Below are 72,089 nucleotides of genomic sequence, written 5' to 3' on the forward strand. Positions count from 1 at the left end.
AGCCCTAATATATGTCATAAACAGGATACAGGCTATAACTAACAATGCAGAAACACCAAAAGAGAAATGAGATAACAAGGAGCTCCTAAAAATCAAACATTTATCTAATCAAAAGACTTCACCAGAAGAGTAAAAAGACAATCTACAGACTGGGAAAAATTTTTTGGCTGTGACGTATCCAATAAAGATCTAATCTCTAAAATCTACAAGATACTACAACACCTTAACAACAAAAAGACAAATAACCCAATTGAAAAAATAGGCACAGGATTTGAACAGGCACTTCACCACAGAAGACATTCAGGTGGCTTACAGATACATAAGGAAATGCTCACAATCATTAGCCATTAGAAAATGAAATCTAAAACACAATGAGATTCCATCTCACCCCACCAAGGCTAACACTAATCCAAAAAACACAACATAATAAATGTTGGAGAAGTTGTGGAGACTGGGACACTTATGCACTGCTGATGGGAATGTAAAATGGTACAACCACTTTGGAAATCGATTTGGCGTTTCCTTAAAAAGCTAGAAATAGAAGTACCATACCATCTAGCAATCCCATCCCTTGGAATATATCCTAGAGAAATAAGGGCTATCGCATGAATAGATATACATACACCCAAGTTCATTGCAGCACTGTTCATAATAGCAAAAAGATGGAACCCACCTAGGCGTCCATCAACAAACAGATAAACAAATTATGATACATACACACAATGGAATACTATGCAATGATAAAGTACAATAATGAATCAGCAAAACATCTCACAACATGGATGGATCTGGAAGGCATTATGTTGAATGAAATTAGTCACAAAATGACAAATATTGTACAAGACTACTATTATAAGAACTCAAGAAAAGGTTTAAACACAGAAGAAAACATTCTTTGATGGTTACGAGGGCAGGGAGGGAGAGAGAGGGGAATTCACTAACTAGACAGTGGACAAGAATCATCTTATGGGACGGGAAGGACAACAGGGGAAGTCAGCACAACTGGATTAAACCAAACGCTAAGAAGTTTCCTGAACACAGCCAAATACTTCTAGGGACAGAGTTGCAGGGGCTGGGGTCTGGGGCCATGGTTTCAGGGAACATCTAGGTCACTTGGCATAACAAAGTTTTTTAAGAAAATGTTCTGCATCCCACTTTGGTGAGTGGCATCTGGGATCTTAAAAGCTTGTGAGCAGCCATCTAAGATGCATCATTTTGTCCCAACCCACTTGGAGCAAAGGAAAATGAAGAACACCAAAGACACAAGGAAAATATGAGCCCAAGAGACAAAAGGGCCACATAAACCAGAGACTCCATTAGCCTGAGACCAGAAGAACTAGATGGTGCCTGTCTACCACCAATGACTGCCCTGACAGGGAACACAACAGAGGGTCCCTGATGGAGCGGGAGAAAAGTGTGGAGCAGAATTCAAATTTCACTTTAAAAGACCAGACTTAGTGGTTCAACTGAGGCTGGATGAACCCTCAAAGCCATGGCCCCCAGATGCTCTGTTAACCCAGAACTAAAACCATTCCTGAAGCCTACTCTTCAGACAAAGATTAGATTGGGCTATAAAACATAAAATAATATTTGTGAAGAGTGTACTTCTTACTTAATTCAAGCAGATACACAAGACCAAATGGGTGACTCCTGTCCAGAGGCAAGAGAAGAAGGCAGGAAAGGACAGGAGCTGGTTGAATGGACACAGGTAACTTGGGGTGGAAAGAGGGAGTGTGCTGTCACATTATAGGGATTGCAACTAGTGTCACATAACAATATGTGTATAAATTTTTGTATGAGAAATTAACTTGAGCTGTAAACTTTCACCAAAACACAATAAAAAAATAAAAACATAAAATGCTTAAATGTCATCTGAAGAGGAGAAAGAGTATTCCTAGTTGGTTCCTGAATTTTCATCATTGGTTCAGACATATCTACTTTGATCTAGACTATGTGAGAAAAAAAACAGACATTCTTGGGCAAAATAAAAGACAGTTTTCAAGTTTTACCTAGTCGATCTTTAACTATATTACCCAAAATTTTCTAAAGTGTATCATTTATCCAAAATGTTGTCACCAGTAGATTGATATATTATGTATATATTATACTCAGAGAAACCACTAAAAAACTATACAAAGAGGTACATTCAAAAATACCATAGAAAAATAAAAATGGAATTCTAAAAAATGTTCTAGTAAACCAAATAAAATGGCAGACTTAAGGTGTAATATATCAATTACATTAATATAAATGGTCTAAATAACCAAGAGACAGGGATTGGCAGAGTGGGTTAAAAAAAACATGACCCACCTATATGCTGTCTACAAAAAATTCACTTCAAATATAACAATTTAGGCACATTGACAGTAAAAGGATGGAAAAAGCTATATCCTGCAAACATTAATCAAAAGAAAGCAGGTATGGCTATATTAATAACAGATGAAGTAAATTTCAGAACAAAGATAATTACCAGAGACAGAGAGGGACATTATATAATGATAAAAAAAGCCAATTTACCAAGGAGACATAGAAATCCTAAATGTTTATGCACCAAATAACATAACTGTAAAATATATGAAACAAAAACTAATGGAACTCAAGGGAGAAATGGAAAAATCCACAGTTATATCTGGAGACTTCAACACCTTCTCTCAACAAATGATAGAACAACTAGACAGAAAAATCAATCAGCAAGGATGTAGAAGAACATAACACTATCAACCAACAGGATCTAATTAATATTTATAGAATACTCCACCCAACGACAGGAGATGCACATTCTTTTCAAGTGCCCATGGAGTACACACTCTTTTCAGATTCCATGTTGATCATATCCTAGGCTAGAAAACAAATCTCAGCAAATTTACAGAGCTAAAATCATATATACTGTATTATTCAACTGCAATGGAATCAAAGTAGAAATCAATAACAGAAAACCCTCCTTCAAAACTAAAAAAAAAAAGAAGTCTCAAGGAAATTAAAAAGTACATTAAACTCAGTGAAAATGAAAATACTACCAAACACCTCAGAAGCCTCCCTTGAGCTCTTTTTCATGCACTGTAACTCAAAAGAAAAACTACTATACTGACTTTCTTTTGTCTGTTTTTAAATTTATCCATATGAAATCATTCAAGGTGAGTTTTATTTTGTCTTGCGTCCTTCATTCAACATTATGTTTATAGGATTTGTCCATATTTTATATGGATATATATATTTTTATATGTATAGATTAGTAAGTCTCATTGCTATATAGTACTCCACTATGTGAATATACCACAAAATCTTTGCCCATCATACTTTTTGTGGGCATTAGTTTTTTGGTTCAGGATTGGCACAAAGTGTGTGGCAGGGTTGTCAATGCTTTCATTCTGCTGGGATCAACATCATCATCTATGGAAGCAGCAGTTGAGAAATCAAATGACATGTTGCATTGACTAAATGTGCTGTAAAAGACCTCTTTAAAGTTTTAAAAAGAGAAGATGTCACTTTGGTGACTAAGGGTATCCTGAAGCAATCCATGATCTTTTTAATAGCCTCGTATGCATGTGAAAGCTGGACAATGAAAAACGAAGAGGGAAGAAGAATCAATACATTTGAAATGTGGTGTTGGCAAAGATATTGAATACACTGTGGTTGGCCAAAAGAATGAACAAATCAGTGTTAGAAGAAATACAATCAGAATGCTCCTTAGAAGCAAGGATGGAGAGACTTCAGTTTGCTTACTTTGGACACGTTATTAGGAAAGACTAATGGCTAGAAAAGGACATCATGGTTGGTAAATTAGAGAGTTAGCAAAAACAAGGGAAACTCTCAGTGAGATGGATTGACACAATTGCCAAAACAATTGACTCAAACATACCAAAAATCATGATGATTGTAGAGGACCGGAAAATATTTTGCTCTGTTATACCTAAGGTTGCTATGAATCAGCAGCGACTCAAGAGCACCTAACAACAACAACAGGGTAGTTTTTAGTTTTTGGCTATAACTAGTAGTGCTGCTATGAACATTCTAACTGAATTGCAACTCCCCCAAATAAATGTTGAAAGCCTGGATGTAATATAATGTAATTGCCTTCCATAATGCAATCCAATGTAATATAATCAATCAGTTGAGGCCACACCAGTGTAGGGTGGATCCAAAGCCTAATCACTTCTGTGTTCCATAAAGAGTAGCATAGATACAGAGACCTGCAGGCACATACTAGAGAATACAAATGCAATGTGAAGATTGTCTACAAGCCAAGGAAAAAAGGAACACGGAGGACTATCAAAAAGGAAGGATCTGACACAAGCAAGGCCCTGAATTTGAACTTCTAACCTCCTGATCTGTGAGAAAATAAATTTCTGTTCTTTAAAGCTACTCACTTGTGGTATTTCTGTTATGTCAGCACTAGGTAACCAAGACACAAGTCTTTTAATAAGTAAACATACACATTTCTATTGAGTATAAACCTGAAAGTAGAATTGCTAGGCTATATGTTCTGCTTTGTTAGAGACTACAAACCTTTTTCCAAAGGATTGTGCAAATTTACATTCCCATCTGCAGTATTGAGAGTTTTGTTGGTCTACATCCTGACCAATCTTGGTTTTTTCTAACTTTTTCATTTTAGCTTATTGGACTATAATGGTATTTTCTGTCTTTTATATTTTAGCCACTTTGGTAGGACTGTAATGGTATCTCATTACATTTACTTAATAATGAAAAAATAGTTCATTGGCCATTTGGATTCCTTCCTTTTGAAATGTCTGTAAAAGCACAAAGGGGAGTTAGCTGGATTAATTTATAAAAGAGGGGATGAAGAAGATAATAAAGGAAGTGGAGACAATGTGAGCAAAGGCACAGTGATGTAAAAAAGCAAGCTGTGTTCAGAGACTGTCAAATAGTTGAGTATGTTAGAATTTAGGGCTACAGTGTTGAAGGTACAATTTCAAAGAAAAAAACAATAGATGAGGAGGGTTGAGATTAATGGTGAAAGAATGATCAGAATGATAGAGCACAGAGTCTAGGCTGGGTGGAGAATCCAAAATTTGGCAATAAGAATGGATTCCTCAAGAATAATGTAGCTGAATATGATTGGATTTCTTGAAGTGATGGGCTAGATACCTAGGAGGTCATCCAAGAGGAGAGTAGGATCAGGAGGAAAGAAGAAATTCATGAGTCAGGATGGAGCATCTATAATGTGCAAAGATTTGTACTATATCCACTACAGGGGACACATACATGAATAAGACAGTGTTCCAGAATTAAACATTACACTGTTTAGAGATACACCACATATGTTATAAAACTATGTTTAAAAATCAAGAGGGAGATAATGATAATAATCAGTATAGTTTTAGCTCTTAGGGAGAAAGTTACAGTTTGTGCTGGAAAAAAATTACCACAAACATGGCATTTTGAAACAACAGAAATTTATTCTCTCACAGTTCTGGAAGCCAGAGTCTAAAGTAAATGGTCAGCAGGGCCCACACTGTCTCCTAAGGCCTATGGGAGAAACAATTCCTCGTCTCTTCCGTGTTTTTGCTAACATTCCTTGACTTGTAGTCACAACACTTTGATCTCTGCCTTCATATTCACATTGCCCTCTCCTCTGTCTGTCTCTCTGTGAAAACTCCTTCTCCCTCTCTCTTATACATGTGCTTGCATTTAGGGCCCATCCAGATAATCCAGGATTAACTCCTCTTAAGATCTTTAACTTAATCACATCTTTTGCCATGTTGTTGTTATTATTGGGTGCCGTTAAGTAGGCTCCAACTCACAGTGACCCTATCTACAACATAACGAAACACTGCCTGATACTGCACCATCCTCACAGTTGTTGCTATGTTTGAGTCCATCGTTGCAGCCCCTGTGTCAATCCATCTCCTTGTGGATCTTCCTCTCTTTTGCTCATCCTCTACTTTACCACGTATGATGTCCTTCTCCAGGGACTGGTTCTTCCTGATATCACGCCCAAAGATGAAATCTCACCACCCTTGCTTCTAAGGAACATTCTCATTGTACTTCTTCCAAGATGGATTTTGTCATTCTTCTGGCAGTCCATGGTATATTCAATGTTCTTTGCCAACACCATAATTCAAAGGCATAAATTATTTTTCGGCCTTTCTTATTCATTGTCCAGCTTTCACAGTCATATAGGGTGATTGAAAATATCATGGTTGGGTGAGGCGCACCTTAGTCCTCAAGGTAATATCTTTGCTTTTTTAACACCTTAAAGAGGTTTTTTGCAGCAGATTTCGTTTGATTTCTTGACTGCTGCTTCCAAGGGCATTGATTATGGATACGAGTAAAAGGAAATCCTTGATAACTTCAATATTTTCTCCATCATTTATCATGATGTTGTTTATTGGTCCAATTGTGAGGATTTTTGTTTTCTTTATGTTGAGGTATAATCTATACCGCCGCCTGTAGTCTTTGATCTTCATCAGTAAGTGCTCCAAGTCCTCTTCACTTTCAGCAAGCAAGGTTGTATCATATACATACCACAGGTTGTTAATAAGTCTTCCTCCAATCCTGATGCCACATTCTTCTTCTTATAGTCCAGCTTTTCAGATTATTTGTTCACCGTACAGATTGAATAAGTATGGTGAAAGGATACAACCCTGACACACATCCTTCCTGATTTTAAACCATGCAATATCCCCTTGTTCTGTTTGAACGGCTGACTCTTGATCCATGTACAGGCTCTACATGAGCACAATTAAGTGTTCTGACATTCCTATTCTTCGCAGTGTTATCCATAATTTCTTATGATTCACACAGTCAAATGCCTTTGCATAGTCAATAAAACACAGCTACACATCTGTCTGGTATTTCTGCTTTCAGCCAGGATCCATATGACATCAGCAATGATATCTATCCCTCCTTCCACATCCTCTTCTGAATCTGGCTTGAATTTCTGGCAGTTCCCTGTTGATGTACTGCTACAAACATTTTTAAATTATCTTCAGCAAAATTTTACTTGTATGTAATATTAATGATAAAATAATATTGTTCAATAATTTCCTCATTCTGCCAGATCAGCTTTCTTTGGAATGGGCACAAATATAGATCTCTTCCAGTCAGTTGGCCGGGTACTTGTCTTTCAAATTTCTTGGCATAGATGAGTGAGTGCTTCCAGTGTTGCATCCGTTTGCTGAAACATCTCATTTGGTATTCCATCAACTCCTGGAGGCTTGTTTTTCACCATAGCCTTCAGTGCAGCTTGGACTTCTTCCTTCAATACTGTTTTAGCAAAACCAGTGAAGATATATATATATATATATATATTTCAGCTTCAACCTGGACTTGCATATGAGCAATTGATGGTCTGTTCCTCAAATGGCCCCTGGCCTTGTTCTGACTGATGATATTGAGCATCTTCATCGTCTCTTTCCATAGATGTAGTCAATTTCATTTCTGTGTATTCCATCTGGCAAGGTCTATGTGTATAGTTACCATTTATGTTTTTCAAAAATGGTATTTCCAATGAATAAGTCATTGATCCTGGAAAATTCTATTATGTAATCTCCGGTGTCATTTCTGTCACCAAGGCCATATTTTCCAATTACTGATCCTTCTTTGTTTCCAACTTTCACATTCCAATTACCAGTAATTATCGATGCATCTTGATTGCATGTTTGATCAACTTCAGACTGCAGAAGTTGGTAAAAATCTTCAATTTCTTCATCTTTGGCATTAGTGGTTGGTGCATAAATTTAAATAATAGTTGTATTATATTCTTTTGCCAAACAAGATAATATTCATGAAAGCCACTCTGCCCCTTGGGCCATATTATCCGGCTGATCCAATGGTGTTTGAAGTGTCAGTGGCAGATAGAGATGCCATTTGGAAGCTTTGGCAGGCCTCTATTTGTGAATCACAGTGTAGACTCAGGATTTTGGAGCAAAGCCCTGCCATCCTCTGCAGATAACTACTCTCCTTTTGAGAAACAGATTTTGGCTTTTGGGGGGCCTCAGTAGAGACTGAATGCTAAACCTTGGGCCACCAAGTCACCATGCAGCCTTAGCTGCCCATCATGAACTAGGTGTTGTCTGACCCATAGAGTCATAAAGTTGGATGTGCACAGCAGGACTCCATCATTAATTGGAAGCGGTATATACAAGATTGGGACCAAGTAGGACCTGAAGGCATAAGTAAGTTGCATAAGGAAGGAGCCCAAATACCCATAATCTCCACTCAAGTCACATTGCCTTCCACCTCCCAGTCTGCACCTAAAACCTCATGGGGAGCTCCTTATGATCGGCCCATTGAAGAAGAGAAAACTCATGCCTGGTTTACAGATGGTTCTGTGCAATATGTAGGCACCACTCAAAAGTGGACAGCAGCAGCACTATTGCCCCTTTCTGGGACTTCCCTATAGGACAGTGGTGAAGAGAAATCCTTCCAATAGTAGAACTTCAAGCAGTGCACCTGGTTATTCACTTTGCTTGGAAGGAGAAATGGCCAGATGTGCAATTGTATACTGACTCGTGGGCTGTAGCCAATGGTTTGGCTGGATGGTTAGTGACTTAGAAGGAACATGATTGGAAGAGGTTTATGGCTAGAACTCTGAATGGGCCAAAGAAGTGAAGATATTTGTGTCTAATGTGAATGCTCACTAAAGCGTGACCACAGTAGAGCAGGATTTTAACAATCAAGTGGATAGGTTGATGCATTCTGTGGAAACCAGTCATCCTCTTTCCCCAGCTACTTCCAAATTGCTCAATGGGATCAAGAACAAAGTGGTCAAGGTGGCAGGGATGGAGGTTATACATGGGCTCAGCAACATGGACTTCCACTCAGTGAGGCTGACTTGGCTACAGCCACTGCTGAGTGCCCAATCTGCCAGCAGCAGAGACCAACACTGAGTCCTCGATATGACACCATTCCTCGAGGTGATCAGCCAGCAACCTGGTGGCAAGTTCATTACACTGAGCCACTTCCATCATGGAAAGGGAAGTGTTTTGTTCTTACTGGAATTGACACTTACTCTGGATATGGATTTGCCTTCTCTGCATGCAATGCTTCTGCCAAAACTCCCATCTGTGGTCTTAGAGAATGCCTTATCCACTATCATGGCATCCCACACAGTATCATCTTAGATCAAGTGACTCACTTCACAGCAAATGAAGTGCTACAATGGGCCCATGTTCATGGAATTCACTGGTCTTACCAAGTTCCTCATCATCCTGAAGCAGCTGGCTTGATAGAATGATGGACTGTACTTCTAAAGTCACAGTTATGGTGCCAGCTAGGTGGCAATACCTTGCAGTATTGGGGCTGTGTTGTCCAGGATGCTGCATATGCTCTAAACCAGTGTTCAATATTTGGTGCTGTTTCTCCCATAGCCAGGATCCGTGGGTCCAGAAATCAAGGGGTGGAAATGGAAGTGGTACCACTTCTATTAACCATAGTGACAGACTCCCAAGATTTTTGCTTCCTGTCCCTGCAACCTTATGCTCTGTGAGTCTAGAGGTCCTAGTTCCATAGGGAGGAATGCTCCCACCTGGAGACACATCACTGATTACATTGAACTAGAAGCTATGAATGACACCTAGCTACTTTGGGGTCCTTATGCCTCTGGATCAACAGGCAAAGAAGGGAGTTACAATACTGGCTTGGGTGATTGATCCTGATTACCAAGAAGACATCAGATTGATATTACATGATGAAGGTAAAGAAGAGTATGTCTGGAACGCAGGAGAACACTTAAGGCGTCTCTTAGTACTACTGGGCTCTGTGATTAAAGTCAGTGCAAAACTACAGCAACCCAATTCTGACATGACTACTAATGGCCCAGATCCTTCAGGAATGAAAGTTTGGGTCACCCCACCAGGCAAAGAACCATGACCAGCTGAGGTGCTTGCTGAAGGCAAAGGGAATACAGAATGAGTGGTGGAAGAAGGTAGTTCTAAATACCAGTTACAACCACATGAGCAGTTTCAGAAACAAGGGCTGTAATTGTTAAGAGTATTTCTGCTTTGTATGTGTGCATCAAATATTTTTGTTTTCTTCACTTCTAAAATGTAAGTTGTGCATATAGGGACTAGTGAATTTTTGGTTGTATGTGTGTTCATTGTGTTATGTTAGGTGCAAGTATGACTTTATAATTGTCTTTATTCAAAGATTATGTATGGTTTAAAGAGATGTGTACTGTTGCCAAACTGACAAGGAGTGGGCTGTGATGGTTAAGATTGTGTATCAACTTGGGTGGGTTGACACAGTGGTTTGGCAGTTGTATGACAACATAATCATCCCCATGATGGGATCTGCTGTGAGTAGCCAATCAGTTGAAAGGGAGTTTCCTTGGGTTTGTGTCTTGCATCGAATAGAAGTGGACATTCTGGCAAGGTTCATAGGCTTTTACTTGCTCTGGATCCTACAGTTGGCTCCTGTTCATCTGACCTACAGTTCTTGGGGCTTGAGCTAGCTGCTTACCTGCAGTCTTTCCTGCCGATCTTGGGATTCATTGATCTTTGAAGCCTGTGAGCAACAGCCCTGCTCTCTGACCTGCTGATCCTGGGTTCACCAGCCCCTACAGCTACGTGAATCAGGAGAAGCCTCTAGCCTGACTCCCAGACTTGGGAAGTTGCAGTCTCTACAACTGTGTGAGTCATTTCCTTGATATATATCTCTTTCTGAATATATTTATATGCTTTACTGGTTTTTACTTCTCTAGAGAACCCAGACTAAAATACCATCTAAGGGAATATTCAATAATTCTGGGGATTAGAAAGTAAATATATATATTTTGGGGGGGCTTTTTCTCTGTCAGAGCCCTAGTGGCACAGTGGTTAAGAGCTACAGCTGCTAACCAAAAGGTCGGCAGTTCAAATCTACCAGCTGCTTCTTGGAAATCCTATGGGGGCGTTTCTACTCTGTCCTATAGGGTTGCTATGAGCCAGAATTGAGTAGACAGCAACAGGTTTGGTTTTCTAAGTCTACCAAAAGTACACAGGGGATTGCAATAGAATTGGTCTCTTATTCTTATGTTGGATCTGGATTTAAATTATTCAATTACCATATTTTATCACTTACATACTTGAACATTTAAAATATTACAAGACGTTATTTTTTAAAGAAATTTACCCTTTTAGAGACTTCTAGTTTAGTGATGTATATTCAAAATGTATACAAGTAACAATAACCAACTGCAGAAAATTATTATTTTTTTGTTTTTAGATAGCTCCTATTATAGTTCAACAGAAAGGAAATCATTTTCTAAAATTGGGGCCATTTGATAATAATAAGCTACCCTTTGAGGCATAGATTCCTTTAGTGTATATTGTAGATATATTAATTGTATTATTTAACTTTAGTCATTTCCATGACTAAGGTTTTCTTTTGAAATGTGATAGCAGGGTCAAACCTGTAAAAACTTCTCACTCAATAGGCAAGCTGGATGTTGATAATGGAAATCAAGTGCTCTGCAGAGTGTCCTGAACACAGGGGGGTGCTGACAGCTCTGAGTTTCTGAGGTTACATACAGATTACTCCACTCAAAGATAACACATGAGGATAGCAAGAACAACAAGGTCTTTACTTCCCTCCTCCAGTATTTATGGGGGCTACCACTTCAACCTGACCATGACTGATGATAAATTAAAACTATGGGACAGTACCTCCTTTTGCTTCAGTATTAAAACATTTCTAAAAGACATGTCCAAATTTTTGCCATACATTTACATCAATAGATATTTACTGAGTATCTACTGTGCACCAAGCATTGTTCTAGGTAGTAGAGATATAGCTAGGAACAAACAGACAAAAATCCCTACCTTGATGAACTTACATTCTAGACATAGCCAGTGGGTACCTGGTTAACTTTCACCATCAGTTTAACCAAGCATAATGCTCTTCAAGACAAGTAAATAAAAACACTGTAGAGCTCTGCTTCTCAAACTTTAACATGCATACAAATCATTTGTGTATCTTTTTGAAATGTAGATTCTAACTCAGAATCAGAATTTAACAAGTTGATCTTGTTATAAGGAAGATTGTGATTCAGTTAGCCTGGATAGAGCCTGAGATTCTCTATTTCTAACAAGCTTGGTATCAAGTATTTGTGATACCAAAATACTGCTACAGCTTGGAACAGACTTTGAAAAGCAAGGCTAGTGTGGAGGTAATGTGGCTTCGAAAAAAGTGCCTAGATTTAAATTTTGGCTCTGTCACTTACAAACTGGTTGACCTGTAGAAAGCTCCTCTGGTATTTATTGATAGATAATGAGGATAATTATGATGATGTAGCTACCATTTACGGGGTGTCAAAAATAGGCCAGGTACTGAGCTAAGTGTGTGACCTATATATTTTAATCCTCACCACAATCCTATGAAATGTGCATGAAACTCTGCTTGAAGAGGTTAAGTAATTCATTTAAAGCCACTCAGCCAGCCAGGGGTGGGGGCCATGCTTGTGCTCTTTCCATAATAGACACTCATTTGTAAAATGAGGACAAAAAGTAAATATGATAACTCATGTGGTGTGCAAAGGACCTCTTTTAAGCGTTGAAGAGCAAAGATGTCACCCTGAAGACTAAGGTCCACCTGACCCAAGCCATGGTATTTTCAATCACATCATATGCATGTGAAAGCTGGACAATGAATAAGGGAGACCGAAGAAGAACTGACGCCTTTGAATTGTGGTGCTGGCGAAGAATATTGAATATACCATGGACTGCCAAAAGAATGAACAAATCTCTCTTAGAAGAAGTACAACCAGAATGCTCCTTAGAAGCAAGGATGGTGAGACTGCATCTTACATACTTTGGACATGTTGTCAGGAGGGATCAATCCTGGAGAAGGACATCATGCTTGGCAGAGTACAGGGTCAGTGGAAAAGAGGAAGACCCTCAACAAGGTGGATTGACACAGTGGCTGCGACAATGAGCTCAAGCATAACAGTGACCGTAAGGATGGTTCAGGACTGGGCAGTGCTTTGTTCTGTTGTGCATAGGGTTGCAATAAGTCGGAACCAACTCAACGGCACCTAACGACAACAACAACAACATGCAATGTGCCTAGCACAGGGCTTGGTGTTTGGTGTTCAGTCAATATTAGTTCCCTTTCCTCTTTAGGGAGCCCTGGTAGCATAGTGATTAAATGCTATGGTTGCTAACCAAAAAGGTCGGCAATTCGAATTCACCAGCAGCTCCTGGGAAACTCTATGGGGCAGTTCTACTCTGTCCTAAAGAGTTGCTATGAGTCAGAATTGATTGCTATGAGTCACATTCCACTCAATGGCAACAGGTTTGGTTTTTGGTTTTCATCTTTAGGAAGGGCCTGGACTAAATATTTAACTTTTGTTGAAAAAGATGATACCATCATGAGGTGACAAAATTGGAGAAAAGGCACACTGGGAAGCCAATATCCTCAAATTCCATTATTTCTCCTCCTCAGTAGATCTGCTCCATTTGCCTAGAAGCCATTGCTATTGGTGGCGGCCCGCCCTCACTATCCGCAGAACCTGATGAGAGTAATCACTAAAAGAAGTCTGAGTGCCATACTAGCCTTCTCCCCTCATACCTAGGGCATCTGTAAGGCAACCATTGATAACTCCCTCACCAAATCTGCATTTCTTAACTCTCTCCTATAGCCCAAACCTTTTTTTAAATTTTATTTTAACCTCAATCCCAGCAGCCTACACTGTCAGGGTCTATTCTTCCCTTGACCTTTGCCTGAAGCAAGACAATGTCTGAGTGTGTGTGTTTGCATTTGCTGGAGACAACTATAACTAGTACTGCAGTTGAAAGGGATGTTTTCCTGGAATTTGCTGTTCGAGTTGAAGTACAGATTTAAGCTCTACAAATAAAGAAAACCAAAGAAGAATTGATGTCTTTGAATTATGGTGTTGATTAAGAATATTGAATATACCACGGACTGCCAGAAGAACGAACAAATCTGTGTTGGAGGAAGTACAGCCAGAATGCTCCTTAGAAGCAAAGATGGCAAGACCTCGTCTCCCACACTTTGGACGTGTTATCAGGAGGGACCAATCCCTGGAGAAGGACGTCACGCTTGGTAAAGTACAGGGTCAGCAAAAGAGAGGAAGACCTTCAATGAGTTGTATTGACACAGTGGCTGCAACAACGGGCTCAAGCATAACAAAAACTGTGAGGAGAGCACAGGACCCAGCAGTGTTTCTGTTGTACATAGGGTTGCTATAAGTCAAATTGGACTTGATGGCACCTAACAGCAACAACGTTATATGGAACCATATGGTCACTTAAATGAGCTGGCTCAGGAATTCAGTGATATTCAGAGCAGTGCTACTCAAATTTTGGTCTGTAGACTAAGTAGCATCAGCATCCCTCAAAACTTATTAAAAATACAATTTCCTTGGGACCCACTCTGTGCTTACTGAACCAGAACTTCTGGGCTTGGGTTTCTGTGTTTTAACAACCTCTCTAGAAGATTATCATGCATAGTAAATTTTGAGAAGTTCAGATCTAGAGCATCATTTTCATAATAACATGTATTGCAAGTTCCAAATAAACAATTTGGAAATTCACATTCGGAGACAACCCATCATTTAGCGCAGACACTACTGGCTTTATTAAAATGGGAAATAAGACAACCTCATTTATTTTTGATAGATGGCTATTGATACTGTCCTCAAGTAGCAGATCAGGTAATAACCCTCTGTTTCTACCTCTCACCTCAAGGTGATCTACTTGTCTGTACATCCTTGGCCAACACAAGAGTTTCACATACACCTGATATGTGAGGATAGAAAAAGCCTCAGATAAGCAGAAAAGATGAAGTTGGCTTATCTTTCTCAGATTTTAGGTTTGTTTGTTCTTGCCCTAATATTATTATACTATCTGTATCTTTATGATTCTGCCATGCTGTTTAATCATAGGATATAATCAAATTTCCAGAAAGAGGTTTTAATTGTTAATGAGTATTAGTTAACTCATTTGGTAAAAAAAAACATTTGGAGATGGTGTAAATGAGAATCAAATCCTGTTATGGACAAAAGAGTAACCAAACAAGTCCAGGAAGAAAAACCTCCCCGTCATACACTAATTATTCTTGAAGACATACCTTGATATTTTGATATATGGGTAGAAATTCAGGGAATAGTAACACCTTCTTAAAAATATAAGGCTATTAATAATATTAAAGATCTGTCATATTGTGATGGAAAAAGACTTTTTCAGGAGGCACCCAGAAATAAATTTGATTCCAATTTGGAAGTCAAGCCCTCTGTTGGCTAAATCAAAAGCTAGGGTTTGTGAGAGGTACCTCAAGTTGGATTTGACCAGGAAAGATGGAGTGACAAAACTAAAATTTAGAGATTTATGGATGGGGGGAATAGAATGTCATTGGAGATAACACTTGCCTAGATTGAGTTTAATGTGGCCTTTTGGGGAAGAGATAAATGTTACCAGCTGAAATGCAGAAACAAGGTCTTAGAGCAAAAGAATTACACTAGGCAAAAGAAAAATCAGTATAAAACCTTTTTAAGGCTGTACTTACATTATCAGGACTGGGAGACACTATCCTAAACATTCTAGAAGTGAAGTCTATACAAGGTCTCATAGATCACCTGGGATGAAAAGAACTGGTTCATAGAGTCCACCACAGGCTTCTCTTCTGCCAAGCTCCGAGCATTTAAGAAGAGCTGTCTCCTGCCTGGCATTCCAGTATGAGAGATTTGAAAGGTGGTCTTATAGTCAATTTGCCACAATGAGGTTGGGCTTCAATAGAGGACATAAGACTGAAAAGGTCAATCATTCTGGATTAGTCAAACTTGAAAATATAGTTTGAGAGTAAGATTGGAGGGTTGGAAATTCTAGAAACAGGGAGACAGATACGACAAATGTGCTAAACCTACGACCAGTAGAAAAAAGATGAAGATCTTTTCAGATGTTCACCACTTGGCATATACAATTGGGGTTTGAAGAAATCTATCTTTTCATAGTGAAGTTATGGAACAGTTATGAGAACTTAGAATGACCCTCATCTGTTGTTGGTGAGAATGTAAATTGTGCAGCTGCTGTGGGAAACAGTTTAATGGTTCCTCGAGAAGTTATACACAGACTTACCGTATGACCCAGAAATTCCCCTCCTAGGAATATACCCAAGAAAACTGAAAACATAAGGTCACCACATGAATGCTAATAGCTGCATTATTCATAATAACCAGAAAGTAGACATAACCCAAATGTTCATCAACTGAGGAATGGATAAGCAAAATGTGGCATATTTCTATAATGCAATATTATTCAAACATAAAAAGGCATGAAGTACTGATACACGTTACAATATGTATCAAGATGGATAAACCTCTATAACATGCTAAGTCAAAGAAGTCAGACACATAAGACCACATATTTTATCATTCCGTTTCTATATAAAATATGAAATATCCAGAAGGGGTGAATCCATAGAGACAGAAAGCAATTAGTGGTTTTCAGGGACTGGAGGAAGTTGGAAATGGGGAGTGATTGCTTAATGGGTATGGATTTTTTTTTTTTTTTTAAGCAGAAAGTGGTACAAATGTTTTAGAACTATATAGAGGTGATGGTTACACAACATTGTGAATACACAAAATGTCACCAAACTGTACACTTTAAAATGGTTAAATCTATGTTATATGAATTTTACCTCAATGATTAAAAAAAAAAAAATCTGTCTTAGTTATTTATCTAGTGCTGGTATAACAGAAATACCTCAAGTGGGTGGCGTTAAAAAAACAGAAAATTATTCTCTCACAGTTTAGGAGGCCGGAAGTCCAAATTCAGGGCACAGGCTGTAGGGGAAGACTTTCTCTCTCTGTCAGCTCTGGGGAAGGCCCTTGTCTCTTCAGCTTCTATTCCTTGGGTCCTTGGTGATCTTCACGTGGTGTAGCACCTATCTTCCCGGTCTCTTTTCCCTGCTTCCTTGCTTAATCTGCTTTTATATCTCAAAAAAGACTGACTAAAGACACACCCTACACTATTACTCTCTCGTTAACATAACTAAGAACGCCCATTCTCAAATGGGATCATAACCACAGGTATTAACATAAATAAATAAATAAAATAAACCTGTTGCCATCAAGTCAACCCCACAGGACCAAGTAAAGTGCTTGGAAGGGTGCTTGTTGTCCTTATCTTCTGTCTGTGAAATTCTCTAAGACATAATTCCTGTTTGTTTTTCGATAAATTTTATGACAATTTTTATTTTCACAGTTTTTAATGTAAACTGATTTAAGAGGCTTACATGCTGAGAAAAATGAGCACAAGTACCAAGCTTTTTTTTTTTTAACCAACTGTTGACACAAGAAAAAAATTAACAGCACTACCCAAATCTACCCTCTAGTGGCAAATCTAGTTCCCATAAAATAAAAATAATTAAAAAAAAAAAAAATACCTTGGTTAAAATAGTGTGAATGTAAAACTACTATTTTAAATACAGTAAGTATTTTTCTCATAAAGTTATTAGCTGCAAGTCCCTGACTGACACCTTACAGAATTAATTTTTATAAAATAGTGAAATTTTAGAGTGGGAAAAGCAACACCATTACTAGATTTGCAGCAGCTCCAAAGCATATTTCAGCATTAATGGCGTATGTCTAGACCTGGATGTTATCAGAAAGATCTAAATAATATTAGGTCATTTAAAACTCAATTTTGACTTCAAAACCGTTTTTACAACTGAAGAACCTGTGTATGCTTTAGTAAAAAAAGCAAATTATCAACGCCGTTTAAGCTATTCCTGAGACATGTGTGCTTTACTCAAAGCATCTTGTAGCTAAAGGCTGGGATGTCAATAACAGCATGAAGCATGAGGTTACTGGTATGATAACTAGGGTAATAGCACAAGTAGAAATTTCAACTGCTTTTTTGTTTCATATCTGAATAAACTGAAGTTGATAATAACTAAAAAAACCCCAACCAAACCCATTGCTGTCGAGTCAATTCCAACTCATAGCGACCCTATAGGACAGAGTAGAACTGCCCCACAGGGTTTCCCAGGAGCAGCTGGTGTTTTCGAAATGCCGACCTTTTGGTTAGCAACTGAGATCCTAACCACTGCGTCACCAGTGGAAGTATAAGGATCAGTAACCTCAAACACATTTTAAGATGTGAGAATTCTCTGAGATATGTTATTTACCATATTTAATGAAATAAAATATAAAAAGTAATTGAGAATTGCGAAGTACTGATTATAAAGCATAGCCAAATGAAAGCAAATCAACAACAGGCAAACAAAAAGTGGCCTATTAATACATTTAAAACAGTAATTCCGAGAATAGCGACTCCTGACCAGCAGCATCAGTAACACCTGGGAACTTGTTAGAAATGCAAATTCTTAGACTCAGCTTACCCACTGCTGTCGAGTCGATTCCGACTCATAGCGACCCTATAGGGCAGAGTAGAACTCCCCCATACGGCTTCCAAGGAGCACCTGGTAGATTCGAACTGCTGACCTTTTGGTTAGTAGCTGTAGCTCTTAACCATTACACACCACCAGGGTTTCCAGACTTAGCCCTATCGAATCAGGAACATGGGGGGTGGGGCCTAGCAATTTGTCTTTGAACAAGCTGTGCAGGTGATTCTGATACACTCCACAGGTTGATGTTTGTAGGCTGTTCTCCGTGGCATTTCTGCATTTCTGGGTCAGTTTTTGTTCCAGACTACCTTTTTTCAAGAATGTTTGAAGAGTGAACAGTCTTAGAAGACAAAGGTAGTATCTCTCTCCAAGACAGAGGGCAGATTTGCTCCTGACCAGTATAATAGAGATAATGCCTTCCTCTGCGGAAAAGATTGGGCAGGTTTGCTGGCAACCCTATTTATAACTTTTGTGAGCACTCACTATGTTCCTTATACTAATGGAGGGTACGAAATACTCTTGATCTTATTTATATTTTATACACTAAACTCTGCCATAGCATGATAAGCCAAATCTGTTGCCATCGAGTTGATTCCAATCCATAGGGACCCTAAAGGACAAAGTAGAACTGCCCCATAGGGTTTCCAAGGAGCACCTGGTGGACTCAAACTGCGGATCTTTTGGTTAGCAGCTGTAGCTCTTAACTACCATACCACCAGGATTTCCATAGCATGATAAGTGGGGTCCAAAAAGCTAAATTCCATAAAATATGAGGTTACAATATTGTGAGGGTTAATAAAATTTCCCAGGTGATCCTGCACTTTATAGAAATTATGTAAGTTTGGAGATGCCATATTTTGGCTGGTGTTGGTTGTACATTGTGACTTAAATATCAGCTGGAATGTTCCTGGGTCCTATGGTTGCCAGGATGATGGCAGTGATTTAAAAAACGTTTTAGTTAGTTGTTGCCTGTTTTGTGGGTCAAGATGAGGGCAGAGTGATACCAGGATGTAGGACATACCCTTCACCTCCCAACTTCCTGAACCGGGGTTACCTGTTGCTTCCCAGCGGAGCCTTGATTTTAAGTTTCAGGGGGGCTTGGCAGTAAAAGGGAGCTGATTCCAATTCAGTTTATATTCCAGTTTGTATTTCGTGGGTTTAACATGCAAAGCAGTGAGTAGTATCCACAGTGTACCAATAGAGAGGCTGAGCTTAAGTCATAATGAATGCTTTACTCGGATCAAGCTTATGTAAAAGGGGCCAGTCATTCAAACCTAAGTCTGTTTTTTGACAATATTCATGATTCATGGTTCAAAATCTAAGCTGACTTAAGAAAAGAAACAATGGGAAAGTAGCAAAAAAAAGTTTACCTGCCCTGGAATGTGTTATCTCAGGTGTTTCTAGATAAATTTCCAAAGGAAAAATCAAAATTTAAAAAAATGAAAATAGAAACCAGGAAGTTTATTGATGCCAGTTTATTTCTAAAGTCAAATTTTTCAGGAAGAAGCACTACATCTCAAATATGACAGAAAGCCTCGTGTGAAAAAAGAAAGGATTTTGAATAAAGAAATGGATAATTCTTTAAATCCAGAACTACTTAGTATTTTCTGCTATCATAGAAACAATTTCATTGTAAACTTCTTGAGGGGCATTCATTGCCCAGATAAAGTCTAAGTGGTTGTAAGGAGGAATCTCCTTGTGGTAAATGAGATTAGGGAGCTGTGGAAGCAACATGCCAACATCTCGAGGGTCTGCCAGCCAGTCGTTTCCACCGTTCCACACAGCAATTGGCACATGCATGTCTGACACTTCGTAGTAGGGAGGTGTGGGCTAAAATTGAGAGGAAGACAAGAGTTTTCTTAGGTAACCATGCTTTATGAACCAAAACCAAACCCGTTGTCATCGGGTCGATTCCAACCTATAGTAACCCTATGGAACCGAGTAGAACTGCCCCACGGGGCTTCCAAGGAGTGGCTGGTGGATTCGAACTGCTGACCTTTTGGTTAGCAGCTGTAGCTCTTAACCATTACACCACCAGTCAGTAAGTTAGAGAACTGTATTTTGTTGAAATTTTGGTTTTACTAAATATTAGTTCAAATTATCAGCCCCATTTCCTGTTTTCAGAAAATGATCATTCATGCATAGATTTTAAGGAGATTCATAAAGCAGGACAAGGAAACAAAGGAATCACTTCCAATTTTCTGACTGTACATGGAGAATTCGCTGGTTTTGTTAGAACATGCTCTCAACAATAGTAATCTAAGACAGTAAAAATTTTTCCATTCTGATCTACGTAATAGCCAACTTTCCACAACAAAACATTATGTGCAATTGTCCATAGTATTTTAGTACTCTCTTTTATATTCTCTTATGTATTCAAGAAAAGGGAAGAGTGTAGAAAATGTCCATAGTAATAAACTTACTTTCCTTTACTTGTATTGTTCAAAGAGTTTCCTAGATGCTAACTCCTGGCTCTTAAATTCGTGCCACTTCTTCAGTTAGTTGAAGACCAACTTGCCCTGTTACTAGATTGGTTAGAGACAGGACAGATGTAGGGATTGAGTATTCCAGATTCCACTTGGCCCTCCAAGATGGAGTCTTCTGATTACTGGTATTAGAGCCCAGTAGAAAGATGAATTCAAAGCAAGCCTGTGTTCTGGAGGCTTGAGGAAGCAGTGATTGGGAGAAAAATGTGTCTTCAATAAAAATTTGAAATCATGGTGTTCTGAACACCTCTTTATGTACATCAAAGATGTAAAGAAAAAGGTGGGTATCTTCTCCATATAAGATATTACTTTGAAAATACATAAATCCTTACCAAATGAGTCATGGAAACAAATGAAAATTAGTAAAGTTGTTTAGTTATTACCTAGATGGAAAAATTGGGGGTAGAGTGAGGAAGAAGAGAGTTGCCAAAAAATTCAGGGTACTTCCTTGTTTCAAATTAGCCAATGATAAGCTAAGAGTTTACCCTGAGTTAAGGGCTAATAGTATTCCATTAATTCCTGTCAATAACTCCCTGAGGCTGGGCGGAGAGGTGAAGAAATCATTGCATAAACTTCTATTGATCCCAGGTGGGATGAACTCCAAAGCCTGGGTTCTTTGTGCTACAAGTATGAGGACTGGGTTCACTGAGGCCCACACAACATGTCTGCCTATACTATGAGGCTCCTGTCTGCCAAAAGTGTTTCCAGCCTTGACCTGTAAGTATACCACCATTCTCTTCTATTTCTCTGGGAATGCATTTCATTGAAATCACTCATTCTGGTTAGAAGACAAAGGACAGGGCATTGTTTGAGAAGACAGGGATTCCATCTCTATCGCATGAAGAGTTAGAACAATTAGTTTATTATACCTGTTAATTGCACTTTAGGAAGGGGAGAACAGAACTATGGAGGTATGAGATACAGAGCTGTTCTGTTTACTGTGTGTATGGGGTGGGGGTGCGATAAGTTCAGGGAAGCATCTCACACATGGAGGTGTGGTTCTTTGAGGGAAGCTTAAATGAGCACAGCCAGTGAAGCATGAGCACAGTTACATGGGAGAATGAGAGAGTGGGATGAGGTTCAACGTGATAGAGTGATTCCAGGGAAATAATTGTCTACTTTTTTATAAGTCCCTTAAGGCTAGGTCTGGACCCCAACATTCCTTTGGAAAATATATTCATGATTATCATAATTTCTTCTTTAACATTTTACGTCTTTGTCTTTAACAAGTGAATAATTTCAACTTTAAGAAGCTTACCTGATTATAGTGTATTATGTTCTGAGTGGGGCTTCCCCAGTTAAAAGCTTGGAATTTCCCAGACTTAATAGCCTAAGGTAAGAAAAGAAAGAAAGGAAAAAAAAAAAGCCTGACTATTAACAAATTCATGGAAACACAAAGAAATAAAAACTCTTCTCACTATGTAAAAAATAAAATTCAACCATTTCCAAGTAGTTATGGCTTATATTTAAACAATTATTAGAAAACATTTTCATTTCAAAAATAAAGATTATTACTCATCCAAGGCAAGATATTTATGCAACTTTAACATGCAGCTATGCTTGAAATATTTTTTCCTGCATAAAACTAATTCATTTCTTTTTACCCAAGCATCTGTTTTCACAAGATTTTCATTGGCATGGATTAATAGTTATTTTCAGCTGGTATTCACATGCCAGAAAATGTCTCTACTTTTGAAAGAATCTGCTTTAGGTAAAGTGCTAGGTTTCAGGCCCATGAAAAAAAGTTTTAACAAACATTTGCAAACTGATACCTGGGTCCAGTGGAGCATGTTTTGAACAGAAGTTCCTGCTGGATTATGTGATAGATACACATCCAAGCGACTCTAGGAAGCAATAAACATGCACTTAGACACACATACTCAGTTTCTCTGGAGAAACTACTGAAGTTGTCAAGGATTTCATTTTACTTGGATCCACAATCAATGCCCATGGAAGCAGCAGTCAAGAAATCAAATGACATATTACATTGGGTGAATCTGCTGCAAAAGACCTCTTTAGATGTTGCTTTAAGGACTAAAGTGTGTCTGGCCCAAGTCATGGTATTTTCAATCACCTCATGTTTATGCAAAAGCGGGACAATGAATAAGGAAGACGAAAGAAGAATTGATACATTTGAGTTATGGTGTTGGCAAAGAACATTGAATATGCAGGTAGTCCCTGATTTACGTTGGGGTTCTGTTCTGATGACTGTGTGGTAAGTCAGTTCTGATGTTAACATCAGCCAATTATGAGCTGCAACATTGTATGTAGAGCATATTACTAATGATAAGATGTAAAACAAACAAACAAAAACAATACACAGTTGTAGGTGTGGTTTGTTGTAACTCAAGTACATTGCAAGTTTGGAATTATCTGTACCATGGACTGCCAGAAGAACGAACAAATCTGTTTTGGAAGAAAGATAGCCAGAATGTTCCTTAGAAGAGAGAATGGCGAGACTTTGTCTTACATACTTGGGACATGTGATCAGGAGGGACCAGCCAGGCCCTGGAGAAAGACATCGTGCTTGGTAAAGTCCAGGGTCAGCGAAAAAGGGGAGGACCCTCAACGAGATGGATTGACACAGTAGCTGCAACAATGGGCTCAACCATAGCAACAGTTGTAAGGATGGTGCAGAGCAGGGCAGGCTTTCGCCTGCTGTACAGAGGGTAGCTAAGGATAGCCCCTACTGAAGGATGTAAGCCACATAGTTGCACATCACTTTAGAGTTTGCAAATTGCAAATTGCATGTGTTAACTCGTTTAACTTGCAGGGACTCAATGAGAAGAGCTTATCATCTCCATCTTAGCAAAAGGAAAATCGAAGCTCAAAGAGTTTTAGAGAAATGCCCGTGGTCAGACAGCTAGTAACAGAGTCAAGCCAGAAACTTTAATCTAGGTCTCTGAATCTAAATTCTCAGCTTTTTCTTCTTCTCTACCTAGTTCCAGACGGCAATGATTTAAATGTCCACACACAGTCTTTTGTCTTAGCAGAACTATAAATATATATAGTATATTTACCAATTGTTGTGATACAGGGACCCTAATCTGCCTTGCTCCGGCCACAGACAATACTCTGGAGTCCCCTCTCAGGTTACATAACGGATCTTAATGTTACTACATAGAGGATCTTCTTAGGGGAGCAAAGCATCTCTTCTCCTATTTATCACACAGAAGATTAATTCTCTAATTTCTTTTGTTCTCTATGTCTCCATATAAAGATTATTTTCTTATGAGACACTTGTTAATGGAATGCAGTAATCTGTGCTGCCTTTTCTTAGAGTGATAAGGATATATTGCTCTGTGGTACTCCATATATGGAATGGCAAACATCCCCAGAACCATGAAGAGGGACTCCCTTCCAAGAGAGGAAGGGGAGGCACTTGTTTGCTATGCAGATGAGAAAAAAGGAAACTTTTATTTATATACAGTATTTTAAAATATCCAGAGACGATCATTAGCATTGAGAAAGATTTGAACTGAATCTCCTTGCTGTCCATGAGGCCAGAAGTCATATCTGTCTCCTAGTTGCTGTGTCCCGAGTAAGTGCAACATGACACTTAGCAGTGTCTCAATAAATACTGTTTAGTGAATTTAGGGAGCCCTGGTGGCTCAGTGGTTAGCACTCAGCTGCTAACCAAAAGGTTGGCAGTTTGAATCAACTAGCCACTTCATGGAAGAAAGATGTGGCAGTCTGCTTCCATAAAGTTTATAGCCTTGGAAACCCTATGGGGCAGTTCTCATCTGAGTCAGAATTGACTTGATGGCAACGGGTTTTTTGTTGTTTGTTTTGGCGTGAATATAGGGGATTTTACTATAAGTAGAATTATACTTTCTTATCAATAAACTTTTCTTAGGTGTTCAAGGTTATATAATTAAACTGACAAATTTGAGTGAGAATAGTTGGCTATGTATAATAGTAACAGTAGCAAAACATATGATATTTCATGTGCTGTACGCTGTTTTTGGAAACTCTGGTGGCATAGTGGTTAAGAAGTCGGCTGCTAACCAAAAGGTTGGCAGCTCACATCCACCAGGTGCTCCTTGGAAACCCTATGAGGCTGTTCCCCTCTGTCCTATACGGTCACTATAAGTCAGAATCTACTCCAGGGCAATGGGCTTTTTTTTTTTTTTTTAATTAAAAAAAAAAAAACAAAATAGGGTCAATATGAGTCAGAATCAACTCAATGGCAGTGGGTTTTGTTATGTTTTGTTCTGTAATATGCTTTGTATTATGTACTATGCTTTATATATTTATCACTAATCTTTACAGTAACCCGTTTTGTGGATGAAGAAACCAAAACAGAGACGTTTTAGACTGTTCTAAAGGTAGAATTTGAACTTAGGCTCTTAATTTGAGTTCACACTCTTTAATTACTTTAGGATACTGTGTTTTATGACGTAAGTTCCAAAACCCAAACGCAATGCAAGGCAAATAAAATAGCAGATAAAGAGTATGGGAAAGGCCTTACATAAATGGTTTCTGTGAAACAGGCTTTATGAAATTTATGGGAATGACTATCAGCATTAAAAATATTTATGAGAACATTTATTCAATGCCTAGACATTTTGCCCGCAGAGAACTTGTCAAAATATATGCGTAAGACTTTCTCTCACAGAATTCAAATGTCACACAAATTATTTAGGTGGTCATAAGTGACTAAAGAAACCTGGTAGCATAGTGGTTAAGAGCTACGGCTGCTAACCAACAGGTCAGCAGTTCGAATCCACCAGGCGCTCCTTGGAAACCCTATGGGGCAGTCCTACTCTGTCCTATAGGGTCGCTATGAGTCAAAATTGACTCGACAGCAACGGGTTTAAGTGACTAATGAGTTTTTTGTTTGTTTCTACATGTTATTTACTTAAGGGAGTAACTGAGGATAGTTGGGATGATGGAAGGGAACTGGAAGTGACAACATTGGGGGCAATGACTTGTGATTTCTCTTGGGTTTATCTGCCTATCATGGACATGTTTCTGAAGCTATTCCTAGTTCTTAGAAAATGCCATTTATAAGTGATAAAAAAAAGTACTCAAAGATATTGCTTAAAATATTCAGGATAGAAATTGTAAATGGATACAAACTGTGTTCAAGTTCTTAATGTCGAATCCGCAAATGAGAAATAAGGCATTGCTGCAGATGTCCTTGAATGTCTCACGGGTGCATACTTCAGTAGCAAGAAATTGATCAAAATAGTCGTGTGGGAAAAATACTTTGTCACCAAAAATAACCTGGAAAATAAAGGCATCATTAGAGGTTTGCTGGGTTCAAGCTGCAGAAAAGACTCAATTTAAGTAGTTTTTTTGTACGGGAGTGATTTTTTTTTTTTTTTGGAGTGATTAGGCTGATGATATTTTCCTATTTCTACGTGTTGTTTTAGGGTCGCTTTGAATCGGAATTGACTTGATGGCAGTGGGTTTGGTTTTGTTTCAGGAACTTCAAATACTTTAATTCTCACAGTAAAGTTGTGAACTAAAAATATTTATTATTTTATTTAGTACTGTACTGGCTGCTGAGAAGTAGGAAACACAAAGTGTTACAGTCTAGTTGGGGTGTTAAAAGTAATGGAACAAAACACTTTCTCCTCTTCCGTTCCCTTCCCTTTTCTTCTTATCCATTTTCTTCCCAGTTTCCATGGCTCAAGTGGCTTAGTTTTTTAAGTCGACCATTTTGGGGTTTTTGTTTTTATTTCCCTTTCTCCACTCCAGGAGTGGAATTGCAGCCTTGGTGTTGCCGAGTAGGGTGCTTGGTAACTGAAACATCTATGAAGGAGCAAAAATACTTCCAGGCCTTTGCACCCCATAAAAGCTAATCGAGAATAACTCCATACATAGAAATCTAATAGGCTGTAGCAGGGATTTAAACATGCTAAAAAACAAGATAAAGGTATGCATTTCTATTCTTGGATACAAAGAAATGATTGTCCATCAGGTTTTGTGTTTGTTTGTTTCATTTTCATTCTTACCACTTTGAAATCCAGAGCAATTTGTTATCTTAGATTTAAGTTAATTAAAAAGAATCACATACCTTGAAAAGAAATGTCGGAATAAGTGCCAGTTTGTTTAAAAGGCTTTTGGTATACTTCACAGTGGCAACTGGAGCTAAAGCATAAAAGGTTGTGATTCTTTCAGCCAACTCGGGATTGGTAGAAAAGGCAATAAAACCTGAAAGAGAACAAGGAACCAGTTTAGAAGATGTGTTTTCATTGTTGGTTTTTGTTGTTGTTGATGTTCTTCTTTATAAGTGTGATAACAAAACCAAAAACCATTGCCGTCGATTCCAACTCATAGCGACTCTATAGGACAGAGTAGAACTGCCCCATAGGGTTTCCAAGGAGTGGCTGGTGGATTCCAACTGCTAACCTTTTGGACAATCTGGAAATTAGCACCTCTGCTTGTGCAAAGTGATCATATTTTAGCATATTTATTTTATTCTCATAGAATTTCTATGGGAATAAGAAACTAGAACTTTAAAAATGTTATAATAAACTCTTTTATCTGGCATCAGGAAATAGGTCAGATTTAGGATAATCACATAATGACAAAAAAGAGTTATTATTTATACTACATACCGATTTTGATGAATTTAACATGAGTAGAGCATACAACTATAGGTATTAAAAGCACAAGTTTGAAATCTGATCAAACTGCTTTTGAATCTTGGCTCTGTCATCTGTCATCTTTGTGACCTTGGACAAGTTGCCTAAACTCTAAAATCCTCAGTTTCCTCTTCTGAAATATGGGGCTAATAATGAGTACTTCATTAGATTGTTTAGGAATTAACTACATGAGGAGAATCATATAATGCATTTGCCATGTACTTGGTGCATTGTAAATACTTGATAAATGGCTAGCCAACAGAATTCAAACATCTCCATATAATAAATATATTTAGCTTTGTCTGTAATTAGTTGGTTTTCCAAGCAGTAACATATTAGTACACTGGGATGTGATCAAACAGTTAAATTCTCTACAACTTAATTATATAGGATGATGCCACCCCATTGCTTATAATGACATATTGATTATCTGAGCTATCCTATTTACTCCCTGTATTACTTTGCACAAATTATTTACCACCCCCGGCCCCATTTTGTCTTTATATCACCGTGTTGTGTAGGGATTGAATTATATAATGAATGAAAAGCACTTAGTGTGGTACTCAGCATGCCTACCACAATGGACTAAACTTCCTGGCTTTGACTGCCTTTACATACCAATGGTGGTCCCCTGGGAATGGCCAACATAATGCAGCTTCTCCTGGCCAGTTTTCTTCACAATGAAGTCGATTGTGGCTGGAAGGTCATATTTAGCCATTTCATCAAAACTGCAATTAAAAAAAGATAAAATAAAACTGAATGCATGGCCTTGCTATAGTTTCTAAAATTCAAGCATATTTATAGCTCAATTTCCCTTTGAGAAATAGAAAGCTAGATTTCCTAAGCATTTCAGCTTGTAGAACATTAATGAGCATGACATTCCCTTTTGGGTGGCTTCTTATGCACAATGACATCATTTCCAAATAGTGACTATTTAATCCACATGAGATAGTATCTATACGTGGGGAATTATTTCTATCCCTGAAACTGCACATCAAACTTAATAATTATTTATAGGCTATGTTGCTGTGCCATTTAATATCAACCCTTTCCCTCTCTATTTCACAGATCAACCAGAATTATCTTTTGAAAGTGAAAATTGGATACGTCACTCCCCTGTTTAAAAACTTTTCAATAGCTTCTCCTGGCAGCTCCAATGAGTTTCAAGGTTCTCACGAGGCCTGCTCAGCCCTGCCTGATCTGGCTTTTCCCAGCATCTCCATTCTCAGGCCGCTCTCCCTCTTCCTTATAACACTCTGGACACACTGGCTTCCATTCGGTTCTTGGAAATCTGTGAGCACTCTTGTGCCTCAGCATCAACAGCCTAACTCTCCCCTGTCTTTTACTTCCATCAGAATTTCCAGTAGTAAGGAAGAGGGCCAGTGAAAGAAAACCTTTGATAATCTCATCAGTGTTCTTATTTCATCTTTCCCACTCCTATTGATGATGATTCAGTAAGCTGATCCTCTAACCCTCAACTTGCTTCAGCCATATTGTTCATTCCATTTGGAAATCCATATTCAGTGACCTCACTCATAGTGAGTACTGAGCAAGGAAGGTTTGAAGGAAAAAAGGCCCTTAGAATGAGGTATATGGAAGAAACTGAGAAGAGATTTTAAAAGAAAAATGACTTTTTCCTTCTGGTACTTGGAGTGTATTTGTCTGTGGGGGGCTAGATTGGAAGGGGAAAATACCCATGCATTTTTAAAGCCATATATATATATATGTATGTATGTATCTGTATGAGCAACTGACTTGAATTGTAATCTTTCACTTAAAGCACACATGAAAAAGTTAAATATATATTAAATATATTTAACTTTATATATAAAGTTAACTTTTTTGTGTGTGCTTTAAGTGAAAGTTTACAATTGAAGTCAGTTTCTCATACAAAATCTTACGTACACATTGTTATGTGACCCTAGTTGGTCTCCCTACAATGTGACAGCACACTCCTCCTCTCCACCCTGTATTTCCTGTGTCAATATACATTTTTAATTGCCCATTTTTAATTGTCTCTCTCCTTTACTGGGCCTTGGTGGTAGAGTGGTTAAGCTCTCGGCTGCTAACCAAAAGTTTGGCAGTTCAAATCCACCAGCTGCTCCTTGGAAAACCTATGGGGGCAGTTCTACTCTGTCCTACAGGGTCACTATGAGTCAGAATCAACTAGATGGCAAGGGGTTTGGTTTTGGTTTTCTTCTTTACCTGAAAGCCCAGAATTCAACTGAGTCTGGTGAATAGTATATATTTCTCCTGGCCCAGGTATTTCCTCTGCTGTTCCCCAGCCACACGTCATAACCAGCATCCGCCAGAATAAAGGCCAGGCTGTTGTTGGGCAGATTGGCAATCCAGTTCGTGGCCGATGCAAGCAAACCATGCTGCAAAAATACTACAGGCCTTTGGCCTAAAGAAAGAAAATTTAAAAATATTACAAACACACTCCTTAACATCTATATAGAAAAATACCTGTCTTGAAAGAATAGTAGCACCAAGGAGAATATCATATCTTCTTTTCTAAGAAAAACATGAAGATAAAACAACCTTTCATAGACTTTAAATAAGTTTATTTGATTAAGTTGAGTAATTTTGGATATCTTATTTGATTGTGGTGAGCTAACCTAAAGGTTGGCGGTTCGAATTTATCAGCTGCTCGAAAAGATGTGGCAGTCTGCTTCCATAAAGATGGATAACCTTGGAAACCCTATAGGGTGGTATTACTCTGTCCTATATTTTTTTTTATAGGGTCACTATGAGTCAGAATCAACTTGGCATACAACAACACCAAAAATTACCACATTTTACACTTCAAATATGTGAAGTATATCATGTGCAAATTATTCCTCAGGTGTTGTTGTTAGATGCCATTGATTCAACTTCAACTCACAGCGACCCCATGTGACAGAGCAGAACTTGCCCACAGAGTTTTCTAGGCTATAATCTTAAAAAAAAAAAAAAATTGAAAAAATTTTATTCTAAGGAAATACACCAATATGTTAAGTGTACTCTGGGCATTAAGTTATAGATGGATTTTCTTTTTCTTCTTCCTGTTTATTCTTTTAGTACTTTACAATTTTTCTACAATGAGAAAAAGATAAATTTTTATAGTATTATAAAAAAGAAACTTTTTTTTCTTATCAAAAATGACTTTCATCTATTTAGGAAATGAGACTCAAATTGCCTCTTTCCCCTCCCCTCTGCAACACAAACCCTGGGTAACTTTTCCTCATCCTCTAAGACTCAGCTCAGTTACTGCCTCTGAGAGAAAGCTTTCCTTGACTTCCCCAAGCTGGCTTAAGTCCCCTCATTAAGGCTCCCAGGTTAATATCCTGTGTATAATTCTAGCACAGAATGTATACATAGTATTATAATCACCTGTTTATCAGTCTTATTGATTACATGGTGAGCTTCTGGAGGTCTGGAAATATAGCTTAATCATTATTTTCTTTCCAGAATGAACAAGACTCATTAAATCCTTAGAAATAAAAGGAGAAAAGAAAGAAGAAAAAAAGGAAGAAAGTGAGGAGAGAAAAATGAGGACAGGAAAGAAGAGATGAAGAAAGAGGAAAGGGGAAGGAAAAAAACGGGAGGGAAGAAGTTTCTACCTCCATTCCCTGAATTTGTCTTTCCATGAGGAATTCTGTTGATCTCAAGGATATAACCATCTTCAGTCACAACATCATATTCTTCATTTGGGTATCCCCAGAAGGTAATCATCTGACTCTGATGAGAAAAAAGCAAAGCTTTAAGTTTTAGGTGATTTTTTAAAATGAATCTAACAGGTAGATATTATTCATTATTTTTTAGTTAGCTATGTTTAAGCCTAAACACACCACAGTTCTAAAGCATGGTAATATCTCTTTGTTTTGTAGCCCCCCTGCCATGACTTACAATATTCATAGTCACTTCAGGGCTTAGCGGTGTTGATTTTCCAAAGAGACCATGTGTAGTTCCAAATATGGATATCAAACTTGCCACTGTTAAAAGCAACCACATTTTGGATCTGCCTCCTCCTAAAAAAAAAAAAGTCATGGTTAATACATTTCGCTTTCATAATACTTGTATTTTGGGTCAATTTTACCTTTATGCAAAGTAGAGAAATGCTTGGGTTGAATTATATTTTATTGGACAATAAAGTGGGACATGTGGGTCTTAGTACAGTTATTTCAAATGCTTAACTTGTTTTCATTCTATTTCCTTTGTTTAAGAACATTGCACACTAGGTTTTCAGTCAAATTGAAGGAATCTTAACTGACAAAAATTCTTCTAATGGGCGGACATACATCACGTTTTTATTATGCCTCATGTTTGGAACTTTTGCCAACTAATTTTGAGGGCCCAAAGTAGGAAGGGGGTTTGGAGGTACTGGCATTTGAGTTCCCTAGATTCAGTCTCAAAATAATGTGCCCTAAACCCATTACAATGTATCGAATATTGTTTATAATGGCAACTCCATAAATATTTATTGCTTTGAGGTAATTATGTGAATTGAAAAGCCACCAGCACTTTCTCGAAATGTTACCGTATCGAATGTGTGAATATCACTTCAGGAAGATTATTGCTCTCCTGCTTTTTTGCTTAGATATTATCTAATTGTGGAACCCTGGTGGCACAGTGTTTAAGAGCTCAGCTGCTAACCAAAAGGTCTGCAGTTTGAATCTACCAGCCACTTCCTGGAAACTCTATGGGGCAGTTCTACTCTGTCCTATAGGGTCGCTCTGAGTCGGGATCGACTTGACCGTAACAGGTATCATCTAATTGAAATTTCTTAGGTAGACTTTGATAATTATAAGTATATAAATCCATGGATGGCACGACGTCTTTTCCCCAAGTGTTTAGCAAGAAAAAAGAAAAACCGTATCATTAATTGAAAAGGATGCTAGGGATTTTCTAGTTCAATCTATTAGTATTTTACAGGTAAGAAATAACAACCCACTTCTTAGAGAACTTAATGATAATTTCAAACAGGTTGAATCAGTTCTATTATCTCAATGATCAGTCTCTAACATAATTTCTCTGGCAAATTTTTGGGCCCTTTGTAGTTGTACAGTGATATATTGTCTCATAGGCCAAGTACTCAGTGACAAAATGTGCTTATTATAAAATGAATAAATTTTCTTTTAGATTAAAAGTAGCCTTTTTTTTTTTTTATACTGAAAGTAGAACAGAATTCAAATTTATGTAAAAAGACTGGACTTAATGGTCTGACAGAGACTAGAGGAACTCCGAAAACTATGGCCCCCCGAAAAAAGAAACCATTCCTGAAGCCCACTCTTCAGACAAATTTAGACAGGGCTACAAAACAAAAAATAATGCATGGGAGGAATGTGCTTCTTAGTTTCACCAGATATAAGACCAAATGGGCAGCTCCTGTCCAAAAGCAGGATGAGAAGGCAGGAAGGGACAGGAACTGGTCAAATGGACACAGGGAAGCCAGGGTGAAAAGGGGGAGTGTGCTGTCACATTGTGGGGATTGTAAACCGATGTCACAAAACAATATGAGTATAAATTTGTCGATGAGGAATTAACTTGAGTTTCAAGCTTTCACCTAAAGCAAAAGAAAAAATATTAAGAAAAAAAAAGTAGCCTAATTGATTAACCTACTGGATTCAATCCCTCATAAAAACTGAGTAGCTTAAAATGGGATTGCTCATCTTAAAATTTATCAGCCCTGCTTGTCAGTGTGTGGTCTTGGGGCAAACGGTCAGCATTTTCTCTTGGACAATAGCTAGTAATTCTATATACACTCAAGCTCATTAGCCTTGAACCAGTTCTGCTTTCAATTTTTACATTTTGATTGAAGTTTCAATTTATAAACTTTTTCTGAATGACAATTTTGATAGGACTGCAACTTTCTGATCCTCTGATGCTAGTTTTCACTTGTTTCTCAAGCCTCAAGAGACATTTGCCCTCAAATATTTGAAGGGATTCATGTGGAAGATGGTTTCAGATCAATTTATTCTTAGCGTGCCAGAAATAAATCATTCGATATTTATTGAGAATCTGTTATATACTAGGAGCAGTATTTAGGTTTCACATGTTGGAAGATTTCCATTACATATAGTGAAGAAGTAAATTTTGTATTGTAAATTCAAATGGAATTCTTTGAAAAGCAGTGACTACTGGTAATATTTTAACAAAGGCTGTATAACTGTTTGTCATAATTTGCATACAGCAGTTAGCATAGCTCCTGACTTACAGAAAGGCCAGGCTAAAACTGTCAAATGTGACCCTTGGTTTACCACTTTGACCACTTATTTAGGTAAGAATTAAATTTAATGGTGTTTCTTAATAATAGGTTTAAAATAAATCATATCCTTACAATGATACATATTTTAGGAAGGGCCACAATAGTACTTAAAGATCAACAAATCGTGTCTTACCATTCAAACCAGAAGGCTTGATAAGACATTTTGCAAACCCACATTTTTGTACCTTCTGTCGTCACCATGAGCCCTGGTGGTGCAGTGGGTTAAGAGCTTTGCTGCTAACCAAAACATCGGTAGTTCGAATCCACCAGCTGCTCTTGGAAACTCTATAGGGCAGTTCTACTCTGTCCTATAAGGTCGCTAAGATTTGGAATTAACTCGACAGCAATGGGTATTATAACCATTATAAGCAATTTGCCACTGTAAAGTGAGGACATTTAACCTGTGACTTGAGTTACAGGACACCCCAATCACCCAGTATATACATGGGCTCAAAGATGTTCAGGAGAAGAACAATAGTTCTCAAGATGTCTAATGCCAAGTTCTAGCATAATAGCAGTAACTAACATTTACAGGCTCACTATGTGCTGGGAACAGTGATCATGTGCAGGAGAGTTACCTTCACTAAGATGGTTTCCTCATCAATAAAATAGGGTCAGTGATAGTGCATGCCCCGGAGTTGTTATGAGAATTCATTAAGATGGTGAAAGTGAAGCTCTTAATAACATGTCAGGCATGTGGCAAACAGTAAATACAGGTATTATCACTATTATTTCATTCTCATGACAACTCTATGAAGTAGGTGGTATTATAGTCCTCATCTTACAGACGAGCAAGTCAAGGCTTAAGGAGGCCAAGAACTTGCCTAACTGTGCGTGCAGAAAGCAGCAGAGCCCATATTTGAAACCAGACGTTTTGATTCAAAAGCCCATGTTATTCTCCACTGTAACGCTTCTTTAGGATGACCGTAGGCCAGCTTCTGTAAGTAACTACTTAGGACGTCACCAGACAAATTTATATAATTTGGTCCAGACTCCTGTTTTGAAGGGTTATAATTTGAAGAAGCATATTAGTAGTGTATGAAGCTTCACAGTGGTATATACTGAACTTAATTCAACTACAGTTGATTTGAATGAGACAAAATTATCCAACTTAGCCTATTAACACAACCAATTCATAGGATACTACAGGCCTGGTCTTTTGCGTCTCAAAAGGGAGAATAAGAGCAACTATAACATCAGCTTTCACACTAGTCATGACAAAATGTTTAAATAATAAACACATTATCAATTACAATTATAGCAAGAACAATTATCTAGTAATTAAGAATTTTCTGTTTACATAAAAAAGAAAGGCAAAAAGCAAAAGAAATCCTAGAGGAATAAACCCTAATTCAAATAGACACATTTATAAAGATGAATGTGCAACAAATATCTTAGCCTTTAAAAAAAATGCAAAAATGTTGGGTTAAAGAAAAAAAAGGAATCTAATAATTCCAATATTAATTTTATTCAGCAAAAGTTGTACTTACAGTCTCCTCAGAAGAGTTTGGACTAGGTATCTCTGGATATTTAGTGGTTTGGTTAATGCTACATTTTCTTCTTATATACAAAATGCTCACAATGGCCAGAATTACCCCCTGATTAAACTACAGTAAAGTCTTAATATCTGGGCATTATCTAATCTTAAGAGGACAAACCTAAAAATCAAATACTGTATTTGCTTTTACATAGTATTGTGTTCTTACTCACCTCTTAACTTTTAGCAATCACAAATATTAGCCAAAGGAGTTATGCTGACTAAAAATGATTAAAGAAACAGTAAAAATGACTCCTGATAGCTTGAATGTATAAAACTGTTGAGCCAAAGATACAGTGCAAATAATTATGTAGAGCGGCTGTGCGGCTCAGATAAAGAGGCCTAATCATTATTTGTTTATTGATATTTAAATCTCTAGTAGAAATAGTAAAGATTTAATTATTGTTGTCAAGAACAAAATGGCAAGTTATAAAATGATACCTTTTCATGAAGCCGCGCAATGCAACTGTCTGGAGTTCTATTATTGGAATAAAGTAGATAAAAGTCAGGATATTTCAAGTACCATGTTTATCTGCATATTTTTATATACTCACGCTTTACATTTGCTCAACTCTGGTTGATTGTCATTGTCAATAGCAAATTCTGAGAGAATATAATGGTAATGCATTCTCATAAGGATTGACATGGACGGGAAGGGTTTTGCTAACCATCCTAAAAAATTTGAACTCACTTCACTAACAGGTGCAGAGTAGACTTAGCCTGTTTCTTCATGTTGTTGTTTGTGTATATTTAAGCAAGAGAATGCAGAATGTGCTCCTTTAGCCTTTAACTGTTGTACTTGAGAAGAATTTGGAGTCAGAATCTTTGGAAAAATAAAAATCCTAGAAGTCTTTGAATGAAATTTACAAACTTTACTAAGGAGTGATGCAGCCAGGCATACCCTTGCTTCTTTGTATTGTTGTGAGGTACCATCAAGTCAATCCCTGACTCATGGCGACCCCTTGGACAATGGAAGGACACACTGTCTAATTCTGTGCCATCCCTGTAATCAGTTGTGGATTGGATCTGCTTCTTTATAAGTACCTTAAGATCTGACTAACTAGGGGTAATTCTGGTGCTGGTAGTCTCATGAATTACTAGAGGGAATTTTGTTTCCAGTTTCAGAATATGTCATATATATATACCATGAGAAAACATGATGCTTTCTCTTTCCATAATGGTCCCCCAAACTTTCCAGCCCTGCTCCCAGTGTTCCTTTCCCCTTGCTAATTCTTCTTCGTTTTTAGGTCTCAGCCCTTACTCTCCTGAGGAAGACCACCCTGACTGTATTCATTATGCCTCAGTACTGGACTGGGAGCTTTTATAATGCATTCCAATGGAGCCCTATATTTAATCCTATTTTCAGACTTACTGCTTGATAGGCTGTTTGTTATGTTTCTTCACTTGAACAAAACACTTGCACAGACATACACTACGTCCTCAACGCCTAGAACTTGCTTGGAACAATGTACATGATCAAGAAATAAATATTTGCTGAAAATTGATTAAAGAAAGTAAAAAAATTTCAAAATTACTTATATAAAAATACATAGGTATATCAAATATGTTCTTTTCAACAGTAAACTACATGAAGATAAAATATATGATTAATTTAATGCAAGTATAACATAAAGGAGGATATTGATATATATGAGAAAAATATGTACTGAAATGTATATATGTATATATGTGTGTGTAGATACATGAGTGGAAACTCTGGTGACTTAGTGGTTAAGATCTACAGCTGTTAATCAAAAGGTTGGCAGTTCGAATCTACCAGGCGCTCTTTGGAAATCCTATGGAGGCAGTTCTACTCTGTCCTATAGTGTTGCTATGAGTTGGAACTGGCTTGATGGCAATGGGTTTGGTTTTTTTGGTTTAGATATATGAGTATTACTATCTCTTCATTCTTGATGCCAATTATAGGGAATTTTGGTATCCATGGTAGACAACTGGAAGAAAGATGTAATTTAAGAGTTGTACAAATTAATCCATGGAAGCCATCTTGAACCCAAGATATTTGGGACAGACATTAACAAACAGTGTTGATGGAATTAATGCTTAAGACTTTAATTAGAACAAATGGAAACACTAACCTTGTTTGGACACAGTCTTTGAATCAATCTGTAGCAATAAGAGAAGAGGCAAGGGCAAGACAGGAGGAATGGTACCTTTAGAGCCATATGTTTCGTGATTTGTAAGCAAATCACTTATTCGCTGGGCCTTAGTTTATACAATAAAAAAAAAGAAACCAAACCTGTTTCTGTCAAGTTGATTCCAACTCATAGCAACCCTAAAGGACAGAGTAAAACTGCCCCATAGGATTTCCAAGGAGTAGCTGATGGATTCAAACTGCCAACTTTTTGTTAGCAGCCATAGTACTTAACCACTATACCACGAGGGTTCCAGTCTATATAACACACTGTATAATAAGGGCAGTATCTGTCCAACTGCCTCATAATTTGTCACATAAATGTCCTTATTTCCTTTTGTCTGTTGACATCTTTTACTCAACCTTCAAGATTAACTTCAAATATTACCTCCAGAGTGAGGATTTTTTAAATCTCCTAGAAGAGTTAGTAGGTTCTTCCCCTGGGTTGTCTTAGCCTTAACCTGTACCTCTGTACTAGCACTTTCTGTGTTTTAAATATAAACCATCTTCTTTCCTTTCTAGATTTTGAGTTATTTCAGATTTGCCTATAGATCTTCAGTGCCCAGTGCCTACTTTGTTTGAAGAATGGAATAATGGGCAGATGAATGAATGAATACATGAATGGAGGTCAAAGGAAATTATGCCAGGGCAAAAATTTTAGAAAATTTAAGGAGCTATACAGGTAAATATAAAATAGTATTATCAATACTTTTTGTCTCGGTTTTACTGGAAAAGCATAATAAGATCCAGAAGGGTGCCACAACCTGTCCCATCTAGCTGTTGTTCTGTATATAATGTGAAGTTTTCTTCACCTTTTTTTCTGGACAAGATGTAGAATAGCATAGATCTAAAAGCATGGGCTTCGGGGGCCAAACTTAGTTCAAATTCTCACACTGCCACTTACTACCTGTATGAATTTATACAATTTCCTTCAGTAAAATCAAGATAACTGCACCTAGCTCTCAGATGGTTGTTATGAAAATTAAATAAGGTAACTTATATAGTGTATGCGTATAATGCAGCCTTGCACAGATATTCAACAAATGGTAATTGTTATTTTAATAATGAATAAATTGATTTCTTAAGACCTCACACATTCATGGATGAAATATTTATTGGGTACCTATTATGTGCTGGGCACTGTCTCCGGTGCCAGGAATAGTGTTAAAAAGACAAACCTTAGAAAAAGTCGTTCATAAATATGCAAAATTTTACATGGGTCCCCGCTTACAAACATCTGTCCTTTATTCTTAAAAATCCCAACCCAGATTGACCTCCCTTTCTTGGGACTTTCTCCTGTACTTTCATGATGTTAAAACTCATCTTGGCTCTTAAAGCTGTGCTGTTTTATATCATTTCTTAATGACTTCAGAGTATGTCCTGTTAACTCAAGAAGGCAAACTTCACACTCATATTTAGGTTTATCATCTGTCTCAATCTAGATAGAGGAAGGGTCAAGGTTAATTTTTTTCCATTCATATGTCCAATTGCTCCGTCAACTTTCCTTTCACGAGTTGCAGTATTGCCTTTATCATAAATCAAGTGTAGACCTGTTTCTGGACTCTCTATTCTAGCTCACTGATTAGCCATATTAAAAAAAAAAAAAAAAAAGGCACCTAGTCATTTTGAGTCTTCTTTGTTGTTGTTGTTACAAACTGGGAGAGGTGAGGGAAGTATGGGGTTCATGATTCCTTTACAATTGCAAGAATTTTATGTTGAAGCAAAAAGTCTAAGAACCACCACCCCACTTTGACTTTTAAATGGAATATAGTAGGATAAAAATAATTTGCTCCCCAAATGCTTGTCCTCTGACAGGACATGCCAAATTCTGTCACCCCATATAGTGTAATTCTAGACCTTCTCCCATATTCATTGCCAACTTTCATAATTCTTAACTCTGAATTTTGTAATTCTAAGGGGCTTTTGACTTAGTAACAACACTCAACATGGACAATGCAGCTCAGTTTTGAATGTGGCACTACTCTTGTTAACTTTAGCCTAAGGCCAACAAGTCTCTTTGAACGAGTAACAGTACATGAAAAGAGTTGAGTAAGGACCAATGGAAGGGAACACTTTCCTTCTAAGGCTTAGTGTAAGACTACAGCCCGGCAGTTGTACACTGCACAGGCATCTCCTGGTCATGCATATTTTAAAAATCTGACCAAACCTATATACTTTCTCCCCAGCAAGGCATGTACATGCATATAAGCACTAGATATCCTTTAATTTCTAAGAGTTATGCAGATGTCCTGAAATTCATCCTTGCTACAAACATATGTTCCAGTCGAACCACCATTTCTTAGGATTCAGCTTATTTATAATATGATTTGTTATGTTTTCTTTCCTATTTTTATCTAATTTAACAGTGAGCAGTTAAATTAGAGAAAACGGGAGGAAAACATGACAAATCATATTTATCCTAAAGTGCTAGTCCAGTTATATTTTGACCCCAAAACTTGCAATGGCTCCCACTGTTTCAAGAATAGAGTTCAAATAACAAAAAATGTATTTACTCAATAAATAAGCCATTTTAGAGAATCCATTCTGTTTCAGGAAACAGAGTGTTCTTAAAAACCCCAACCCAAATTGATCTTTCTTTTTCTTATTACTTCCTATTGTACTTTCATAACTACAGAACTCATTTTGGCCCCATAGCGCTGCTGTTTTATACTGCTTCTTAATGACTTCAGAGCAAGTCCTATTTACTCAAGAACACACACTTCATTAAAACACATATTTATATCACTATGGAAAATAGTGTAAGACTTTTCACTCAGCAGGTGCTTACTATTTCAGTTACTAAATGAACTAGCTTATTTTCAGCATCATTTCACAAATACATGAGATAATACTTGGTACTTGGCAAATGAGTTTGTTTGATTATCTTCATAAAATTATGAAGTGCCTTCATGGCTTGGGGATGATTACATTGTCATTATAACTTCTCTTGGGAACCCAGAACAGTTCTTATCACTCTGAATCATTGATACTGACATTATAAAGGGTCGATGTTTGTAACCAGAGACCTGTGTAAATTTGTGTATATTTATGACCGTGTATTTCTGAGTAAGTGGCTCCATGGCTTCCCCTAGATTCTCAGATTTATCTTTCACCCATAAAAAAGTTAAGCATCATTAAGACAGGGTCATGTCTAACAATCCCTTGTATAACAATAATTAGGAGGTGATCAATAAATGCACATTGAATGAGACCAAACGGCCATGAAAAGCAGAAGGAAGAATATTCACGATGATGGAAAGATCCCATATACATAAAAATTATGACCCAAAAGGCTATTTCATATGCATTATGAGTTCAATCTCAACACTGAAAAAAATCATATAGGTAAATATAGGATAATTGTTATTTCCATAGCATTTTTTTTTTTTTTACTTTATTTCAGCGAACTAAAATGTTACAGTGGAACTTAAAGAATAATGGGAAAGAATATGAAAGATGAGTAATAGCATTAAAGAAAAGAAGCCTCATTGTCAATAAAGCACAGAACTTCGCATCTAATAAAGTTTTCTTCATTGTATCAGTGATCTCATTGCAAATTTCCTTGGGTGTTCTATATCCCCAGATCAAATCTAATTGATTACAGGAAGACAGAAGGTAAAGGAAGTTAGGGGTATGACAGAGTAACTTTCTGTCATCCTTAGGACCGGGCAGTAAGCCCTTTCCCCATTCACAATACGGCTGGGATTTTCCTGTCAGTCACATGGGACTGTGGAGGAATATGCTCAACGAATGCAAAGAAAGAAAAAAGTTTCACAGATAAACACACTTAAAAGTAAGATGAGGTCTTTGTAAAACCAATGCTTTACTAGGAGAGTATGTATTTTATTTATGTTGTTATTACTATTAATGAAAGTGCTTTGACTTTATAATAGTTTCTAGAGGAAAGACCACTTACCAATTAGCAAACCCAAAATGTCAATACCAGAGGAGCCCAACTCTACCCAGCAAGCTGTTTAGTGCCCTTCTACCCAGAGACTGAGATTAGGGGAGAGACGATGTTTTTACTCCTAATCTTTAAGGCAACAGTAAAATATTGAAAATCAAACAGGATCTGATTTGTTGACACTTTTTTTTGAAGAGACAAAGACAGGTGTGTCTTAGAATTTCTAGACAAAGACCAGTCTGGGTTGCTGGCTATTCTCCTACTCTGGCCAACTTGTCCTGAATTGATCCCTTAGGTCTAGGGTTCTCTGGAGCACCCACGAAAGTTTATCAACCTCAAAACAGTGGTCCATTCATTTCTTTAATATTTATAGAGCATGGCTCTTAAAATAAAGAAGAAATTTACAGTGTAGTGGTTAAGAGCTATGACTGTTAACCAAAAGGTTAGCAGGTTTGAATCCACCAGGCACTCCTTGGAAACCTTTTGGGGCAGTTCTACTCTGTCTTATAGGGCCTGTATGGGCTTGATTGTTTTTTTTTGGGGGGGGGGTTAAAGCATTTTTTATATGAAGTTGAATCTTATAAAAAGCGAAAGTGAATATTCTGTAGCTTTACTCAATAACAATACTTAGTCATTGAAACTTCACACTTTCTTCTTTGATTTGTTTTCCTGGTTACGAGTGGAACTAAGTGATAGAAAGAGGCTCAGGACTTGTTTCAGTGTAGGCAGCTTTATTCCTCCACATGTCTGTCAGTTTGTTGTACTGTGGGGGCTTGTATGTTGCTGAAGCTCAGGTTTCAGCTGAGCTTCCAGACTAACACAGACTAGGAAGGACCTGGCAGTCTACTTCTGAAAAGAATTAGCCAGTGAAAACCTTATGAATAGCAGCGGAACACTGTCTGATATAGTGCTGGAAGATGGGCCCCACAGGTTGGAAGGCACTCAAAAGACGACTGGGGAAAAGCTGCCACCTCAAAGTAGAGTTGACGTTACTGACATGGATGGAGTAAAGCTTTTGGGACCTTCATTTGCTGATGTGGCATGACTCAAAACGAGAAGAAACAGCTGCAAACATGCATTAATAATCAGAACACGAAATGCATGAAGTATGCATCTAGGAAAATTGGAAATCATCAAAAATGAAATGGATCACATAAAGATCAATATCCTAGGCATTAGTAAGCTGAAATGGGCTGGTGTTGGCCATTTTGAATCAGACAATCATATGGCCTACTACGTCTGGAATGAGAACTTGACAGAGCGATGGCATTGTGTTCATAGTCAAAAAGAACATTTCAAGATTTATCCTGAAGTACAATGCTGTCAGTGATAGGATAATATCCACATGCCTACAAGGAAGTCCAGTTAATAGGACTATTATTTAAATTTACCCACCGACCACTAAGGCCAAAGATGAAGAAATGGAAGATTTTTACCAAATTCTGCAGTCTGAAATTGATCAAATATGCAATCAGGATGCATTGATAATTACTGGTGATTGGAATGCGAAAGTTGGAAACAAAGAAGAAGGACTGGTAGTTGGAAAATATGGCCTTGGTGATAGAAACAATGCCAGAGATCACATGATTGACTTTTGCAAGACCAATGACTTCTTCATTGCAAATACCTTTTTTCACCAACATAAATGGTGACTGTACACATGGACCTCACCATATGGAATACACAGGAATCAAATCGACTACATCTATGGAAAGAGACAATGGAAATCATCAATATCATCAGTCAGAACAAGGCCAGGGGCTGATCGCGAAACAGACCATCAATTGCTCACGTGCAAATTCAAGCTGAAACTGAAGAAAATCAGAGCAAGTCCACGAGAGCCAAAATATGACCTTGAGTATATCCCACCTGAATTTAGACACCATCTAAAGAATAGATTTGACGCCTTGAACACTAATGACCGAAGACCAGACGAGTTGTGGAATGACATCAAGGACGTCATACATGAAGAAAGCAGGAAGTCATTGAAAAGACAGAAAAGAAAGAAAAGACCAAAATGGATGTTGAGAAGACTCTGAAACTTCCTCTCAAAAGTCAAGCAGCTAAAGCAAAAGGAAGAAATGATGAAGTAAAATAACAGAACAGAAGATTTCAAAGTGCGGCTCGAGAAGACAAAGTAAAGTATTGTAATGACATGTGCAAAGAGCTGGAGATAGAAAACCAAAAGGGAAAAACATGCTTGGCATTTCTCAAGCTGAAAGAACTGAAGAAAAAATTCAAACCCCGTGTTGAAATAGTAAAGGATTCTATGGGGAAAATATTAAATGACACAGAAAGCATCAAATGAAGATGGAAAGAATACAGAGTCATTATACCAAAAAGAATTAGTTGACGTTCAACCATTTCAAGAGGTAGCATATGATCAGGAACCGATGGTACTGAAGGAAGAAGTCCAAGCTGCTCTGAAGGCATTGGTGAAAAACAAGGCTCTAGGAATTGATGGAATATTAAGAAACGGATGCAGAGTTGGAAGTGCTCCCTCGTCTATGCCAAGAAGATTGGAAGACAGCTGCCTGGCTAACCAACTGGAAGAGATCCATATTTATGCCTATTCCCAAGAAAGGTGATCCAAATGAATGTGGAAATTATTGAACAATATCATTAATATCACACGCAAGCAAAATTTTGCTGAAGATCATTCAAAAGTGGCTGCAGCAGTGTATTGACAGGTAACTGCCAGAAATTCAGGCTAGATTCAGAAGAGGATGCGGAACCAGGGATATCATTGCTGATGTCAGAAGAATCCTGTCTGAAAGCAGAGAATACCAGAAGGATGTTTACCTTTGTATTATTGACTATGCTAAGGCATTCGACTGTGTGGAACATAACAAATTATGGATAACATTGTGAAGAATGGGAATTCCAGAGTACTTTAATTGTGCTCAAGAGGAACTTTTCCATAGATAAAAGAGGCAGTTGTTCAGACAGAACAAGGAGATACTGAATGGTTTAAAGTCAGGAAACATGTGCATTAGGGTTGTATCCTTTCACCATACCTATTCAATCTGTACACTAGCAAATAATCTGAGAAGCTGGACTACATGAAGAAGAACGGGGCATCAGGATTGGAGGAAAACTCATTAACAACCTGCATTATGCAGACGACACAACTGTGCTTGCTGAAAGTGAAGAGGACTTGAAGCACTTGCTAATGAAGATCAAAGACCACAGCCTTCAGTATGGATTATACCTCAACATAAAGGAAACAAAAATCCTCACAAATGGACTAATAAGCAACATCATGATAAATGGAGAAAAGATTGAAGTTGTCAAGGATTTCATTTTACTTGGATCCACCATCAACACCAATAGAAGCAGGAGTCAAGAAATCAAAAGATGCATTGCATTGGGCAAATCTGCTGCAGAGGACCTCACTGAAGTGTTGAAAAGCAAAGATGTCACCTTGAAGACTAAGGTGCGCCTGACCCAATCCATGGTATTTTCAGTCGGATCATATTCATGTGAAAGCTGGACAATGAATAAGGAAGACCGAAGGAGAATTGACGCCTTTGAATTGTGGTGTTGGCGAACAATATTAAATATACCATGGACTCCCAAAAGAACAAACACATCCGTCTTGGAAGAACTACAGCTAGAATGCTCCTTAGAAGCAAGGATGGTGAGACTGTGTCTTAAGTACTTTGGACATGTCAGGAGGGATCAGTCCCTGGAGAAGGACATCATGCTTGGTAAAGTAGAGGGTCAGCGAAAAAGAGGAAGACCCTCATGGAGGTGGATTGACACAGTGGCTGCAACAATGGGCTCAAGCATAAAGCATAACAATGAATGGAAAGATGGTACAAGACCAGGCAGTGTTTCGTTCTGTTGTACATAGGGTCGCTATGAGTCGGAACTGACTCGATGGCACCTAACAACAACAACAACAGGCAGCTTTGTTAAGAAATATTTGATGACATTTGCTTAGGAAACTAGGCATCAGGGGCAAATCCATAATGATGTAAGCTTAGTAGATGGTCTATGATGATATGATGATATAAACGGTTCAGTTGCCAGCCCTTCACTTTCAACAAGTTTTCCAAGGCAAAGCAAATGAAAATCTACTCTCCAAACTCTATTTATAACTTGCTTCTTATTACCACCTAACATCCTATGAGACCTCCCATCCCATGAGACCTCCCTTATATCAGAAGTGCTGGCTCAGGTTTCCAAAACTATAGAAGCTAAGTGAAATGTTTGGCAGTCAGAGAGGTAGGGTTATAGAGTCTGTGGATCCTGAATTAATTAGTTAACAATTTGATTGTAAATTCTACGCTTTGGAGGAAATCACAAGTTTGGAATCTTCATATACTCAGAGAGACATTGAGGAAAACCCAGGGTTACCATGTGCACTGAGGCAATGGCTTGGTTATCTAGTGCTGCTATAACAGAAATACCACAAATAGATGGCTTTAACAAACACACGTTTATTCTCTCAGAGTCTAGTAGGCTAGATGTCTGAACTCAGGACGCCAGCTCCAGGGGAAGTCTTTCTCTCTCTGTTGGCTCTGGAGGAAGGTCCTTGTCATTAATCTTCCGGTGGCCTAGGAGTGTCTCTGCGCAGAAACCTCGAGTCCAAAGGATGTGCTCTGCTCCTGGCATTGCTTTCTTGGTAGTATGAGATCCCCATGTCTCTCTGCTCACTTTTCTTTTACATTTGAAAAGAGATTGGCTTAAACATTAGATTAAGCTTGTAGGTTGAGTTTACACAGCTGCCACTAATCTCATCTCATCACCATCACAGAAATAGGATTTACAACACATAGGGAAATCACATCAAATGACAAAATGGCAGACAATCACACAATACTGGGAATCATGACCTAGCCAAGTTGACAGATATTTTTGTGGGACACAATTCAATCCATGACAGGCAATTATAAAGCTGACTGGCAGAATTCTGAAGAGTTGGCAAATATTCTGTCTGAAATATTCGGCAGGAAATATGGAATGCTGAACTAACAACTGCACACATTTAGCCTAGGTTGGTCAGCCTCCTCAAACCTCATCACCTCCACTACTTCCCTTCCTATATCTTCCCTCCAGTTATTTCCTTCCTGTATTAATTACAGAGTAAACCATTTTCAGGGTGGCCACAATACTGGGATGGAAATAAATAAGCTGGTAAAAGCCTGATCTATAGTAACCAAGGAGAATGTTTGATGTTTTTTTCCTAGGATGTATAATAGGATGCATATTTCCACCAACTAAAACAAACAAAAAAAAGAAGCCCATTGCCGTTGAGTGGATTCCAACTCACAGTGACCTTATAGGACAGAGTACAACTGCCCCATAGGGTATCTAAGGAGTGGCTGGTGGATTCAAACTGCCAACCTTTTGGTTAGCAGCCAAGCTCTTAACCACTATACCGCCAGGGCCCCTTCCACCAATTAGGGAATCAATTTTAACTCTTATCCAAAATAGGATGTTACGGCCAAAGAGAGAGAAGTAGGACCTTTCCATTTTTAAAGAGAGAAACAACAGAGGGAAATAGGAAATTAAAGAAATATAGGAGGATAGACTCAGGACTAACAACCAAGAAGCAATACTTAGTATCAAAAGGAAATTTTGGTTAATCGTTAATTAGAGTTAACAGAACTTGTTGGGCGTAAAGCTGTCTGTGAACAGGGAGCATCCAAGAAGGCACTCACTTAAGCATTGCGACTACATGGTTTTTAAAGTCAGTCAGGGGATTTTCAATAAGGAAGTTATAATGATTGGGTCTTAAGTATATCCTCAATTAAAGGGAAGATTTTACAAAGTAGGGGTCTTTCTGTCATTGGTTCCATGCGTATACTTGCTTGATGGGAATTGCTTGTGTCTGGTATGGTCAGTCTGAAACAAGTTGTTCTTTTCAGAAAGTTTCTGCGGTTAGAACCCTTTGAAAAACTCCCTATTATTCTGTCAAGGTTTGTAGTTGGCACGAACAGCCATTTTGATTTATCTGTTCTTGGAAAGTTTTGCACCTGGCACAAGCAGCCATTAATTTTTATTTAATATTTAATACTAAGTTAATAAATTATAAGTGCCAAGTATTTTGCAAGGTTCATTGGAGGATACTTGAATAAATTTTGAGCATTACAGTAGCACAAACTGACAATATTCTTCCAAGAGCACTAAAGGCTACGTAACGTATCATATTATCATCCCAGCACAAAGTAGCAAGGGATAAGAATGGAATGACATCCAAAACAGCCTAGAAAGAGAGTAATTCTGATCAAACCCAGATACTCAGAAAATACTATTTTTGGTCATTGAGCTTAAGGATTCTCCAAGTCCTTAGACAGGCCTGAACATTTATATTAAACTCTAAAATATAGCATTCATAATTGTATATAAATGTTTAATATTAAATGTGATTTACATAATTCTTGTTCTATGGTTACAGTCGTTTAAGATAAATATCTTCTTGTAAAAAGTCCTGCCAGATATCTCTTATGTATGGATAATTTTGTCTGGACAAATTCATTTCTGGTGCTCAAACATTACCTTGCTTTTTTTGTGAATTCCTGGCCCCAAACCTCTCCTTCTAATTTTGCCTCCTGTTTTCTATCTTCATTTTATACTCTGGCTCAAGGAAACCAATCTGTTGCTGGTGTCAGAGATTACTTAATAAAAAGCAAAGGTATCTAACAAAGATTTTTGCTAAAAATCTGATATTTTAGATAAAGGGTAAAATGTGGAATTAGTTAAAGTGTCAGATTACATGTTGTTTTTCTTGAAAAACGGAATTAATCTCCTTTGGACTTTTTACCTGAATCACTTATTTTGGAAGTATTCTCTTACAGGGAAGCTCAAAGGTACCCGATCTTTCATTACCCCCTAGCTGATCTCTCTGCCTCCTGAGTCTCTCCTTAGGTTATTAACCATCTCGTGATTTATGGAGCTATTTGGCAAGTACTACAATCAATGTAAACTTTTCTTATCAAGTGAGAGAAAAAGTCTAGTGTAAGATAAAATGGAAGTTAACTTGAGGTTTGAAGATATACACCAGGAAAATGTGCCTATTGGCAGAAATTCAATTTTGAAATTGTTCGTCTAATTCAGCAGTTCTCACTCTTTTTGGTTTTAAGACCCTTTTTGTAATCTTAAAAATTATTGAGGACTCCAAAGAGTTTTTGTTTATGTTGGTTATATCCATGGATATATTAGAAAAAAAAAAAACACTAGCGAGATAAGTGGCAATGCTTTTCAGTTGGCAAATCCCTTTAATGTCTGGCTATTTAATAAGAAACAGCTGGGTTTTCATAGTTGTAGACCCAAATATGCATTCAAACTATTGTGATATCATGTCATGTTGCCTCTGGAAAACTCCACTGTACACTGATGAGAGAGTGGGAAGAGTAAAGACAATGTCTTTGAGTTATTATAAAACTACTTTTAGTTGCAGTTTATTATGAATTTCCATGATCAATTAAATAATTCAATATTTATATCACATAAGTAGTTCAAACTGGCCTTTTGTGTGTGCACATGACTGTGTCCATATATTAATGTTTATTTGGGATTCATAGAGTTTGTTTATATACAGCTACCCAGAAAATAACAGAAAAACTGATAATTCCTGGTGCTAGATTATCTGTAATCGGTTTGGTATTACCACTGATATAAAGTGTTTGAAAGTTTTTACATATGATTTTTCACATATAAGTCATCTTTTTATTTTATTAATGCTCAATTTGATTTCAGCTTGATTTAGTTTTACTTTGAAAGCAATAACTTTAGTCCTAAATTATCAGTCTAATCCTAGAGTATAATTTTTCAGTATTCGTATTTACATTTACTGTTTAAATGTTGGTGTTTACATTTTCTATGTTCTTTAAAATAATTTTTGTTTTTTTTTTGGGTGGTGGAGTGGTTAAGCACTTGGCTGCTAACCTAAAGGTTGAGAGTTCAGATCCATCAGCCACTCTGCTGGTGAAAGAGCTGGTAGTCTGCTTCCTTAAAGATCTACAGCCTTAGAAACCCTATGAGGCAATTCTACTCTGTCCTAGGGGGTCCCTAGGAGTCTGAATTAAATAAACTTGATGGCAACTGGTTTGGGTTTGGGTTTGTTTTTAAAAATAAATAGGCTTCTTTTACAAGCCCTGTCACTTACAATAACTGTGGTAAAAATTATCTGAGGATTGCATATAACTGGATAGACATTTCACTGCAGGTGAACAACAAATTTTCAATATGTAGAAAGGGATTTGAAGTGAAGACGGCATTGAGGGATGGACACTGGCAAGTAGGATGGTGGACCCTTTTATCTGAAACTACACTGGTGGCCCTCGAGGCCCTTCCAACTCATGAAGACCCCGTGTGTATCAGAGCAGAACTGTGTTCCATAGGGTTTTCAGTGGCAGATTTTTCAGAAGAAGGTCGCTAGGCCTTTCTACTGAGACACATTTGGGTGGACTTGAACCTCCAACCTTGCAGTTAGCAACCTCCCTAGCACATTAACCATTTGCACCACCCAGAAACTCCATCTGAAACTACTGGAGCCAATAAGTGATCTCAGTTGTTAAATCCAAAACTCCATAAATGATACTGCAGAGGTGAATCCACTCCGAACTTAACATTTTGCTTCCTATTCCACATCAAAGTCTCACATGAGAATCAGAGTAATAAAAGGGAATGACTTACAAGAAATCATGTGTTATCTGTTCCATGACTGAATCTCTGAGTATACCTTTAAACATTCCTCTTTTTTTCTTACATGTCTTTCCTTCTGCATTAGTTCTTAGGAAAAAACAAAAGAGGCAGAATTTATCTTTTGAGTTTCTCTACCTCTTGGAAACCCTGGTGGCATAGTGGCTAGGAGTTCTGCTGCTAACCAAAAGGTCGGCAGTTTGAATTACCAGGCCCTCCTTGGAAACCCTATGGGGTAGTTCTACTATGTCCTATAGGGTCGCTATGAATCAGAATTGAGTTAACGGCAATGGGTTTGGTTTGGTTTTTTAAAATCTCTTTCTGGCTTCTCCTTATCCTCTTATCTGGGTGCTCCTACTAACCTCTGACTGACCTGCCTCCCCCCACCCCCCACCCCAGCATTTCATCCACTCTCTCTAAAACGAACACCTCTATCTACATCCTCCACCCACTCAAGTGCTTTGGGCCTTTTCCACTTTCTGCTTTTGAGTCTGCAGTCTATTGTTACTTACTGGCTGTTGCAATTTGATCACATCAATACATTTCATCTAATGTATTTCCTGGCTTTTGTTTTACTAGTATAGATAATAAACTAAGAATTACCTCCAAGGAGGTGAAACCAAAAATGGAGAATTTAGGAAATGAGGCAGGGAAAAATAATATTTGGAGAGTGTCTTTCTGAGATCTATTACATCACAACTCATAAGCAGAAACGTTCTTGACTCTTAGTGAATTGGGGGTGCTATTGGTCCATGGAAGGAGCCCAGGTGGCACAGTGGTTGAGTTCGGCCATTAACCAAAAGGTCAGTGGTTCAAATACGCCAGCTGCTTTGCAGGAGAAAGATGTGGCAGTCTGCTTCTGTGAAGGTAATAGCCTTGGAAACTCTGTGGAGCAGTTCTGTTCTGTCCTATAAGGTCAGTATGAGTTGGATTGCTCTATGGTACAATGGTTAAAGCATTAAGCAAAAGTTGTCAGTTCAAAGTCACTCCTCGGGAAAAAGACATGGCAGTCAGTTTCCACAAAGATTACCTGCCAACTCATAGCAAGGAAGAGGGCAGGAGTCCCTGGTTGGTGCAAATGATTAATTCTCTCAACTGCTAATCAAAAGGCTGGTAGTTTGAGTCCACCTACAGGCACCATGAATTGGAACTGACTCGATGGTGATTTTTTTTTAAGGCATAAATGCAGATCAAATACAGAGGTTCAGATAAGAAATAATGATAGCTTGAATTAGAGTGATGGCATGTGCGCATAACATAGTCTGGCAACTGAAGGAATGTTCTCTTGAGCAGATGACATGCACATTGGATGGATGGTAAGGATGAGTAAGTTAGTTTGGTGAGGGAAAAGATTCTGGGGAGAGGAAATGACATGTGGTGCTCTTAGAGTGGGAAAAAATGATAATTTCAATGACTGAAAGAAGGATAATATACATGAAGCTCCAATTTTAATGGCAGAGTGATAAGTGTGAGATTGGCAAAACTGACAGAGCCTGGGTCACATAGGACCTTATGAGTCATGTTTATGGTTTGGAGCTCTGAGAACAAAGAAAGCCATTTAATTGTAATAAGTGGTAGGAGATTGACAGAATCATGTTTGCTTTTTACAAGTGTCACTGTATGGAGGGCAAGACTATATAGGGAGCCTAGCTAGGAGGCTTTTTTAGTAGGAATTTAGGTGAATAAGTGACTTGGAATATAATAAGTGACTTGGAAAAGAATAATGGTATTGACAAAAAATTGGGCAGATTTGAAAGGCATTTAACAGAAAAAATCAACAGAACCTAAAAATAAGATTTTTATTCTAGTGTGATTCAGCATTTCAGACAACCTGAAGGAACTTTCTTAAGTGTCCTGAAGGCATTTCTGCAAAGAGGGATATGGGGGGTTAAGGATGATGGTGACCAGGTTTCTAGATTGGGCAGGTTGGTGATGATAGTGCCTCCCACAGAAATTGGTGTCCTAGAGGGACTAGGATTGGAGTGTAAAATGATAGGCTCTGTGTGAAATGTCTTCAGTTTGAAATGCATGTGAGTCATTCAATTTGAGTCATTGAAGAGGCAATTAGAGCTGTGGATCTAGCACTAAGGGATGAGGTTTGGGCAGGAGAAATAAATTTGGAAATCAGGATAAAAACAGCATTTAAAGCTGTAAGAACAAATGTAATCCCTTAGAAAGTTTAAAATGAGAAGACCTAGGACTAATCATTCAGGAATTTGACTTTTAAAAGGCAGAAGAGGATAATAGCATACTGTAAGCATAAACCAATAAACATGCAAACAAATCCAACCTGCTAATTATCAGGTTTTTTAGGATAATTTGGGAAAATCACTATTTTCAAGACTGTTACATTTAATACTTGTACTCTATAACCAAAAAAAATCATTGCATCAAGTCAATTCCACCTCATAGCAAGCCCTGGTGGTGCAGTGGCTAAGCATTCAGTTACTAACCAAAAGGTCAGCAGTTCAAATCCACCAGCCACTTCTTGGAAACCCTATGGGGCAGTTCTACTCTGTCCTATAGGGTCGCTATAAGTTTGTACCTATATTGGTGAACGATAAATTTTAAAACTCATCCATTGATGAAATTTGATTTTAACCTATCATGAAACCTACGATGGACTATAATTAATCACTATGAAATTGGATAACTAAACAAGATTTTGTCAGAGAACTGTGAGGGACTGAACACAGGACAAAACTACTTAGCTAAGATTCAAACTCTAACCAACTGTTTGGGTCAATTAGCTCAATCTTTTTGGACATCAGTTTTCTTGTCTCTTAAAATGAGAGATGAAGTAGTTCTGATAAATGATTTTATGATTAAGGGTGGGCCACTGGGAACACTGTTGGGCCCAGCTACAGAGAATCGAACCCATAGCCTGGGTTCCCTTGGTCGCCTCCATCTTAGCTCTGCCTTAGCTGAGACATCTAGGATAACCAGTGTTTTTCCCCCGGCTTTCTAAGTATAAAGCATGGATCACGTGACTCTTCCATGAAAGATAAATTCTCCTCCCTCACACCCCTTTTCTAGTCTAATTATTAGCCCCAAATAACTTGTAGAAATGAACGGAACTTTCCGCTTTTGTTCCAAGTTCATTAGTTACTTTTGGGTATTAGTATCCAACTAGATTGTCGCACTTCTTGCCAATCAAAGGGGATAGGTCCTAGAGTTTTTCTGAAATGGGAAATACCACAAGTACAAGTAATATTGTGAAGAGTGAGGTGGGTCCTGAGGGTGTAATCATCTGCCTTGAAGGTTAAGGTGGAAAATATCTCTTCACTGTTTTCTTCTCTCCAGTTCTCTTCCATGCTGTCTTCCATTATCCAAACTCCTTATTATTCACCGAGGGCTATGGAAAAATTCAAAAAGGGGAAAAAAAGGAATCAAGACTATTCACTTGTGATTGAGCCTCCAAGACCAAGAAGTAGAACTTATAAGCACTTCTTAGAGAAGATAATCATTTGCTCACTCATATCTTGACTCTCTCTTATTCTTCTCTCTTGCTCGTGAGCAAGAAAAACCCATACACACCCATGAAATGAAGCTTTTTAGCACCCAGAAAAAAATAGGGGTTCCCTGTGTGTTTTTTAGGCCAGCCATTTCACCTTGTAAAATCAGATTTAATTATGATGGTGTTGATTTATCGAAAATATTTTAGGATAGAAATTAAATCATCTTTAGAAACCATTTACCCAAACCCCCTTTTACAGAAAGGGAAATGGAAGCCTAGGGTCACAAAGTGACTTGTCCAAAAAACACACACCTTGTTAATAGCAGGTCCATAACTAGAACAGAGTCCTGTGAAATTTCTACATAGCACATAGTCCAAGATGACTATAACATCACCAAAAATAAAACGTTAGAAAGCTTTTGCCTGGTGTGAAGAAAATGCTGGGGGAAGAATGCCAAATATTTGGCATTAAGTTGAAAAACATTCAAGTGTACATTAAGGATAACGTCCTGTTGGTACAACTAAGATAACCTTAGACTTTTCCTGGAGCTGAGGAGAAAAATCAACACTTACTTCTGAGGGTTATTGACTGGAAGATGAAGATAAGATAATATTGGGTGAGAATTTTATCTTTGAATTAGCTACATTTCAGTTATTGGATAAGAACAAAGGGCATATAAAGGAAAACAAACAAAAAAAAAACTCATTTGTTTGAACAGTACATTTTGTTCTCTGTGAGTGTGTTTTTTTAAACTCTAAATAAGATTTTTATTCTAGTGTGATTTAGCATTTCAGACAACCTGAAGGAACTTTCTTAAGTGTCCTGAAGGCATTTCTGCAAAGAGGGAAGAATAAAATACAAATTCAGTTTTGTAAGAGATACAAAAGCTGTGGGCAATTTCTCTTAGCAGCTCTCAATTTCACTACCTTTCTCCCTTCCTCATCTTCTTTGATTCTTATTTTGTCTTCTTCTTTTATCCACCTGTGAACACACGGACACAGTTTCTTTCAAGTTTTCTGATAAGCCAATACATATAAAGCCTTTTGAACTTAAAAGAGTTTTTAAATCAATCTCTACCTTAGGAAACTAGAAAAATAAGAGCACCTGTAAGTTGGACACACTTAAGTAGGAGAAAGGAAATAATGAAAATCAGAGAGATAATCAATGCCATTGTTGTTGTTTTTAGGTGCCATCGAGTCAGTTCTGACTCACGGAGACTCTATGTACAACACAACGAAACACTGCCTGGTCCTGCACGATCCTTACATTCATTGTTATGCTTGAGCCCATTGTTGCAGCCACTGTGTTAATCCACCTTGTTGAGGGTCTTTCTCTTTTCCGCTGACCCTCTACTTTACCAAGCATGATGCCCTTCTCCAAGGACTGATCCCTCCTGGCAACATGTCCAAAGTATGTGAGACGCAGTCTCCCCATCCTTGCTTCTAAGGAGCACTCTGGTTGTACTTCTTCGGATACTCAACATTCTTCACCAATACCACAGTTCAAAGGCGTCAATTCTTCTTCGGTCTTCCTTATTCATTGTCCAGCTTTCACATGCATATAATGTGATTGAAAATACCACAGCTTGGGTCAGGCGCACCTTAGTCTTCAAGGTGACGTCTTTGCTTTTCAGCACTTTGAAGAGGTCCTTTGCAGCAGATTTGCCCAATGCAATACGTCTTTTGATTTTTTGACTGCTGCTTCCATGGCTGTTGATTGTGGATCCAAGTAAAATGAAACCCTTGACAACTTCCATCTTTTCTCTGTTTATCATGATGTTGCTTATTGGTCCAGTTGTGAGGATTTTTGTTTTCTTTATGTTGAGGTGTAATCCATACTGAAGGCTGTGGTCTTTGATCTTCCTTAGTAAGTGCTTCAAGTCTTCTTCACTTTCAGCAAGGAAGGTTGTGCCATCTGCATAATGCAGGTTGTTAGTGAGTCTTCCTCCAATCCTGATGCCCCATTCTTCTTCATATAGTCCAGCTTCTTGGATTATTTGTTCAGCGTACAGATTGAATAGGTATGGTGAAAGGATACAGTCCTGATGCACACCTTTCCTGACTTTAAAGCACTCAGTATCCCCTTGTTCTGTTTGAACAACTGCTTCTTGATCTATGCATAGGTTCCTCATGAGCACAATTAAGTGTTCTGGAATTCCCATTCTTCGAAATGTTGTTCATAATTTGTTATGATCCACACAGTCAAATGCCTTTGCATAGTCAACAAAACACAGGTAAACATTCTTCTAGTATTCTCTGCTTTCAGCCAGGATCCATCTGGCATCAGCTATGATATACTTGGTTCTACATCCTCTTCTGAATCTGGCCTGAATTTCTGGCAATTCTCTGTTGATATACTGCTGCAGCCACTTCTGAATGATCTTCAGCAAACTTTTGCTTGCGTGTGATGTTAATGATATTGTTTGATAATTTCTGCATTCGATTGGATTACCTTTCTTGAGAATAGGCAGTCAATTGGTCAGGAAGCTGTCTTGCATATTTCTTGGCATAGACGAGTGAGCACTTCCAGCCCCGCATCCGTTTGTTGAAACATCTCAATTGATAATCCACCAATTCCTGGAGCCTTGTTTTTCGCCAATGCCTTCAGCACAGCTTGTACTTCTTCATTCAGTACCATTGGTTCCTGATCATATGCTACTTCTTGAAATGGCTGAACGTCGACTAATTCTTCTTGGTGTAATGACTTTGTGTATTCCTTCCATCTTCTTTTGTTGCTTCCTGCATCTTTTAATATTTTCCCCATAGAATCCTTCACTATTGCAACTTGAGGCTTGAATTTTTTCTTCAGTTCTTTCAGCTTGAAAAATGCTGAGCGTGTTCTTCCTTTTGGTTCTCTATCTCCAGCTCTTTGCACATGTCATTATAAAGCTTTACTTTGTCTTCTTGAGCCACCCTTTGAAATCTTCTGTTCAGGTCTTTTACTTCATTTCTTCCTTTTACTTCAGCTGCTTGATGTTCGAGAGCAAGTACATAAAGGGTGACTATACACATGGACCTTGCCAGATGGAATGCACAGGAATCAAATTGACTACATCTGTTGAAAGAGATGATGGAAAAGCTCAATATCATCAGTCAGAACAAGGCCAAGGGCAACTGTGGAACAGACCATCAGTTGCTCATATGCAAGTTCAAGCTGAAACTGAAGAAAATCAGAGCAAGTCCACGAGAACCAAAATATGACCTTGAGTATATCCCACATGAATTTAGAGACCATCTCAAGAATAGATTTGATGTGTTGAACACTAATGACTGAAGACCAGAGGAGTTCTGGAATGGCATCAAGGACATCATCCATAAAGAAAGCAAGAGGTCATTGAAAAGACAGGAAAGAAAGAAAAGACCAAGACGGATCAATGCCATAGAAGTCAGAATAAAAGCAGAGAAAAAAAATCCCAATGGAACCAAAAGCTGCTTTTCTGGAAGGATCAATAACATCATTAAACTAATAGCCTGACTGATCAGAGAAAAATAAAAGAGAGAGAAGCCGTAAATTTACCAGTATCATTACCAGTAATGTTGCTAATTACTGCCAATTATATGAATATTAAAAGGATAGTAAGAGACTATTATAAACAACTTTATGCCAAAAAAATTGACAACTCAGATAAAACGAACACATTCCTAGAAAGACACAAAATACCAAACCTCATGCAAGAGGAAATAGATATCTGGATATCCTTGTATCTATTACATGAATTAAATTAGTAGTTAAAAATCTTCCCACAAAGAAAACTCTAGGCAAAGATGGCTTCACTTGTGATTTCTAACAAAAATTTAAGGAAGCAATGAAACTACATATCAACTCATTATTTTTGGTCAATATTACTGTGATACCAAAACCAAAAACATCATGAGAAGATAAAAATACGGAATAATATCTGTCATGAATATAGATGCAAACTATTTAAACAAAATTCCAAGAGACTGAATTGAACATTATATAAAAAGGGTAACACATCATGATCCGGTGAGGTTTATTCAAGGATTGAAGGTTGGTTTATCATTTAAAAATCATACAATGTAATTCACCATATTAACACACTAAAAAAGAAAAACCATACGGTCATCTCACCAAACAGAAAAAAAACTTTGATGAAATCCAACAGCTAATCCTGAAAAAACTCTCATTAATTAGAAAATTTCCTCAACATTCTTGAAAATCATACTGGTAACATCAGAATTAAAAGTAACAGACTGAATGTTTTCCTCTTAAAATCAGGAACGAGATAAGTATATTGGCTCTCAGGACTTCTAGTCAGCATTATACCAGAGATCCCAGCCATTGTTCAACATCATACCAGAGATTCTAGCCACAGCAAATGAGAAAAGAAAAAGAAGTAAAAGTCATCTAGATTAGAAAAAAAGAAATAAAACTCTCTTATTTGAATATGACATGAATGCCTGTCTCAGGAGTTGGCAAACTGTGGCATAAAGGTTAAATATGGTTTTCGACCTGCTTCTGAGTAGTCCATGAGCTAAGAATGACTTTTAAATTTCTAAAAGGTTGTGTAAACAAAGAGTATGTGACAGAGACCATGTGTTGCTCGCAGTGCCTAAATGATTTACTACCTTGCCCTTTACAAAAAATGTTTAAACCCCTGATTTATGTAAAAAATGGAACCTATAAGAAAGCTAGTAGAACTAAAAAGTGAGTATAGCAAGGTTTCAAGATACAAAATCAATATTCAAAAATCAATTATACTTTTTATATACAGGAACTAAATTACCAGAAATTAAATTAAAAAAATTAAATCCATTAAAAATACCATTATAATATATGAAATAATTAGGAATATATCTGACAAAAGATGTGAAAGACTTCTATACTGAGAAGTATAAAACATTTCTGAGAGATAAAGAAGACCTAAAAATATATAGAGAAATATACTGTATTCATTGAATAGAACAGTCAGTATTTTGAAGATGTCAGTCTCTCCAAATTGATCTATGTATTCAAACAATCCCAGTCAAGTCCCAGCTGAATGTTTTTTGTAGAAATTTACAAGTTGAATCTAAAATTCTTATGGAAATTAAAAGGAACTAGAATAGCTCAAACAACTTTAAAAAAAAAAAAAAACAAGTTGGAAAACTAATACTACCTAATTTCAAGGCTTATTACAAAGCTAGAGAAATCCAGAGAGTGTGATATTGGAGTAAGGATAGACAAACCCATCAGTAGAACAGAATAGCAAGACCATAAATAAACTCACACATAAATCGAAAACTGATTATTGACAAAGGTTCAAAAGCAAGTAAGTAGAGTATGGATAATTTCTTAAAAATTATGTTGGAGCAATTAGATATTCATATGCAAAAAATGAACTTTGATCTACACTTCACACCGTACAAAATATTTTATAAGAAAGCTTAAACCTAACTGTAATACTGAGAACTATAAAACTTATTGAAGAAAACATAGAGCAAAACCATTATGATCTTGAATTAGTGAAAGATTCCTTAGATACACCACCACCACACCCCATAAAAGGAAATCTTGATAAATTTTACTTTCTCAAACTTAAAAAAAATCTGTTTCTTTAAAGCAGTTTGTTGTGGGTCAACAGAGTGAAAAAAATTCATTGCAATGAAGGCACAGGGGATCTAAGAGTACCACAAGTCTCTAGAATTTCAAATGGTATGTGTCTTGGAATGGAGAAAATGATCTAATGAAATGTTCTTGCTCTCCATATGTAGGTATCAGCTTACACCTTGGTAAATGACTTGAACAGAAGAATTCATTTTATTCCCAATGGATTGGCTGCCGCTTGGGTAATTCTTCTGGAGGAGCAAAGAATACCTGTCACAGTTTACACATACATCTTAAGGGCTTCTGGAATTGCCATGCAACATCAACTCCTGAAGAATGTCAAAACTTACTCTCATTTGACATAAAATGTATTTATGCCAGTTTTCCATTATGAATCAAAAATAAATTTTTCACTTTTGAGAATAAAAGAGATAATTCTGCCTTTATTACATTTATTTATTTTTTCTCCACAGGCCAGTATCTGCTCCTGCCTTTTGAAATTCTCTTCAAAAGGGGCTATAATACATTGGCCACAAAGCCATACAGATAGAGAACCACTGAGCCTTACCATTAGGGAAGATTTCAGAGAAAAAAAGGTGAGAAAAGGATGGGAGGGAGTAAAGTGGGAGAGGGCAGAAAGGAAGAAGGAAAAAAAACAAAAAGCGGAAAATATCTAAGTTTACCACTTATAACTGTTGCATGGTTGCAGATGGGTAATACTATTTTTTTTTTAGTGATACTCTGAAAATAAATGAGAGTAATGCGATGAATAGATTTGTAGAACATTATTCTCTTTTGTTAGAAAGCTCAAATATCTCCCTTGCTATGGGATAAAGTTTAGGTTCCCAGTTAAAATACAGATAACCCAGTTGAATTTGAATTTCAGATAAACAATGATTTTTTTTTTTTTTAGTATATCTTTATACTAAAAATTTATTCATTCTTTATCTGAAACTCAAATTTAACTTGTCCTGTATTTTTATTTGCTAAGTCTGGCAATCCTAAATAAACCCTAAATAAATTCATCTGACCAAAATTTAAGTACTCCATTAAGTACTCCCCCACGTGTCTGTCAGTTTGTTGTATTGTGGAGGCTTCTGTGTTGCTGTGATGCTGGAAGCTATGCCACCAGTATTCAGATACCAGCAGGGTCACCCATGGAGGACAGGTTTCAGCTGAGCTTCCAGACTAAGACAGACTAGGAAGAAGGACCTGGCAGTCTACTTCTGAAAAGCATTAGCCAGTGAAAACCTTACGAATAGCAGTGGAACATTGTCTGATATAGTGCTGGAAGATGAGCCCCCAAGGTTGGAAGGCACTCAAAAGATGACTGGGGAAGAGCTGCCTCCTCAAAGTAGAGTCAACCTTAATGACCTGGATGGAGTAAACCTTTCAGGACCTTCATCTGCTGATGTGGCATGACTCAAAATGAGAAGAAACAGCTGCAAACATCCATTAATAATCGGAATCTGGAAGTACGAAGTATGAATCTAGGAAAATTGGACATTGTCAAAAATGAAATGGAATGCATAAACATCTATATCCTAGGCATTAGTGAGCTGAAATGTACTGGTATTGGGCCATTTTGAATCAGACAATCATATAGTCTACTATTCTGGGAATGACAACTCGAAGACAAATGGTGTTGAATTCATTGTCAAAAAAAACGTTTCAAGATCTATTCTGAAGTACAACGCTGTCAGTGATAGGATAATATCCACACGCCTAAAAGGAAGGCCAGTTAATATGACTATTATTCAAATTTACGCACCAACCACTAGGGCCAAAGATGAAGAAATAGAAGATTTTTATCAGCTGCTGCAGTCTGAAATTCATCGAACATGCAATCAAGATGCATTGATAATTACTGGTGATTAGAATGCGAAAGTTGGAAACAAAGAAGAAGGACCAGTAGTTGGAAAATAAGGCCTTGGTGATAGAAACAATGCCAGAGAGCGAATGATAGAATTTTGCAAGACCAACGTCTTCTTCATTGCAAATACCTTTCTTTCACCAACATAAATGGCGACTATACACATGGACCTCGCCAGATGGAACACGCAGAAATCAAATCGACTACATCTGTGGAAAGAGATGATGGAAAAGCTCAATATCATCAGTCAGAACAAGGCCAGAGGCTGACGGTGGAACAGACCATCAATTGCTCATATGCAAGTTCAAGACGAAACTGAAGAAAATCAGAGCAAGTCCACGAGAACCAAAATATGACCTTGACTATATCCCACCTGAATTTAGAGACCATCTCAAGAATAGATTTGATGCACTGAATACTAGTGACCGAAGACCAGACGAGTTGTGGAATGACATCAAGGATATCATCCATGAAGAAAGCAAGAGGCCATTGAAAAGATAGGAAAGAAAGAAAAGACCAAGATGGATGTCAGAGGAGACTCTGAAACTTGCTCTTGAACGTCGAGGAGCTAATGCAAAAGGAAGAATTGATGAAGTAAAAGAACTGAACAGAAGATTTCAAAGGGCCTCTCGAGAAGACAAAGTAAAGTATTATCATGACATGTGGAAAGAGCTGGAGATGGAAAACCAAAAGGGAAGAACACACTCGGCATTTCTCAAGCTGAAAAAACTGAAGAAAAAATTCAAGCCTCAAGTTGCAACAGTGAAGGATTCCATGGGGAAAATATTAAACAACACAGGAAGCATCAAAAGAACATGGAAGGAATACACAGAGTCATTATACCAAAAAGAATTAGTCGATATTCAACCATTTCAAGAGGTGGCATATGATGAGGAACCGATGGTACTGAAGGAAGAAGTTCAACCTGCTCTGAAGGCATTGGCAAAAAACAAGGCTCCAGGAATTGATGGAATATCAATTGAGATGTTTCAACGAACAGATGCAGCGTTGGAGGTGCTCACTCATCTATGCCAAGAAATATGGAAGGCAGCTTCCTGGCCAACTGACTGGACGAGATCCATATTTATGCCTATTCCCAAGAAAGGTGATCCAACTGAATGTGGAAATTATAGAACAATATCATTAATATCAGAAGCAAGCAAAATTTTGCTGAAGATCATTCAAAAATGGCTGCAGCAGTATATCGACAGGGAACTGACAGAAATTCAGGCCAGTTTCAGAAGAGGACGTGGAACCAAGGATATCATTGCTGATGTCAGATGGATCCTGGCTGAAGGCAGAGAATACCAGAAGGATGTTTACCTGTGTTTTATTGACTATGCAAAGGCATTCGACTGTGTGGATCATAACAAACTATGATAACACTGGGAAGAATGGGAATTCCAGGACACTTAATTGTGCTCATGAGGAACCTTTACATAGATCAAGAGGCAGTTGTTCAGACAGAACAAGGGGATACTGATTGGTTTAAAGTCAGGAAAGGTGTGCGTCAGGGTTGTATTCTTTCACCATACCTATTTAATCTGTATGCTGAACAAATAATCTGAGAAGCTGGACTATGTGAAGAAGAATGGGGCCTCAGGATTGGAGGAAGACTCGTTAACAACCTGTGTTATGCAGATGACACAACCTTGCTTGCTGAAAGCGAAGAGGACTTGAAGCACTTACCAATGAAGATCAAAGACCACAGCCTTCAGTATGGATCACACCTCAACATAAAGAAAACAAAAATCCTCACAGCTGGACCAATGAGCAACATCATGATAAACAGAGAAAAGATTGAAATTGTCAAGGATTTCATTTTATTTGGATCCACAATCAACAGCCATGGAAGCAGCAGTCAAGAAATCAAAAGACACATTGCACCAGGCAAATCTGCTGCAAAGGACCTCTTCAAAGTGTTGAAGAGCAAAGACGTCACCTTGAAAACTAAGGTGCGCCTGACCCAAGCCATGGTATTTTCAATCGCATCATATGCATGTGAAAGCTGGACAATGAGTAAGGAAGACCGAAGAAGAGTTGACGCCTTTGAATTGCGGTGTTGGCGAAGAATATTAAATATACCATGGACTGCCAAAAGAACGAACAGATCTGTCTTGGAAGAAGTGTGGCCAGAATACTTCTTAGAGGCCAGGATGGCGAGACTGTGTCTTGCATGCTTTCGACATGTTGTCAGGAGGGATGAGTCCCTGGAGAAGGACATCATGCTTGGCAGAGTACCGGGTCAGCGGAAAAGAGGAGGACCCTCAACGAGGTGGATTAACACAGTGGCTGCAACAATGGGCTCAAGCATAACAACAATTGTAAGGATGGTGCAGGACCGGCCAGTGTTTCATTCTGTTGTGCATAGGGTCGGTATGGGTCGGAACTGACTCGACGGCACCTAACAACAACAACAACCATTAACTTATTCTATTTTTTAAAACCAGTTTTTACTGCATCACATCACATAGCCACGAATTTAATAAACAAAATTAAAAAAGAAGACAGTAAATAGTAAGCAATAGAACTGAAAAAGTTATACCTGAGAATAATGTAACATATTTTGAACTGATGTTCCTGCTACACCGTGTATTTTGTATAAATAAATATATATATATATATATCAAGACTGCTCTAGGAGAAAGAAAAAGCACACACACATTTGTTATTAATCAGTTTCTTCTCAGGAAAGGGAGTCTTTCGAATAATGGAAATGTATTACTTCTATGATTCAAATTGCTCTTCAATCAGATTATGTTTAGAAGGAGAAACTGGATTTTGGCCATAATCAGAGAAATTTAAATTTCTCTGTATTATTTATGGTAGTATTTAATGGGAATGTTTTCTTCTAAGAAGAAAATCCTAAATGAAACCACCATTACCTAGATGAATAACACCAGACTGATTAAAATTAGACCAGGAAAAAGATTAAAATTCATTTATATATGCTAGTCAGGTTGATACAAACATATATCATATAAAGATACATGTTTTGATTTTCTACATAACCATATTCATTACTCCGTCTTAGAAATACTGAAATTTAGAAATGCTGTGCAGAGTATACTTTATAATAATATTATTTATTATATAATCCTGTTAAACAAGTTAAGATGTACTTATATTAGGTAAAGTAATTGTCCCTGGTTTTTAATATTTACCTGTTAGAATTGTGACATAGCATGGCTAACACATCATCAAGAAAAAAACATTGGCTTAAAACAAATCATTAATGATACTTGCCTCATTTAAACATTTTGGATTATATCCATATCCATACACCAATGTAAATAAATTGTTACCATATCAAGTATCACTTGGTTGCAAACATCTTCACCAATGGTTTTATTAACATATGTAGCAGATAAAAAGCCTTTTTTACTGAACAGAATCTAAAAAAGATACATTTGAGATGTAACTCTTAGGTGGAAAGTATGCTTTGTCCAACAGAAAGCAAACATGATAGAATAAATGGGAAATACAAAATAAAATCACAACGGATTTAAGGTTAGAATGACACCCTTGTGAGTTAGTTTACTGTGATAATATTCTACAAAAATAGAGTAATTGCCCAATAAAACAGTGTGTGTTAGAAAAGTTTGTACCAGTTCACATGGAATGTACACTTTTGAGAGTAATGAACTTGATGTCACTTCAGGTAGGGAAAAAATATTTTATATTAATAAGACTAATGAGAATAAAAATTGTGTATTTTTTGACAGTAGGCTACAGAAAAAGGGAAGAAAAATACACACATTTATACACTCACTCACACATACATACAGGTAAGCATGTCCATTTTACTCATTTTAATACATATGGGTATTGTAAGAAAGGATAGCAAAATGGAATTTGTAAAACGAGTATGAAAAAGAGAGAGAATAAATTTCAAATGACAGTGGAAGAGGGGAAAAAACCTAAACTAGATAAAGTGGTAATGAACTAAGGGATGTGGTAATCAAACAACAAGAAAAGGTAGCTAAGAAAATCAGGGAGTATATTAAAAAATCACAATAGGACAAACATAAAATTTAAAATAGCATTATATAATATAGACATTAGCAAGAAGAACCTAGAAGGACAGAGACCAAACCTTTGTACTTGAGAGAAGAGATTTTATATGCATTTTCTGTGACAGAAGCAAAGCTAAAGCGTTGAGTGAAATTAATTTCACAGAAAGAGCTCCATCTAGAGTACACACTGATGGGAAGTAACCCACACCAAAAATTGCTACAAATATAGAAGCTTTAAACAACGCAATAGTTTGACTTAATTGAGATATTTGTACTATGGCCCATAAAAGTTTAAGTACCCACATTCTTTTCAAGCATACAAGAACAATTTACAAAAATCGAATGAGCCAATGACTTCCAGAAAAAGCTACTCCTCAATAACAGCAATGAAATCACTAGCAAAAAATTGACAAAATCAACTTTTTCAGAAGTCTGGAAATTAACCAATAACTTGCAATAATTTATATTTAAGAACACTTACAAATCTTGGTAAGAAACTGAGGTTTGTAGCATTGACCTATTCCCATTCCCTTTTCCAAGCTCTGCAGTAGCTTTGAAAAACAGCACCCTCAAAACCACAGTAGCGGTGTAAATCAAAAGCCTAGCAGTCAGCTGAAGGGAAAAAATGAGGTTGAAGCTTCCCCAGAAGGCCAGTCCCAGAGAACTGTCACTGTTTGATTTATCCAACAGAATCCTGGAAAAGCCCCATTCATAGGGCTTATCTTTATTTGACCTGACCCATGGCTCACCAAGTGAAAAAAGCCCTCTCCCTGTGGATGTGTGAGAAAAATTCAGTGGTACGGTTTAACATCACAATTGCCTAAAGTGGTGATACCATTTTGGGTAAATAAGAGGCTAGCCAAAAAATCTAAAAGGATAATCAGAGGAAGAAGATGTCCACAGGGGACTTTGCAAAGCTCCAGTATATTCCTGATGATACAGAAGGCCAAGTCCTTGGGTGGTGCAAATGGTTAAGTGCTTGACTACTAGCCAAAAGCTTGGTGGTTCAAACCCACCCAGAGGTGCCTTGGAAGATAAGCCAGGCAATCTGCTTCTGAAAGCTCATAACCTTGAAAACTCTACGTATCACAGTATTACTGACACATATGGCATCTTCATGAGGCAGAACTGACTCAGTGATAACTAACAACAACAAAAACTACAACAATACATGTGCAGGGATTGAGCCCACATCCAAGAAAGACCCAAGAGGGTCCTAATTTCTCACCTCTTTCTGCTCTGGGTCCCAGAACAATCAATAAACAACAGCTAAGGCAGATTTGTAAACTGGCAGAGTGTGGAAAGCATGCCCTAGCACAAGCGAAAATTGGAAGACTTATTGATTAAAAGGCACTTGGAAAATCTTTGTGCAGTTGTTGGTGAACGGAGGAGGGAATTCCCTATCACCATGATAGGGATTACAGATTTTAAAAAATTAGTCCAAAAAAGTCACTAAACAAACAGGAAAAAAAACAAAAACAAAAACAAAAAAACCCAGCAAAAACAGCAACAATTGCAAAGTGTGTGGTTAAAAGAAGGGGGAAAAATTGATATGCTTTCAGGAGCAGTTTGCCTGGCTTATCTTCCAAGGCACCTCTGGGTGGGTTTGAACCACCAAGCTTTTGGCTAGTAGTCAAGCACTTAACCATTTGCACCACCCAAGGACTTGGCCTTCTATATCATCAGGAATGTACTGGAGCTTTGCAAAGTCCCCTGTGGACATCTTCTTCCTCTGATTATCCTTTTAGATTTTTTGGCTAGCCTCTTATTTACCCAAAATGGTATCACCACTTTAGGCAATTGTGATGTTAAACCGTACCACTGAATTTTTCTCACACATCCACAGGGAGAGGGCTTTTTTCACTTGGTGAGCCATGGGTCAGGTCAAATAAAGATAAGCCCTATGAATGGGGCTTTTCCAGGATTCTGTTGGATAAATCAAACAGTGACAGTTCTCTGGGATTGGCTTTCTAGGGAAGCTTCAACCTCATTTTTTCCCTTCAGCTGACTGCTAGGCTTTTGATTTACACAGCTACTGTGGTTTCAAGGGTGAGGAGTCCTCAATTAATATGTTTTTTATCATCAGAAACAACACTGGCCAGAGACAGTGAGATGACAAAGTGCTAAAGTACTGAAAGATGTTTGACCAAAAATTCTTTCATAGGAAAGCTATACTTCAAAAATATAGGAGAAATTAAGCATTCCCAGATAATTAAAACCTTGAGAATTAGTTGCTACCAGAACTTATCTACAAGAAATATTAACAGGAGTCTTCAGGTTGCATAAAGGACATTATCCAGTAAGTCAAATCCACGTGAAGAAATAAAGATACCATTAAAGGGAACAGCATGTGTACTTACAAAAGACATAGTAAATGTATTTTTTTTTTGGTAACTCTTTTTCTTCCTACCTTATTTAAAAGGAACTGAATAATTATAATAATGTGTTTACGGGTATATAATGCATACAGATGTAATTTGATGGTGAGATACACAAAAAGGGAGAAGAAAGGGAACTATATTGGATCAAAGTGTTTCTATACTATAAAAGCTAAGTTAGTATGATTCTAAACTAGCCTGTTTTAAAATATCAATTATAATCTTCAAAGTAGTCATAAAGAAAATAACTTTTAAAATACGGTAAAAGAAATGACAATGGCATTAAAATGGTACACAAAAAAATATCTATTTAACATAAAAGAAATCAATAATGGATGAATGTTGTTGCTGTAAGGTACCATTGAGTTGATTTCAACTCATGGAGACACCATATGTATAGAACTGTGTTCTACAGGGCTGTGAGCTTACAGAAGCTAATTGTCAGGCTTATCTTCCAAGGCACCTCTGACTGAGCTGAAACCACCAACCTGTCAACTGGTAATCGAGCACTTAACCATTCGAGTCACCCAGGGACTCCTAATAATGGATGATTAGAGTAATAAAAAAGACATATAGAAATCCAGTAGCAAAATGACAGAAGTAAATTCTACCTTTTTGTAATTATGTTAAACTTAAATGGATTAAATATTCCAATCAAAAGGCAGAGATTAGAAGACTGGATTTAAAAAAAAAAGATGGTCCAACTGTATGTGCCTGCAAGAGACACACATGGGATTTGAAGACACAAATAGTTTAAAAGTAAAACAATGGAACAAAATATGCCATGCAAACACTTACTAAAAGACAGCTGGATTGGCTATATTATCAAACAAAATAGATACTAAGGCAAAAATTGTTACCAAAAAAGGATATTTTTAATGATAAAAATGTAAATTCAGAAGACCTAACAATTATAAATGTATATGCATCTAACAGGAGAGTTCCAAAATACATAAACATGAAACGGACAGAATTTTAGGTAGAAATATATACTTCAACAATAATAGTTGAAAATTACAATAACCCACTTCCAATAACCTATAAGATAGATAAAATATCAGCAAAATAGAACTTGAACAGCACTAAAAGCCAACTAGACTAGAAAATTTCTGAAAAAATAATGAAATAAAACCGCCTCAATAATTTAAATAGTAAAAGTCACCCTATGGGGGAAAAAAGCTAAATGCTTGGTGACTTATACCAAACTTTCTAGGATTAGATAATATAAGTGGTATAAAATCTTTCCTCAACCTAGAAAAACAAGGGAACACTCTTAAAAACTTTGCATGTTCTTCAGGTAACAGTTTTATCAGTATATACCATAAAGGCAGTTCTGCTTCCAACCAAGATGTAATAACAAGGACAAGATTTACCCTTTCACCCCCATCTGAAGTAGTTCTAAGCCCATAGAAAAATATATGAAACAGAAGTTATCAAACATTGGATATCAGCAAGCACAGAGTACTGATTGCTTCAAATGGGGGAAAAATTAGCCCTACAATGGCCCCAACATATTGCCTGAAAAGAGTTCCCATGCTTCAGTGCGGGAACCCACACGTGGCCCAACTATGCTCCTGAAGTGATGAGATAGGGTTGCTAATTTTGGGAAGGCCAAGGTGCTTAAAGTTCTCATGGCAACAAGAGAGGTACAGAGATGAGAGAGAGAGGGAAGGATAGAAAAAGACAAAGAAACAAAGATCTGCATATATTCCACATGGAGTTTTCAGCTGAGTATAGACAAGCACATGCATTTTAAAAAACTTACTGGAGGACAGGGAAAGAACCACTTGAAAAAATTATAGGTAACAACCCATTGTGCTCCTAAAAGGTCTTGAAGGTTATCTGTCCCCACCCAGCCAGAGTTGGAAACCTCACAATTAATCAGCCATGGGTTAGAATAATCAGATGACTATTGCCTGGGAAGAAGGAAAAATTAGCCCTAGATTAAAGGCTTCTTTGGTCTACCAAAGTTTAAAAGCAAACCTCAAAAGGATAAAACCATTTCTAAGTAAGTTAACTGCATCCCAGAAAAAAGTTTGAGAATATTAACGGGAATACAAAATTATCTAGTACTTAACAAGGTAAAATGGACAGATTCCAGCATCCAACAAGAATTACCAGTCGCACAAAGAAGCAGAATTAGGACCCATAATAAACAGAAAGATAAATCATTCGAAAGACTCATAAGTGAGAGAGTTGATATAATTAGTAGATGAAAATATATAAAATGTTATTTTAACTAAATGGCATATGTTTAAGATGACAGAGAAAAAATTGAGCACATTAAGTAGAGGCATGGAAGATAAAACAAAGACCCAAATTGAAATTTTAGAAATTAAAACTGAAATGTCTGAGATGTAAAATACATTGTATGGGAAAACAGTAGATTAGATTACAGAAGAAAAGATTATTGGACTTGAAAACATAGCAATGGGATTTAACCAAAGCAACATGGAAAGAAAAAACACTGAAAGTAAGTGAACAAATATTAGTGATTCATCAGACAACTTCAAGAGGCCAAATACACGTGTAACAGTAGCTTCTACAGGATAGGCTACAGAGGGGTGCTAGCAGCTATCGTTAAAGCAGTGATCACTGAAACTTTTAAATTTTGATTTTCTATAATTATATGCCCACAGATCAAAAATATGAACCCCAAGCATAAGAAATACGAAGAAAATTTTACCACTGTATATTGTAATCAAATTGCTTAGAATTAATGATAAAGAAAAAATATATATAAAACCAGCTAAAAAAACATTTTGTCATCTGTGTCATTTCTGAGTCTTTCTATTGATTCATTTTTCTCCCAGAAATAATGCAAGCCAGAAAAAAGTGGAGTAAAATCTTTATGGTACAAAAAAACAAATAAATAATAAAAACTCTGAAAATCTAGAATTCTATCCCCAGCGAAAACATCTTTTAGAAACAAAGGCAAAATAAAGATTTTTTTTTTTCCATACATAAAGACGCTGATGTAACTTGTTATCAACAATACAAGAAATGTCCAAGGAAGTACTTCAGGCAAAAGGAAAATGATACAGGATGGAAATCTATACAAACACGAAGACATGAAGTCACCAGAAATACCAAACATACTGGAAAATATAAAAGATGCTTTTTCTTGTTTGTTTTTTTCCACACACATTAAAAGATAAATGACTATTTAAAGAAAAATAATAATAATTTATTTTTGAGGTGGTAAATATATTGAGTCAGAATTGACTCGATGGCACTCGGTTTGGTCTGGTTTTTGGTAACATATATTGAAGTAAAAGACATGATAAAAATAGCACAAATGCCAAGAGGGGTGAAATGGGAGTACTGTTGTAAGGTGCTTAAACTGTGTATGAAGTGGTAAATAATACTTGAACATAGACTGTGATAAATTAAGAATGTATACTGTAAACCCTAAAGCAAGCACCAAAAGACAAATCACAATACCAAAAGATATACATAATAATCCAATAAATGAGATAAAATGGAATTATAAATGTCATGGACTCAATTATGTCCCCCCAAAAATGTATGCATCGATTTGGCTGGGCCATGATTCCCCGTATTGTGATTGTAATTTTATGTTAGAGGATTAGGGTAGAATTGTAATTTTATGTTAAAGAGGATTAGGGTGGGATTGTAACACTCTTACCAGGTCATATCCCTGATCCAATGTAAAGGGAGTTTCCCTGGAGTATGGCCTCCACCTTTTATCTCTCAAGAGATAAAAGGAAAGGGAAGCTAGCAGAGACTTGGGAACCTCATACCATCAAGAAAGGAGCACCAGGAGCAGAACGCGTCCTGTAGACCTGGGGTTCCTGCACAGAGAAGCTCCTAGTCAAGTGGAAGATTGACAAAAAAGACCTTCCTCCGGAGCCAACAGAGAGAGGAAACCTTCTGCTGGAGCTGACACCTGAATTTGGACTTCTAGCCTACTAGACTGTGAGAAAATAAATTTCTCTTTGTTAAAGCCATACACTTGTGGTATTTCTGTTATAGCAGCACTAGATGACTACAACAATATAGAATACACAACTGATCCAAAACAAGGCAGAAGAAAATAGGAACAAGGAATAGATGGCACACGTAGAAACAAATGGCAATTTTTAAACCTAATCGTATCAATAATTGTATTAATATAAATAAACACAAAAATTAAATTACAAGATGGATACATTTGATTAAAAAAAAAAGTCCCAACTCTGTCCTTCCTAATAGAAACAAACTTTATATATAAAGAAAAAAAGATTAAGTAAAAGGATGGAAAAAATGTAGCATGTTAGCATTAATTAAAAGGAAGTTAGGGTGGATATATTAACATTAGACAAAGCAGATTTTAGAATAAAGAATATTACCAGGGATAAAGTAGATCATTTAATGACAAAGGACTCTGTTAACTCGAGATAATATAATGATCCTAAATGTTTATGCAACTAAAAGAGCTCCAAAATGCATAAAGTATAAACTGGCAGATCCGTAAGGTGAAATAGACAAATAGGCACAGTTACAGTTGGAGATTTCTCAGTAATTTGTAGAACAAGTAGAAAATCAGTAAAGATATAGAAGATTTGGATAATGCTGTAGATACAGGCTTTCTGAAAATTTTATTTATATTTAACATATTTCCTAAGTTTGTTGCAATATTCACACTTTTTTTAAAATGAAGATAATGATTGCAAGGGCAATGGAGAGAATTTAGTGCAGATGGAGGCAATACGATGGCAAAAGAAACAGAAGAAAAAAAAATTCTGCATATCGAAATTTCACTGTGCAAAATCAAAAGGAGACTGTGAGAGAAAAGTTGAAAGACAAGTAAAGATTATGGGTTTGCATAAGGAGAAATCTGCATTAATAATGACTTCAAAAGTTAAAAGTTACATGTAGGAGAAAAAGGAAAAAGTATGCTTAACAAATTGGGTGACACAAGTCTCAGCAATACC

General features: G+C 37.3%; 1 protein-coding gene across 2 annotated transcripts; it reads right to left on the reverse strand.

Moving 5' to 3' along the window:
• Positions 1-19,899: 19,899 nt before the first annotated feature.
• On the reverse strand, positions 19,900-31,457 carry LIPF (lipase F, gastric type). Of its 2 annotated transcripts, none has more exons than XM_023546946.2 (9): positions 31,277-31,457; positions 30,995-31,108; positions 29,594-29,697; positions 28,007-28,116; positions 26,818-26,954; positions 25,875-26,021; positions 22,565-22,636; positions 22,051-22,122; positions 19,900-20,136 (listed from the first exon to the last, which is right to left on the reverse strand). In XM_023546946.2, the coding sequence occupies exons 1-9, from the start codon at positions 31,415-31,417 to the stop codon at positions 19,900-19,902; spliced, it is 1,134 nt and encodes a 377-aa protein (XP_023402714.1). In that variant the 5' UTR covers positions 31,418-31,457. The 2 variants fall into 2 exon arrangements, with proteins under 2 accessions (XP_023402714.1, XP_023402713.1); XM_023546945.2 differs by having other exon boundaries at positions 29,594-29,792; positions 30,991-31,108.
• Between the last annotated feature and the right edge of the window lie 40,632 nt (positions 31,458-72,089).

Source organism: Loxodonta africana, chromosome 16 (genome assembly GCF_030014295.1).
Source record: "Loxodonta africana isolate mLoxAfr1 chromosome 16, mLoxAfr1.hap2, whole genome shotgun sequence".
Taxonomy (NCBI): Eukaryota; Metazoa; Chordata; class Mammalia; order Proboscidea; family Elephantidae; genus Loxodonta; species Loxodonta africana.

Coding starts and splice junctions, on each gene's coding strand:
- LIPF (XM_023546945.2), bottom strand. CDS start 31,417: ATGACTTTTTTTTTTTTAGGAGGAGGCAGATCCAAAATGTGGTTGCTT. Junction 31,109..31,276: donor CTGAAGTGACTATGAATATT/GTAAGTCATGGC, acceptor TTTTCTCATCAG/AGTCAGATGATTACCTTCTG. Junction 22,637..25,874: donor ACATTAAGAACTTGAACACA/GTTTGTATCCAT, acceptor ATTGCTTCCTAG/AGTCGCTTGGATGTGTATCT.